Source organism: Actinia tenebrosa, unplaced genomic scaffold, assembly GCF_029948245.1.
Source record: "Actinia tenebrosa isolate PJP-AT-01 unplaced genomic scaffold, QUT_ActTen_1.0 PGA_scaffold3__52_contigs__length_22856419, whole genome shotgun sequence".
NCBI classification, from domain to species: domain Eukaryota; kingdom Metazoa; phylum Cnidaria; class Anthozoa; order Actiniaria; family Actiniidae; genus Actinia; species Actinia tenebrosa.
In genome coordinates this window covers 14,026,034-14,086,981 of record NW_028292580.1, presented here as the reverse complement: position 1 = coordinate 14,086,981, position 60,948 = coordinate 14,026,034, and the positions used below count along the sequence as shown (strand labels likewise).

Sequence of the window (60,948 nt, the reverse complement as noted above, 5' to 3'; positions counted from 1 at the left end):
CCATATCTGATCCTGATCGATAGTCAAACATTTTAATGCTAAAAAAACCCCTGCCTTCTATCCACGCTCCCCACCACGTACAGTGACGTCTGCTAATTTGAACACGTTTTGCAACACTGTCGCGAACGAATCCCACGGATCTCGAACCGCAAGGCCGTACTGCGATCAAATCGCAGCAAAAAATGGTGCAAATTTTGATCTCTTTGATAAATAAAGAATATTTTTATTTCTGTACAATTCAATTCGTCAAGAAACCATAAGTCTATGTTTTTAGCACTCTGTTTTGTTGAAGGTTGGAATAATATTTTGTTCTCATAAACAGGAGCTTATTAAAGTACCAGGCGCATTCTGGAAAATTCTTTGACCCCTAAATAAACGTAAACTGAGAATTCTTTGGTTTCTTTGTTTCTATTTCTATAAGCCTCAAATATGTTTCGACTTCATTCAAAGGTTGGAATAATATTTTGTTCTCATAAACAGAAGCTTATTAAAGTACCAGGCGCATTCTGGAAAATTCTTTGACCCCTAAATAAACGTAAACTGAGAATTCTTTGGTTTCTTTGTTTCTATTTTTATAAGCCTCAAATATGTTTCGACTTCATTTAACGTAATTATGTATTTTTATTGATATATAAGATGAACTAGAAAGCGAAAATATTTCTCTATTTTTTCATCGCAAGATCCTCATTCTTATTTTCTTGAATTATTTTCTAATTATGGACGACAAAAACAGTTAGATTTTTTGGCTGGCAAACGTTTACCACGCACAAAGGAAAGCAGAGTTAAATTCAATTTGCTGCAGTGTATCTAATTGTATTCTATCCATGACTTAATAACGATATCAATTATTGATACATAATGCTATATTCCAATAATTATTGGTTCACAGTCACTTATAAATACTTCTCCCTTCAAAAAAGCCACCCATTTTATAGAACACTCTTAACATGGCACACTTTTTTGCTGTAAAGCAGTTGTTGATATGAAGTGATCATTTAATCAACTTTATAGAAGTTCTTATGTTTGATGAGGCTTGACTATTACGAAATTAATTGTGTAGAAACGGTATCAGATAATATAACGAGACAGTATTTGCTGTGCCTCTAATTTCTTATTGCAGTAAAATTTGGGTAAAAAATAGGGTTGGAAGGCGAACTTCGGAGCAAAGAGTTATTTCTTTGACTTTGATTTAAGTCAATATATAAAAAACATTTTATCTTTTAGCGCAATATGCATCAATGTCTTCCGCGTTATGAAGTAAAGTTGATTCGTTTTTGAATGATGCATAGTATGATGTTTTGCGAATGCTAACATTACTAAGCGGGTGTAGATGCGGGTACCCGATTCATTGCCAGTTACTAATTTTTAGGTAAGTTGTCAGTTAACTGTTCAACCCCTTCCACATTCTCGCAGTAAGAAACAACGAATGAGCGAAAGAAGCAAGGGCTTGACAGCCATCACATTTCCACATACAAATCCCACTTACATAACTTTTCATTTTATATTCATATAATGCCATTTCTTCTGTGTCACACGTTTTCGTATGAAAAAATGTCTTCGTATATTAATAGCGAGGTGCTCTTTTCATTTATCTCGGTAGTTCATTTTGAGACAATTTTTCGATCGATTTAAGGAAAGTAGCTAGGGTCACGTGACCTGTTACTGCAATTCGTTTATTGTTGATAATGCAGAAAAGAAAGAAAAAAATGCTTAAGAAAATTGCATGTCCTAAATATTACACGGAATTGCACGTTTTGTACTAGTAGTCCGTTTCTGCGTGTTTAAGGTTCATGTACTTCTAGAGAGGTCGTTAAATCGTTTTCAATAATCAATAATTGTTTGCTCCAATTTAAGTTGCGAGGGTTTAATCTTTCGCTGTGTTTGTATTGTGGTTTGATGTATTTTGGAAGACGACCACAAAATAATGACAAAATTACGTTGTAACTGCCAAACCGTATGTGAATAAACCGCATGTACAGGGATACTTGAGATCTTCGAATGTTTTCGTCTCCTTCTCACGATTCTCTTAATGATCTATGTGTAAAGCTCCGCCAGTGACTCATTAAATAAGCTATATTCTTTTAATCTGGTGTATAAACACGTGTCATCTTCTTATTTCCTATCATAGCCATGTTTTCAGACATTTCCAGCTCCCCAAAAGATTTAAGTGAAAAGTCAGACACAGTTTGGATTCTTTCTTTACTTTTTAATGTTTCATTTTATGGTTGATTTTTGTACTAAATTAATTGACAAATAGTTGTAAAGTTGACCATTAAAAAAATCTTTAGAATTAGTGAAAAGAAATCTCAAAAATCTCCAAGTGGTAAATAAAAATAAGAATACTTGTCTTTGGTGAGAAGGTTTGCAAAAGTAGTAAAGACAAGTGAAACCTTTGACATCAAAGATATCAAAAGGCACAACTTTACTAACTAGGCTTGAAATCATATTTCTCGAAATCGAATAACGCGATTTCTTTCCATTTTTCAGAAGGACTATTGGAATAGTAACACAACACTATGACCCCAAAAAAATCTTTTCCCAAGTCCAGTAAGAAAAGGTTTCGGTCACATGAACTAATTGCTTTGCATCGTTTACATTTTTGTTGCCCAAAAGTTCCGACGGCAATTATTTCGAAACGCTTCCATACAAATCTTCGAAACTTCGTTAAGTTGAAGACAAACATATGAACTTTAAGTTCTGTTAAACAATTTTTAAAACAAACGTCTGATTTCGCCAAAAATGGAATGTATAAAAAAATGACATGACGTCACTGTATTGCTATGGTAACTCCGATCATAATAAATTGTATATCATTTAAAACTTGAATCTATCTCTAGACATGTCATAATACTTTATTTGAAATTAATTTATTGGCAGCGACGCATTTCCCCTTCAAACTTTGAAGGTACGCCACAAACAAAACCCAGTCGAGCCACCTTAAGGTTCATGTACTTCTAGAGAGGTCGTTAAATCGTTTTCAATAATCAATAATTGTTTGCTCCAATTTAAGTTGCGGGGGTTTAATCTTTCGCTGTGGTTGTATTGTGGTTTTGATGTATTTTGGAAGACAACCACAAAATAATGACAAAAAGTACGTTGTAACTGCCAAACCGTATGTGAATAAACCACACTTACAGGATACTTGAGATCTTCGAATGTTTTCGTCTCCTTCTCACGATTCGCTTAATGATCTATGTATAAAGCTCCGCCAGTGACTCATTAAATAAGCTATATTTTTTCAATCTGGTGTATAAACGCGTGTCATCTTCTTATTTCCCATCATAGCCATGTTTTCAGACATTTCCAGCTCCCCAAAAATTTTAAGTATTTAAAAGTCAGACACAGTTTGGATTCTTTTTAATGTTTTATTTTATGGTTAATTTTTGTATTAAATTAATTGACAAATAATCAGTTATTTCTTGTTAATCAGCTTTTGAGTGCTGTCACTTTGAGTACCGGGTATGATGCGCGCTATTTCGGCTGATCGGTTTTTTCATTCCCTGCAATACTCCCTTTGCTAGATCGCGTAAGACCGCTGGAAAAAGATATTGGGGCGCGCTTCGATAACTTGGAATCGAGGCTATCCCTGTATACGAACTCATCTCTCTGTGACAGATATAAGAGGTTTTTAGTATTAGTTGCTGTTAAGAAAGCTTTTTGATCGTTTCAACGACTTATGGAGGTAAATAATACTAACAAGAAAAGGCAAAGAAGCCGAGGAAAGCAATGTGCAGCAGCAGCTTGCAATAGCTTTGAATACTTGAACGATGGAAGCCGTTCAAACATTCGGTTTTTCCAGTTCCCAGCGAAGGTATCTTTGCGAACTCGCTGGTGCAACTTGATCAAGAGGCAGCATGGGAGAGATGGATTTTATGTTAAGCCATCTACAGTGGTCTGCGATAAACATTTTCAGCAAGAAGACATTTACAAACCTCCAGGAGGAACGCGACATAGGTTACGGCCAGGTACGTGAGCTAAGTGATTATCGATCAAGCTGGATTTACTTTGTTTGATTGTTTCATTCAAAATGCTTACTGCATGCATGGAGCCTATGTAATGGCTTATAACATGTTCTTTCAGTCAAATGATAAGTAAAAAGTCAGATACATTAAATTCTACTTTCCTTGTGCCCATTATAGACTAGCTCGAACCTAGTAGCTTACTCAAAACTCGTTTCACTGTTTAAAATTACCTATTTATCACTATCGTTTCACTGTTGTTGCAGGTGCAGAGCCATCGATTTTCGAGTGGTCACCTCAACCCAAGAAAAAGACAAGAAGAGTTTTGACAAGAAGAGTGTTAAAAAGTAAAGAAAATGTGTCACCAAAGCCTCAAGAACAAAGCGTTTACATTGACATTGAAGAGAAAAAGGACCTTGAAGAGAGCCCCAGTGAACCTGCAGTAAATGTATGCGAGACTGACGAAACTGATATGCCTCAGGTAGTTACATACAAACTATTATGAATGTTTTTTTTCTTTTGCCCAAAAAATATACCCTTGGTATTATGGGTTTACCTTGCGAGTATAAAACTAATAAGTCTCATTTTATGTTGCACTGATAGCAGCACAGAATGCCATCCAAGTGCTCAAATATAAATGTTTGTAAAACTTATAAATGTGTTGTGCTGTTTTAAATAACTACCCATAATGTTATTGTTGTTCATTGCTATATTTATTATTATATATTTATGAGAGTAAACTTGACAAAAAACTTTCTTGTTGTATTGCAGGTACAAGAAAAATCCACACAGACTGACTGGTCATTTGATTTTCCATCATCTTCAAAGAATAATGACCATGATTATGCCTTCACCTTTACTCAAACACCTAAGTACCCTTGCGAATACCAACAGACTATGCAGGAAAGGCTAGAAGTCAAGTCAGAGATGTTGAACAGTCTTAGGGTTAAAGTGGGAAATTTACAGAAAGAACTTGATGACTACAAAGAAAGGGAATTCAGCCTTCAGAAATTTAAAGATGATGACTCTGCCATTCAGTTTTACACTGGATTCCCCAACTATGATACACTTGTGCACTTTTTTAATTACATTGAACCAAAACTTGAAAAAATGCAGTATTGGGGCAGTGGTGATGTAAAAGATTCCCAGACATATCAAGAACAAGGCAAAAAGAAACCAGGTCCCAAAAGGAACATAACATTTATAAATGAGTTTTTTATGGTATTAGTTAGACTTAAAGTTGGTCTTTTTGTCAGGGATTTAGCTGATAGGTTTAACATCTCTATGGGTCATTTTTCCAAGATTTTTTGTACCTGGATAAATTTTTTATATTTTGAATTAGACCAGTTATTTCCATTTCCTTCTCAAAGTGCAGTGAGAAGAAATATGCCAGAGCAGTTTGCTCTGTATCCAACAACAAGGGTAATAATTGATTGTACAGAGATATTTGTGGAGGTTCCCTCTTCTATGACAGCGCAATCATTAACATGGTCGAATTACAAACACCACAACACTTTTAAAGCTTTAATTGGTATTTCTCCAAATGGTCAAGTAACCTTTGTTTCTAAACTGTGGGGTGGAAGGGTTTCAGATAAGTTTATAACTCAGCAATCAGGCTTAATCCAATTTCTTAATACTGGGGATAATGTCATGGCTGACAGGGGGTTTGATATTGGAGACATCTTACCTCAGGGAGTACATTTAAACATTCCTCCTTACAAAGGTAGTAGAAATCAGCTTACTGCTGAAGAAGTTCAAGAGACAGTGCATATTGCATCTGTACGCATTCATGTGGAGCGAGCAATAGGGAGAATAAAGGGATATCATATTCTTGATGGGACCCTGCCTTTAAGTCTATCTCATGTAGCTAATCAGATATTTACTGTTTGCTCCTATCTAACTAATTTTTTGCCACCTTTACTCCCACCAAAATGTATCTGATTAATAATGAGATTATTATTAAGATAATTACAAAAGTATTTTTCTACTATAAAAGTCTTCGAATGACTATTTAGCTATCAAGTAACCAAGAACTTTTTGTACATTTCATACAAATCATGTATGTAAGATTTAGTAATAAAAATACAGTGACTTGTTTTGTCCAAAAACGTTTTTCTTAAAAACAAACCATATGTTGATAAAAATTTGTGCAAAATTGTTAATAGCCTGCAGTCAGTATACCCACAAAATACATGTACATGTAACTACTGACTGCACTTTAACTATATTTTACAAGGCTAAACACTTCTTTTGGCCTTTTGTGTCTTCTTGAAACTTTTCCAACCACCATGCTTATAAAGTGGGATGCCATGCTGAACTCTTCTTGTAAACACTTCGGGGAGAAATGCCCTTCGATAGAAGTATTCGATCCTTGGTAGAACAAAACTAAACCACCACTGTCTATCAAAGTATACTCTTTCAATGTTCAAGTTTGCTGGACCAAACCAAACTACAAAATCAATCCATTGTAGCTCACAGACAAACATTTGTCCCTGGACTTGATAGTAGTATTGATGACCATGTTTTAGTTTAGGAACTTGACCGTCTCGTATTGATAAACAGAAGTTTTTGTCCTGGCATGCTTCTTCAACAGACATTCCTTTCTTCGAAAAAGGACATTTCACTTCTAATCCACCCTGCTTCTGCCCATTAGCATTCTGGTCGAAAACCATTCTGTCAAGGCTTGCCCCATATCCTGGCCTGACTTTTGAAATAATTGTTCCTACTTCCCAGACTTTCAAATTTGCATTCCCCTCTCTAGCTTTCACTGCAATGTAGTCTTCAACTGCAACAGATTCATGCAACTGTCCATATTCAAGTGCTGGAACAGGCTTTCTGACATCAGGGATATACATCATCCTCTTTAGCAGCTTATCAGGTTCTGACGTCCTGACTGCTGCAGATTTGAAATTTGAAGCAGTCAGTTTAATCCTCTTTAATTCCCGCCAAGATGCATTTGCACTCTGTCCTCTTGTCATCCTCTCAATTGTTTCTATTTCATTGTCATCAGCTTTCTCAGTATAAATGTCAATCATTGACTTAAAATTCATAGTTGAAATGTCATAAAAATCATTGAATGGCAACTCAATATCTTGTTCTATTTCAATATCTGGTGCACTTTCAGGAACTGACTCACAAACATTGTCAATAATCAAATTCTCATCATCAACTTGCAGAGGCTTGATATCATGAAACAAGAAAAATGAAGAGCTTTGCATAGATTGAGCAAGATTGGAACACAGTGTTTCAAGTCTTCCTGTGTTTATTTGTCTGTCATCTGGAGCCCTTGGATCATACAGGCTGTTTTTTGCTTTTTTTCTTGCTTCTTTTCCAAAGCTATACTTTGTAATTACGATGTCATCCACTGGCTTAGGCTGTATCCGAACATTTCGAGGTACATTCCAACTACATAGCCTTGATGTGCATGACACTGGCTCACAGCTTTCCTTCAAACCTCTATGGGAGAAGTCTTCCATGGCAAATAAGACCCCACCAACATGATTACAATGGCCACGACCATGTACACCCCTCCCTGCTGGGCACATACAAGCAGCTTTTAAAACATCTCCAAGATGAGTGAAAGAGATAATGGCCTTGTATTTCTCTTGCTTCATGGAAGCCAACACTTCTGCTTCGACATACGTAACTCTCGTAGAACAACCGACTCGAATGTCTTTGATATGTCCCTCTTTAAAAAACTGATACGCTTTGAGTTTTTTGTAAGCTGATGTCTGAATAGATGTGTGGTTATACTTGGATGTCTTGGTTACAAGGTAATCGTAAAGCTGCACAAGGTTAAACGTGGGTAGGTTTCGTAAGTCCTTGCTCCACTGGCAGTGTGAACATTCACGCGATAGCTTTTCGTAGGTTGTTTCTTCGTTGCTTTTAGTGTTTGATACGATATTTACTAATGCTTGCTCTCTGGCTTGCGGTTTTACATAATGATCCTTGGTCTCAGCATCTCCTTGTAATCTTAAATCTTTCCTTTGGAAAGTTGTGTGACATCGAATCACAAGGTCAGACTTGTTTCCACTCGACGTCTGATTTTCACGACGTAAAATCTCGCGTAATTCCTTGACAGTAAACTTTTTTAGCTCATCAAGCGATGGAATGGTTTCCATTGAATTAGTTCACTTAAAAATTTCAAATAAAATCACCGTATTACTGACTTTTGCTACTACTTGGAATAAAAAACACACTCGTTGATAAGGGATTGTTGTTGTTGTCACGCCAGCAATACAGGGATAGCCTCGTTTTCGCGTTAGAAGCGAACACGCGGCTTAGAGTCCAGCGGTCGCTAACCGAGAACTCGAAACTGGAGTATTTCTCACAAAATGGTTTCTTCCGAGTATTCCGGTTTTCTTCCTCCATTAAAATCAACTAGAGAGTCATTAATACTAAAAACAGTGTATGGGAGATCTAGTGAGTATAGGGGGGGGGCATGCTCCCCTTTTTTCATGATCAAAGTCCAGCCACCACTGATAAAACGCAGTGGTATTGCATGTGGAGTCTTACTCCCTGTTCGAGCTCTTCTTGCTACTTGCAAGACATAAATGTTAAAACTACGATGTACGGACACCTTTGCATCTCGTTTACTTTACCTATCCGCATAAAATAAGATCTTATTTTTTTGTCACTTCAAGTTTGTGTGCAAATGTACATATTTGTAAATTACAGCTAGTTTTTCCCACGTGAAAAGGAGTGGCCATGGGTTAATTATGCTTGGTGATCGGCGACAGAAGCGACTTACCAGATTTGCTAGTCATAGCACGCAAGGGCTAAATTCTATACGGTCTCAACAAAATTATGCATCGATCGCACGGCAACATTGAAGCTGACGCCGTAATCAAAATTGATCTGGGTTAACCGGTCTGGCATCGTCCCCCAAGTGTCTGCTAAAGTGGGATTGGTCTGGCTCGTGCACCATGGCTTGACCTCTTGCGTTACATGATGATAACTGAACAGTTATCAACACCCTGGCTGCTTACATTTCACCATTTGAAAGACTAGACTAGAGCGAGAGTACAATCATCACGACATTCCTTAATTCAACAGCCATTATACTGACCTGGTGATGATATCCACACAAGTACTAACACTATTTCTTGGTAAGTAAGCAAGTCATCTAAGGAAATATGGAAACAAGTTAGAACATTATTATATGAGTCGCCAGATTAGGTACATCACTTGTAGACTTGTGTTCAATAGCGGACGATTCACGACCCATATAACGTGTCGAAGGTTTTATCAACATTCTTTCAATCTATGAAATTTTATGATTGATTTAAGAACAGGCTTTCTTTGCTTATTTGTTTAGTGCTAAAATGCTTGCACAATATTTCTTCGGTCTTTTTAATTGCAAATTACGACAGTACTAGTTGTAGTAAAAATGCTGTAAATTCTTAACCTTTGCATGTTGATACTCTAGTTGAATGGCACCATCAAGTTAAAATTTTGATTAAGTATATTTTATAATACTCATAAAAGGGATATTTTTTACGAAAAATAGGCAAAACATCTAGCAGAGAGCAGCAAAAGTTCAATAATACATAAGAGTATGAAAAATGGTCGAATCAATTCGGTACTGCGTCGTGTTAAATACGTCAAATCTTTGTTGCACGTCATTAAACATAACATGATCGTGGATGTCAAGACATTTGACTCTCTCTCTCTCTCTCTCTCTCTCTCGCTCTCTCTCTATACATATATGTATATATCATAATCAAGATCTTTTTTTAATAACGTTATTCAATCCTTAAGATTAAGTAACATTTCCGTTTTATAGTGATTATTGATCGATCAACAAAATAATGAGGCACTACATTTTTTTTGGTATAATAAATACCTAGTGCATGGTAGAGTGCAAACCATATATTCGTGAAGAGTACAATTACAACTAAACAGAACTAAACACATTTATTTATTTTGTTTTCAATTGTTTCATTTGTGCTATTTTGTACCGTCTGATGAGTACTATTTCACAGATATGTGGTTTGCACTCTAACCATTCAACAATAAAACTCAAAGCAACCCGTTGATTGAGACCCAAAACAATGTTCTTAGGGCTTATCCAAGTCAGGGTGCTGCTTAATAATAGATGAATTAAAAAAGTAGTTCACACTGAACAGACTGAAGCTAATATACCTTACTTCAAAGGTTTACCAGTTCTCTGATCCGTTTTGATATTTATAGTACATGAAAGGTATTAAAGAAAAGCTTACATAAGTACATGGTCACCGAGAATAACTATATTAGCAGGCGGCCACTTGCGCACAATTGGCGAGAAACCCCGCTATATAGGCTTAATCATTTGTCCCATTTGTACCCATTTGGATCTGAGTTTAACTAACATCAATTTCTGGATTGAAGTCTGGATTGACGTTTTTTTTTTTGATATCAACAGTAATAATAGTACCCTGTGCATCCCAGCATGCGCCAGGGTTTGGGTGCAATGACACCTTCTTAATGGTTGAGCTTCATAAATGCGAGAAGACAATGCTGCAAGCTCTTATTGACGATCCCTCTGCGAATTGTAGGTAAGTGTGACTTCGACCGAATTTTACCACTGTTTTTCCATTTCAGACTATATGTCATTCCCTAGAGTATCATTTCTTTGTTTAATGGTTACACATCAGAAGATATAGATACAACTCAAACAAAGAATCTTATTTCTAGAGAATGACACATGGTCTTGGTGGATTGGGTTCATTAGGAAAATCTGGCATAGCTATTAAGTAATTATTAGTCTGTACATTTATGCTTCCTGTTAAATTAGTGCTGTTTTCTGAGGTAGGGTAACCTACTGAGGTCTAACTAATGTTTCGGTGTTGTTCACCAAGGAACGAAATTTTTAAAACAGCCACCGCTTGAACTATCCTGCCGATCTGCCCTACTTACCTTCCGTATGGAAGGCAGGGATAATGGAATTTATAAAATCGAATTACGTTTTCTTTCCTGTCCACGTAGAGAGGAGGTCAAAAAGCTTCAGCAATGTTCCCGGAAGTTGATTGTCGACAGATGTTACAGTTCGCTGTATGCCTTGTACCCCAAACTCCGTGAAGCCGTCGAGAAAATGATGGACGTGACTTTGAAGCAGGTCAATAAAGCATCGTTCTATTGCTCCGACCACAAGATGAAGATCAACTGGGAAATGATTCCAAACGCAGTGAAGAAAGTTCTGCCATGCGACAAGAGGTTTTTCGAGGAATCTCTGCAATGTGCTGAGAAGTTTCGTGCTGCTTTCAATAAAAACAAAAAGGATCCGGATTTATGCAGGTATATTTTTTTATTGACTATTGTAGATTGAAATTGTTTCTTGCATATAAAAGGTAAATTATTGTTACTGCTAAAAAATATAGACCCTATTCGTCGGAGTGCAAGGTGTTTCTATTACAGACACGTGCCATTCCAAAGAGTACATTTCATTGTTTAACGGTTGTGCATGAGAAAACACGTGTATATGGATACAACTAAAACAAATAATTTTATTATTTGGTGAATGGTCTGTAATTAAAAAAACATTGCTCCACCACGAATAGGGACAATGCAGGAAGCTGTATATAAATGTTTAAAGAAAGCGTCGCAGTGTCTTTTTTCAACAGATTGTACACAGAAACAAAACGATGCAGCCATCGAATTTCGTATATCTACTGTACAAGCTCGAGCATACTCTCAGTCAATAAACTGAATCCTTTCTGTGAAGGGGGAAGGGATATTGAGGAACCGTCCAACGATATGACTATCAAAAGTAAGTATCTGCTTGTATTGTTGTATGGAAATCGGGGCCTATAATAGACCACTTGCAGCACTTTGGAATGCAGCTCAATCTAGGGCACAAAACAATAGGTTCTAATTCTCAGGAGATTTGAATTCTTTTGTTTTGTCCCCAGATTGAGCTGCTTTGACATCACATGCAAGGGGTCTATTGTCATGTGGCCCCTAAATAGAGTTTGGCCAATCCAATAGAGCAGGTGCATGTTACGTCATTGCCGCCATCTTAATTGACGATAACAAAGAATTCCTCATTAGCTTCTCTTGTTAAATCAACTAAGATGGTGTCTATTTCATTGTTATTCTTATCTCAAGGGATTTTGAGTCACATGGTACACACACTCTATATTTTAAGGATGTTCTTGTTTGTCTTCAAAATAAATCTTGTCTACTTAATCCCATGATTGTACTCGATATTTTGATTCATCGCATTCTAGATAACATGGATCATCATATGATCGCTTGATAATAAATTCAGAAAACTAAGATTGATAATAAATATTTCTATTTGTATTAGAAAAACCGCTAAAATGTATGGTACATGTGTGCTCCAATTCGTCGTCATCCCTCTTTCCCACTCCCCCATGCGCTCCACCACAAGAAATCACATGTGCTACTCCAAAAGGACTGCCATTTGAATACGACGCCTGCATGACTTCAAGGTACTGGTATCAGCATTTTGTACTCGAAAATATAAAATAGCGTAATTTCTGCTCGTCAAACAATCATGCTCAAAAACGACTACGTCAAGTCGCTGTCGGTTTGGTACGCGCGGAACGTCCAGATGTCCGCGCTTAATAATTTCAACAGATATATTAAAGATGTTCTTAACGAAAATCAGGTGGCAATGTTTTTACGCATCGCATTACGCAGCTTGTCCCAGACTCGTCTTTAGTATTTCCAACATGCTGCCTTCCGGGTAGACATCAATAGTTGTTTGGGGGAAATATTTAAAAAAATTTATGTATCGCAAAAAAAATCATTCTCCAAATTACCTCTTTTTTTTTTTCATCACCGAGCGGAATTCTATTGTTGTCTTATAATCTATTTGTAAGAAAAACAGGAATGCCCTTTATCTAATCTGCAAACAAGCTTTATTAACCTTTGGTTGGTTTTCAGGATAACTTTAGAGCCTGTTGAGGGAGTAACAGTGACACAAGTAAATCGAAACTGTTCTAGCTCCTTTCTTTGTAAGTATGACGTGTTTTGCAGCACAGCTAACAGCACTGGAGCCATACAAAGTTGCAACGTTAACTGCTGCAAAGGAGAATTGTGTAACAAGGACAATTCATACCAAACAAAAATACAACCTACGGAATCAGAAGGCAAGTTACTTTGATTAAGTAACGATGCCGTTTAGAACAATAGCGAGAACAATAGGCCCGCGGCATGGGCAGCCGTTTACGATTTGGATTACGGAAGTGTTAATTAAATTACATTTTTCAATCTTATTGGCTTAAATTCGAAAAGCGCCAAATTCAAACTTATTTTCGTTCTTGTTCTTATACAAGTCCGGTATAGTTGCCGTAAATTGGCGAGCAGACTTGTTGAACAACGATTGATAACATAGGCGAGCTTGGAACAAATTGTATGTGGGGAACGATTTCCGAGTGTTCCCCAGATATAATTGGTCTAAAAAAAATTCGGACAATAGTTCCGATGTATCTTTGGTAAATGGAATGACAATTCGCTACTATTTCGGCGTTTTTCCGTAAAAAATACAATGACTATTTTTTTCGGCCAACCAGAGAGCTTGGATATAATTATTTAAGCCAATTATAGAAATCTTCACTGCGCATGCCTTGCCGTTGGGTGCTATCGTTCTAAACGGCATCGTTACTTAAAGATGATTTTCTGCCAAAGTCCGATAACATGATTATTAATTCACAATGCCCATTTTTAGTTTCTAGCCGTTCTTAGCCTTTAAGTGTCCACCATCCACCATCCACCCATCCACCCATCCACCCATCCACCCATCCACCCATCCACCCATCCACCCATCCACCCATCCACCCATCCACCCATCCACCCATCCACCCATCCACCCATCCACCCATCCACCCATCCACCCATCCACCCATCCACCCATCCACCCATCCACCCATCCACCCATCCACCCATCCACCAATCCAAGATAAGATAATTGACATTCTCCATTATTTTCAAGTTTCAAGTTTCAAGTGTATATCATCCGCATGCACCAAATCATCTAGCCCTCTTTTTCCCCCTCAATGCGGCCCGGAGCAAGAGATCACATGCAATAGCCCTCGAACTTCTGTTCCTTTGTACGACAGATGTATCACTTCAAGGTATGACTTATTGTAAGGGGTGGTCATTGATGGTTTTCTATATATGCGTTTACATATACGTGTATATACAATTGCATGAATGGATTCTCTCCATGGACAGCCACAAAGACATTTGTTTTCAAGCTTGCAAGCTGTTTCAAGGTTATTCCTTTAAAAAGCGATCATGGAGCGCTATGTTTTCCTATTTCAGACAACGTGTAATTCCCTAGAGCAGTTGTTGATACAACTCAAACAAAGAATCTTATTTTCTAGAGAAAAACATGTGGTCTGAAATGGGAAGGCATTACAGTATCAAAGCTAAAGAGTTCTACATGTGCTGTATGAAACGCAGTAAGGTAGAGGAAATGGAAAACCAGCGCATGTAAGATAAAATCCCAAGACATGGTTGTGTTCGCACCTCAAGTGTTTTATACGCATACGAAATTTTTTTCTGGCTATGACATCTTTTCTAATATTTATATTTTATTACTACAGGGTGTCAATGGGCTCAATTGCTGGTATTACAGTTGAACAAGAAATCCGTAACTGCTCCTACTCTTTACTATGCGAGTCTGAGTTGTTTTGTAAGGCTGTTAATAAGTCAGGCCTTGTAACGAGATGTGATATCCAGTGTTGTGAGGGAAATCTATGCAACAGGAAACGACCAATAAAAACTACACCAATACCTCAGACAGCTACACCAAAAGGTAAAATGTAACTATTATATTCTTAAAACTTTAAAAAAAAAAAAAAAAACCAATTATGATTATTATAATGCGCCTAACAAAATTACTCGATTCTGATTGAACAAGAGGAGTACAATTACTATCCCAAATTGCACTCTGTAGAGTCCCAATTAATTTGCTCGATTTTATTGAGTGTATTATAAAAGAAAAATCGCACAATCTTCTCATACAATTTGGAATTTATAGATACTTGTGATACAAAGATACATGCATGTTTTGAAAGTTCTGAAATTGAACTTGCCTTAAGGCTCGTCCATCAATTTTGAAAACTTTCAAAACATCGAATATCACTCTTACCTATTCCGAATTGTACTCGAGATCGTGCGATTTCCTATACTAATTTGTTAATATTTTTTGTTTTTAGTTTTCAGTCCACTGACCAAAACTGCAATCCCAACAAAACCCCCTAAAAGTTTGTATATATTACAATGGACCTTTCTCACACAGTTTCTATGTTGTCTAATAGTATTTAATAATAATATTTATCTATATGGCAAAAATCAAAAATGCCGTTTTGAAATGCGCCTTTCAAAACGGCAAAATCTGACAAAATCTGTCTAAAATAAATAGGATAAAAAAGAGGGTTTTTATTCGCATTAGGATAAACATGACTGCGCGTGTGAGTAAGGCTCATGTCCCTTTATAATGGCAGATATATTATTTATTTGTAGCTTTATTTTGTTGCTAAGAATAGAGCGTTTTCTCAAGGTTGCGTGCGCATCCAACTTGACGGGCCACTAAAATGAAAAACGCAAATTCAGTAAAATTGAGAAGACAGTTTTATATTTAAAGAGGAGAATAATCGATTTCATAAATTCTCGATCTTATCGGGAAAAAATCATAGCAATGCATGATAATACTCGTGTTATGGTATCGTGGACCATCAAGTTCCTTAAATTTGGATGCGCACGCAGCCTTGAGAAAACGGCCTATTCAAAATTGAATATTAATATTGTCCAAATGTCGACATGTGGGCAACATCAGGAGGCCATTACCCGGAGCGTGCGACTAGTACCCCTATTTTCTCGGACTACTAACGTTGTTTTTAGATTTGTATTCGGGTGCCAAATAACAAAACATTCCTCAATAGCTTCTGTTGTTCAATACACCAACATGTTGGCTATAGCTTTGTTCATTGCTTCACGAGGGGTTGGATTGAAGGCCGTTCTAAATATAGATGGTCTTTGAAAATGGAAACTCCCAAGAAAGATATGAGTTGTATGGCAACTTTTAGATTACCGTCAATTGAAGCGCTTCTGATTTTGTTAATTTTCATTTACAAGGAAAACCACTCAAATGTATGGTCTATAGTTGTTCCAATTCGTCATCATCGTTATTTGCCGCTCCCTCGTGTGCTCCACCACGAGAACTCACGTGTGCTACTCCAGAAGGACTTCCATTTGAATATGACGCCTGCATAACCACAAGGTACTGCAATTAGTTATTTCTACTTAAAAAATAGACATCATTATTAGCATTCACTATGGTTACCAAATATATTCGGAATTTAGTTCAGTGAATATTAATGATGGGTTAACAGTTTCATTTTTAAAAATAAGATAATCAGAAATAAGAGCTTTATATTGAATGACTTTTAGGAGTCTTAGCATTGTGATGTGCAATTCTTACGAAAGGCTATATTAATGACTTTATAATACACTCAAAAAAGTTTCTCGATTCCGATAGGACAAGAGTATAATTAAATCCCAAATTGTACTCTGTGGAGTCCCAATTAAGTTGCTCTTTTTTGTTGAGTGTATTATTTTAAAAAACGCACGATCTTCTCGTACTTCTTCTTCTTCGTCAAGATACAACATTTGAGACTTAAAAACTGAGCTTAGCCTGATTGGACTTATTTTGTAAATTGCTTAGTTTTTATCCTTAAAGAAAATTTTAAAAAAATATCTACCGCAAAACATAGAATATTTATAGGAAACTTTGCCTTCACTTTCTTACCAGCCCGAGATGGTCACAGCACGGCACAAAAGTTCACAAATTCTACACTAATTATTTTTGTATCCATAATTGAATTTTACAGGGTCGTAACTAAGCCGATTGCTGGTCTCATAGTAGAACAAGAAATGCGAAATTGCTCTTCATCCTTTCAGTGTCAGCAACCAAAGCTGTTCTGTGACATGGTCAATACAACGGGCCTTCTGAAGAAATGTGACGTTCACTGCTGTAAGGAGGATCTATGCAATAAGAAGGAAACCAAAGCCACCCTTGCACCACAATCAGTCACGCAGAGAGGTATGGCGCAACAAAAATAATACATAACATCAACTATGTTGTTCGTATGGTTATGCATATGCGTTACGTTTTTTCTCTACTTCGTTGCTTCTGAGTATCTGATTTCGTTTTAGTTTCCAGTCCACCAACAAAACTTCCAAAAGAATATCGACCAAAATTTCAAAAAGGTTTGTGCCTTAAAAAGTACTCAAATATTTGATCATAACCTTTTTGGGGAGTGGAGAGGTGCGCTTGAGCAGCAGTGTACGTTTATGCCTTTCTTATCTCTCTTAACTTAACTTAACTTGATGTGTCAGAGTTTCTATGTCGTGTATAGGAGTTTGGACAAAAGTGACCCCATCTTGGATATCAGGCCATCTACTCCATGGAGTTCGGGTGAAATATCGTAGAGTCAATAACGCTCTTGTCATAGAAGGTCATGTGACTTCTTATGGTTGTCATCGGAGGCCTGGGTCGGGTTTGACTACTTTCATCAGAGGAAACTGGACCCGGATCTTATATACACAAGAATTCATGGGAAGTGCTTCTTGCTGGAGAATCTTTGGAAGTTCAGGGTAACATATTTGATAATTTAATTCGTTTAGTAGAGATAGCAATTTAAATAAAAGAAATCATGGATTTTTAACTTTGATGTGTTCAGGAGGAAAGGTGGTTATAAGCAAGTGGAAAGATCAGGCTTGGAGGAATTTGACACGACAAAAGGCGATATCATATTCAATGAATTAAAAATGGGCGGAAAAGATCGTAAGTTTACGTCACGCATTATGATGATGATGATGTCTACCCTAGTTATGATCCTTGTTGTTAATCACGCCTTAATGGTGTTATTCATACCGAAGCTTGAACATGCAGAATGCAACATGTTCGTTGCAACTAGTTTTGAAAAATGAGACATGTAATGCTCAAGTTGGTAAATTTTTTGTTCATTGAAGAAGCACAGTGCAATGCCTAGAAGTGTGATGGATAAGATCGTAAGGGTGATATAAGAAAAGCACGCGGACAACTCGGTGTTGTTTCCACGTGTCTTTGATCTTTGCAGATTCAGGTGTAACATATGCAAACATGGATTACTGCATGGCGGTTAAGATTAAAATGCGCACTATCGTTTTCTATCTGATGGTAATTGGATTTAAATGAAATGACTAAACTACCGACACTAAATGTAATTACTTTACCTTAACCTTTCACTTTGGATAAGGATACGTTCATCCACAGTGGACAAATCTGTAAAAAACATTTTTGATCTACAGGTGATGCGTTCAATGGAATAACATACATGTGTGGTCAACCAGCAAAAAATTTCTGGCATGCGCAGAATGGACAGGCACTTAGAAGAGCCACTGTGATGTTAAGGCGTAAAACTGACGGAAGCAAAGCTGGTATTCATACTGCTACGTCGTGTGGCCAACCATCATTCATCGTCAAAGATATATTTGTTTACCACTAGCAATCGCTTGGAAGAATTGATGAATGGAGAATGCGCGGATAGCAGCTCAAATCAATTCAATCCGTATTAAAACCCGAAATTACTAGCCCACATGTGACGTCATCTCCGCCATTTTGCATACTTGTCAGCCATGTTAACTGTTTGAATTTTAACCAGCAGCTTTTTGCTTGTTTCTTTTATAACTGTATCTGATTGGCTAGCTGACTTTTGCATGTCTCTTGCTGGCTGGTGGCGGTTGTCTGGTGGCTTTGTCCAACGAATGGTGACTGACTGGTTTTTATTTTCCTTGTTTATTTTTTCATTGTCGGTTTGCTCGTTCCTTATCAAATTTCCTGTGCCATTGCTGAACCTGCGGTGGCGATTACCGACTACAAGGTTTTTTACGCTATATAATTATATATATATTGATTTCCCCGAGCCAACCATTTTTGCGGCTCTTAAATCATACCATTCTGCCATCTGATCAACACCGCTTTTTGTTAATCGTATTTAACCGGTGTATCATCATCATCATCATCATCATCCTCATCCTCATCATCATCTTCATCATCATCATCTTCATCATCATCCTCATTACCATCTTCATCATCGTCATTTATCGGTGATTGAGTGAAAACAGAGATTCAGTTCAGTCAATCCAACAGATTCGCTGATTGGTTCATACACTAACACAGAGTAAGTTGAAATTAAACAAATATTACTTAAAGTCGCGATCGTCTTGTCTTAGCATTCTGCATTCTAACAAAAAATAAAAGAAACTTTACATAAATATAAAACACAAATACTATACTGATTTTCGCTTACTTCGCCCATCGTCGATCGGAAAGAAAAAGAGGAACGAACGAATGAGTAAATGACAGACCAGCTACGACCAGCTGTAATATTAATCTTCTACCTTACTGAGAAGTGATGTGTACTCTTCAGTAAATGTTTTCTAAATTTCAAAATTCGCGAGAACAGTTGTGTAAATAATAGATCGCAAAACTCCCAGGTTCTAAGATCTTCACGAAGCCTTTCAAGTGCCAATAAGAAACACGGAACTTTATTGGCTGGAGCATCCAAGTTGAAGCACTCACTATTACTTGACTTTGGTACTCTGACATCTTAGAGATGGGGTTCCTGAAAGTAATACTGTAATGAAAGTTATCTACATACATGAAATATCTGCATGAAAGCTAAAGAATAAAAACATGTACTAGCATTTGGTAAATATTTGGCTGGCCATACTAACATTCATGTAATAATCCGAGTACCTGCATTGACATACTGTCTGGGAAAAGTAATCAAAGGATCGTACATTTCTCGTCCTTAAATTGCTTTTCTTTGGCCTTGATTCAGCTGGACGCTTATTGACGTCATTTTTTTCTGGCAAGGAAAATCCTGGCTTGAGCGTTGTTGGTTTTAGTTTCTAAAAAGTGGACGCTCTAGCTTTTGTCACGGTGCTTCTGTAGCTTGGCTTTCCTCTACGCCAATCTTGAAGATATCATGGTAGGTACATACTTTATTTAGATATTCGTTTAATTTTGGAAATGAAACTTCTTTTCTTCGAAACTACACAAAAGGTTCATAACTTAAATCTTTTTTTCTAAATAGTTGTTTATTTGTTTCACTTTAAATCGAACCCAATTGTTTCCACCACAAAAATAGGGCCTGTAAAACCTTGTACAATGACGGGGTGAGTTGAACTTTTTTCTCTTCTTAGCAGAGAGGAAGGCACGGTAATAGATCGCTAGTTTGAATCGGTTTTATCGAGAACTAATGATTCAATTGTTCGTCTAAAATTTAGAACAATTCTAGAAAGCAATTATCGATCGCTAGTTTGAATCGGTTTTATCGAGAAATTTATATTGTTCGTCGAAAATTTAGAACAGTTCTAGAAAGCTACGCACTCAATTCATCCTCGGCAAAGCCTATAAGATTAATACAGAACGTTTTAAGAATTGTTTTTTTAATAGGCTAGTTTTTAAGTATAATGTAGTGGGGGAGTAATTTTATGATTTTTCGAATATTATAATTAATTTTGATAATCTTGTATATATATATTTTTTTCCTACCATCTATATTTTAAATATTTTTAATATTTGCTATGTATTTTAACGAATGAAATAAAGACATATTAAATTAACTTAACGATGAAATGTTCAGAACGTTTCTTAGATATCTTGGCTCTAAACTCGAAGATCGAAAATACTCATACTCATTATAAAAGTTGAACTTTCCTACCTAATTTACCGAGACGTACATACCTAATTTAATTCACCGAGACGTACATACCTAATTTAATTCACCGAGACGTATATACCTATTTAATTTACTGAGATACCTATTTTTTTCGAAACTGAAAATTAACTCTTCATGGTTAGAGCCTGCAGCTCAATAACCATAAAAATTAAAAGTTTGCTGCTCGAAAGACTTAGCCTGCGTGCAGCCTAACTGACTGTTAAGAGAGAAAAGTCTGGCTGCACGCAGGCTAGAAAAACTGGCCAAAATTCCCGCACGACAGAGATTTTGTGATATTTGTATAAATTACTCGTATGAGTCTTCATTACATCGTTTTGACCTCATGTTGAAGATAAAATATATAGTAATTCTTACTTTTTAGAACTGTGATATTAGTTTTTTCTGATTAACAATGGTTTATTTATTCAGGGTCTTTTTGAACACTTGCCCTGTATTTTGCCTCACTTGCACAAACATCATTCCGTTTTTCCTAAATAGTTGTTTTCCATAGTTGGATTTCTGAACACTGAATTTACCGTATCATTCGCCTAATGATCATAAGCACTGAAACGACTCATTTGTAAATGTTAAACCTTTTTATTAAAGTAACTATATTATATGACATTTTCAGGGCACAATTCGATGCCTTTTCAACTTTTAATTTTTTTCACATTATGCAAGTTTTTTTAAGGGAAATAACTAAAGGGAATAAGGCTGCGCAAATGAGTCTGGCTTCAACAATCAACGATTTTTATTTGATGGGAAATGTAGCTTTATAAACTACTGCACAACCAGCGATCTTGCTTAGGTTCATGTTGAACCACAATAAAGTGTGGGATCCATAAAACAAGGATCCATAAAATAAGGCTATGTGATTTCATAATTACCAAGCGCATTTTCAAATGAAACGACCCTTAGCTTATTTTAAGTTCCAAAATAATAACGTCTTCAGGTATTATCTAGATACAGACACTTGAATTATATTCACACGTTTGGCAGAACTAAATACAAAACACGTATTCAATTCAAAATAACTGAATTGGTTCATTTTTATGTAATGTAGAAAATCACGCAAAGGAAGAGAGAAGAAGAAAGCAAATATCTGCTAATGATATGTTTGTCTTGTCTTTCCCCACTTAGTATGCAATTCAGCTAGCCCTCGTGGTAACTTTGGCAACGACGGCTGCAAGCCAATGTTTACAAATACATTCCGTCAAGGGGAACAAACTTATTGACCACGTCTTCAAGAGGAACGCCGGAATCGATCTAATGAGATGTTTTCAGAATTGTAAGGCAGATAGACAGTGCCAAAGTATAAATTTTAAAGTAAATGAGTCAGTTTGTGAGTTCAATAACAGGACGAGGGAAGCCAGACCTTTGTATTTTGTTGCAGTGGATGAATGGCTGTATTTCAATAATCCATACAGAAGTAAGTAGTAAAAATAATAATAATATTAATAACTTTCACCTTTTATGAAACCTTGAATCAACCGCTGGGCTGATCAAAGGCAGGGCATTGTTAACACACAGATCGCAATTTATATCGTATTAGGTCTTGCGAAGGGAGGAAAACTGGAAACTCTAAAGAAAAAAGGGAAACTACAAAGTAGTAGTTCTCAGCTGCCTGTATTTCATTCATATATTTTTGACTGATCTTTAAACCTCCCTGCATTAGTTAATTTGATTCTTTTTAATAAAATTCAGCATTAGTAGGATCCAACAAACTTCTCCCGGGAATATCTTGCAAGGACATCCTGGACAGCGCTGGAGGAATAGCTTTGGCAAATAAGGACTACTGGATCGATCCTGCCAACTCTTTGACACCAATTTCCGTTTACTGTGATATGAAAACCGACGGAGGTAAGACCTTTTCCTGTTTTCACACTTCTTATCTCATCTCTATTATTTTATTTTACTTCATTTCATTTTGAAGGATCAACGTATAGTAAATAAATTATTTTCTGTACTAATATTTTGATTACTCAGCTCTTTTATAACTCTGGATCTTGCGTTGCAGTGCGGAAGTGTTGTGCTGTGACCTCAATCAGAACGGCGTGACATTGTGCTATGAGATCTGCACTTTCCCTACTATATAGTTTTCTAATAGAGCGGTATCATTAGAAATCAGTTTAAGCATCTCGTTTACGGCAAAGGTTGAACGTCAGTTAACAAGTGAAAATGGGTTGTTAAGTGAAAGAATACTTGTCTTTGGTGAGAAAGTTTGGAAAAGGAAAAGTGAAATACAGGAAAACGATGAAAGCGCCGTCATGTCTGATGTTTGCGAGAAGGAAAAATGTGATGGTTAATCTGTCCATTTTTTACCAAACGTTTAAAAAAACATTAGTTAACAAGTAAATAAGAATTAGTGACAAAGAAATGGAAAACTCTGCTCCAAGCCGTATATAAATAAGTTACAAAATGTATTTGTCTTAGCTCTGGTGAAGGTCTGCAAAATGCTAATAAAGTGAACGCAAGGAAACGATGGAAACGGGGTATATACAGTTTGTGCAACCATGTGACTCAAAATCCCTTGAGATATGAATAACAATGAAACAACTGCGCGACATTTTGGTAATCTAACAGGAGAAGCTAATGAGAAATGTTTTGTTATCTTCAACCAATATTGCGCATGCTCTATTCGTCTAATTATTTCTATTGTTTTGTATAGGAGGATGGACTCTTATCGCTAGCACTGTGCTATCTACAGACAACGAGACAATTGGAGAAATGATCAGAGAACATGACTACCGCCAAATATCCAATTATTCCATAAACAACTTACGCATTGACGTCCCTGCATTGGGAGAACTACGTAAGCTCATTGGATTCACTCAGATGCGATATTTTTGTCATAAAAAGGCTGTAGGAAGAACCTTCCATATAATTACTAATAAGAACACTAAAGGAAGAAACGTCGTAGATTATTTCACGATAGATAATCTACAGCAAATGGACTCTTGTGAGTCATATTTCCGAGCACCGGGGGATGACTCCTTTTTGGCTTCCAATTGTCTAAAATGGGGTGACGATGGTCAAAAAACCGAAATTGGAAAATGGGGCTACTACATGCACAATGGCACACATCGAGCGTACAATGAGCCAGCTTTTTGGAATGGAACAAGTAAAAAATACTTTATCAACTTCATTCCGGAGCATCTATGTTGTGACGAGGATAAATATAATGTGAAACCCATGAGTAAAGGGGATATTTGGAAGCTTTTTGTGCGATAGAAGACCCACTTACTCTTGATGACCAAGCCACGATACTGGATCCCAAGACCCTTAATGAAATAAAGGTCGATAGCATTCAAAAAGCTGCCAGGAACTATAATTGGTGGATAATCAATATATAAATGAGCCTTCCTGAACTGTACAAAGTGCACTAAAGGGTCACGTGATAAATACAATATGATTGATAACGTGATTATCAATTGTTGTGAAAATAATGATTACAAGCTAACGTTATTTTCATCATATTACTGTATAATGTTCATCATATATGACGTATATATTATATATATTATCCTATGAACAAGAAAAATATATGCTAGTATATACTCGAAAATATAGCGCCGATGGCTCTTTCGGTTTTAAGGTAATTTATGAAAGCCACAAATGAATGTTGAATGTGTGCAGGCGTATAGGAACAAGATATTGACGTTCAGGGCCTCCTCAGCTCTTCGTTTGAGTTAAGGCTCAAGAGGAATAAGTGCAATGACAAATAAGTCCGATTTTGTTGGAAATTTTTTTCGAATCCACTACTCGAAACGTAACCAGCAAGGGCGAAAGTTTTGACTAGGAGCCTATTACATCAAGCAAAAAACTAACGTAAAACATGAAGAAATTTTTTTTAAAAGTAAAAGCTATAGCTGCCAAGGAATGCTTTAAATTTGTTATTCACCAATGCAAATCTAAAAATAGCCAGTCCGAGAAAATGATAACTCGAAATCAGGGATAATAGTTGTACGTTCCGGGTATTGGCTTCTGTCGTGGGAGGGTGACGAAAACAGCAACGACACAAAGGAAACTGCTAAAAAATTTATTTGAAGAGCTTAGAAAGGCAATAAGAGCCACCAAATACCGTATATATTGTAGGATAAACACCGGAATATAAAATGTTTGTAAACCAGAGGAATCTGAAAAATTGAGTCTTTTTATAAAAACACCGACCAATTTCTTATTTTCTGTTTTTCTTTAAAACTTGAATTTTTTGCAATAAGTTTTCAATTAGTATAACTCTCTTTTACGATTACATATGATTTGCACTGACTTCCTGCAAAAAGTTCTTTGGAAGTGAACTTAAAAAATATTTAGCTTACTCCCGCCAAAGACTTAGGTTTAATTTACACGGCGTAATTTAGGTTTTTTTGTAATTTAGGTAATTTAGGTTAATTTAGTCCTAATCAGTATGTGCCTGTCACTTTCATAGGTTTGTACTAGACCATATGGATAGCACTTTCATTTTGTTCTATGTTGTCTTTATTCTCTTTAAATGGTAATGAAACTGCATAAAGACCCATGAGCTTGCATTCCTGGCATACGGAATCCTTATTATCACCGCCATCGGACATAATTTTGCCGCAAAGACAGGTTTTCTGAGATTTTCTGGTTTTGTAGTTTTCTATGATTTTTTCTACATCCTTGTGGCCATTTTGAGAAGCTCTCATAAGCGGCGTGCATCCTTGCTTGTCAGTTATATCTAGCCTGGCATTGAAACGTAGAAGTAGTTTAACACAGTCGGTGTGACCGTGAAATGCTGTCTTGTGCAGTGGTGTATATCCAAACTGGTCAGCGGCGTTCACATTGGCACCATGCGTAGCCAGCAACCGAATTACAGCCGCGTGACCTTTCTGACTTGCGAAATGTAACGCGGTTAGGCCTTTATCCATGACAGCATTTGGATTAGCTTTTCTTTCGAGGAGCATTTCTAAAGTGTCAGAAAATCCTCCATAACTAACCAGCATTAATGCTGTTGTCTTTTCACGCGTTGTTTTTGTTTCATCTGCACCAGAAGCAAGAAGAAGTTGGGCAATTTTGGTATGGCCATTTTGGCAAGCTCTTAAGAACGCCGAGAATCCCCACTTATCAGTATCGTCCATGCTACTCCCACTTTCGATTAACAGCTTTGTACATTCGTAGTGTCCGTACTGTGCGGCGCGAATTAACGGAGTGCATTTCCATTGGTCCACGCTTTTGATGTCGCCACCGTTTCTAAGCAGCAGTTCGATTATCTTTGAGTGACCATTTTCAGAAGCTCTGTGAAGAGGTGTGTATCCCCATCGATCTTTGAGATTGACATCATTGAAATATTTTATCAAGCATTCAGCTGACTTTATCTTACCATCTTCTGCTGATTTATGCAACGCTGTGGATTTCCAGAAATCCGTTATCTCTGCATCTGCTCCCTTTTTTAGCAACAGCTCCACTGTTTTCTCGTGGCCATTCTGTGCTGCTAAAAGAAGTGCCGCTGGCCCTTTGGTTTTATTTGGCTCCTTTTTAAATCCATTCGTTGTGTTCCCAGACTGATTTCCCACGCTTGAATCTTTCACATATGATGACAGAGCTGAGGCTTTGTAGTTGAGGGTGTACGTTTGGCTGTTGACATTGCTTCCATACTCAATAAGCATCTCCACAACATCTTGGTGACCATTTTCAGCTGCTCGATGAAGTGGGCTGAAACCCTGGTTGTCAAGGCAATTAACATCAGATCCAGCTTTTATTAGTATCTTTACGGTGTCGTAATATCCACCTTCTGATGCTCTGTGCAATGCGGTATACCCCAGTGAATCCTGTGCATTCACATCTACATTTGCAGAGAGAAGAATTTGAATTGTTTCAGTTTTGCCGTTACATGCTGCACGATGAAGGGAAGTGAATCCCCATTTGTCTCTTGCTTCAACTTCACTCCCCATGTCGAGGAGCATTGCAACCGTCGAGCTGTGCCCGTTTTCTGCTGCACGATGTAATGGTGTATATTGCCAGTTGTCCTTCGAGTTGATGATTGCATTGGATTTGATAAATAGCTCAGCGAGTGATTCATGGCCATTTTTGGCAGCCCTGTGTAATGCTGACAGTCCCCAACTATCACAGGCATTCACGTCTGCCCCTTTCTCCAGGAGAAGTTTTGCAATTTCAGAATGACCTCTTTCTGCTGCAAAATGAAGTGATGTCGTCCCCGATGAATGACTTGCATTAATATCAGCACCTCTATCCACAAGAAACTTTACAACCTTATAGTGACCGTAATTTGCTGCAACGATCAGTGGTGTCGTCCCTTTGTCGTTGGAGGCGTCGACATTTGCTCCACGATCAAGCAAAACTTTGCAAACCTTTTTGTGTCCATTTTGAGCTGCCTTATGTAATGGTGTGTAACCCTGTAAGTCACATGTGTGCAAGTAGCTCCCTTTTTCTATCAGGTACCTTGCAACTTCATGATGTCCTCGTTGAGATGCGAAATGCAATGCAGTTTTGCCAGTTTGGTGTCGCGCTTGCAACACACTTCCGTTACTACATAAAAACTGTACTGTCTCTAAATGACCATGAAAGACAGCCAGCATTAGAGGAGTCACTCTGTCATTGGCCAAGGAGTTCAAGTTCGCTTTGTACTTTAATAGAACATGGCACACATTTATATGATTATTTTGTGCTGCAAGATGAAAAGGTGTGAAGTGTAACTTATCCACAGCATCTTTATTGGCTCCACACGCAAGCAACTTTTCAGCCACTTCACTTCGTTCACTGTGGGTAGCATAATGTAATGCGGTATACCCTTGTTGATCCTTCATTTCCAACGCTGCACCTTTCTGGATCAATAGTGAAGCTGTTTTTGTGTGACCAAATAACGATGCCAAGTGCAAATTTGAACAGCCCTCTTCCAGAACCACGTTTACATCACCTCCGTTTTCCAATAGCATTTTGAGTATACTTTTGAATCCATTTGCTGCTGCAAAATGCAATGCTGTTCTCCCTTTTGTGGCTTCAGCAGATATGTTGGCCCCATTTTCAATTAGCAAAGCAACTATGTCTTTGGCGTTAATCAGTACTGAAAGCATAAGAGGTGTCACTTTATCTTCTCTTGCCAAATTAGGATCAGCTTTTTCTTCAATGAATACTTTTGCTACTTCATTGTTTCCAGTAGCGCATGCCAACAATAATGGTGTCCGCTGACCTAAAGCTTGAACATTGATATCAATACCACTTTCACGTACAAGAAGACGTGCTGTATCTGCATTGCCAGAAAATGCTGCGACGTGTAAAGGCGTGAAGGAAGCCAAAGTCTTTTTGAATATTTGATCTCTGCAATTTCTTATCTTGTCTTGTTTTATTTGCTCACATGCCATCAAAATGGCCTCAAGATTTCCTTGTTCTGTTAATGGATGTTCATCGCCTTCGATAAAGTTCAGTTCGATATTATAGTTCTCGCCTTTCAGGTATTCAAAACTTGCTTTTAGTGGCGACTGAACAAGGTCTTTATCTTGTTTGTTGGAAGATACAGAATTGAGACTAGCTGAAGTCCCAAGGTTTGAAGTGTCATGATCTTGTGGTTTCTGAAAATTTAAGCAGAATCTTCCATGAAATATTTCGGAATACTTTCACAATATACCCAGTACTGAAATGAACAAGTCTTCACTTCCATCCTCCCTCCCTCCCTCCCTCCCTCCCTCCCTCCCTCCCTCCCTCCCTCCCTCCCTCCCTCCCTCCCTCCCTCCCTCCCTCCCTCCCTCCCACCTACCTACACGCAGGGTGACTCGGAGTTTTCTAATAACCAATGTTCGAATGGTGATAGACTAAAAGCTTTTACATTTACTTGGTATTTACTAAATTTCATATGATTTAAACATTTACTAAAACATGATAGATAATTCATGGCAAGTGAGACTAGAATTTGAACTCTTTTATAGTTTGTTTTGTCAGCCTTACACGTTTTTAATCGGTGTAGTATTTAGATATTGTGACTTGACTTAAATGATTCTACCCAGCAGGAAACGTCATTTTATTAAGTATACCGCTGACCAAATTCCCAAGACACGATTTAATGAAATATGTAAAGGCCGCTTTAGACGGTACGATTCTCGCCTACAACTATCGTATACAACACGCTCGCGCTATCCTACAACTCGAGTCGTAGCGTGTGAATTAAGCCTACAACTCGCCTACGACAGACGCGAGCGTGTTGTACACTATAGTTGTAGGCGAAAATCGTACCGTCTAAACCGGCCTTAAGAGGTCAGCAGTACCGTGTTTTGAAATATCAAAAGGGTTAGAATATCACGATATAAAATAAATGATTTCTGATTAGATAGATCAAAGTTAATAACTCATTTAAGAATTGAGACGACAAAGCGAAAAAATCCGGTTCTTAAATAGCAATTAGATCGTTGAAAAACTAAGTTTCTTTTAGACATTGTTTTTAATCGATCATGCCCGAGGCGAATGTGGAGTTGAATGAAACGTTTCAGGATTCCATTGATGTTTTGAATTCATCAAGGTTGGATGATTTTATAGATTTGAACAAATGTTAGTGCTCAACACACACAACATTGTTTTTTCTTAAAAGGGAAAGAGCTTCATTTTGTATTTAAAGAGACGATAGAAAAAATAGGCCACGATGTTAAGTAAATGAAATTAATAATTTAAGAGATATGAACATTTGGTTTTTGGCGTATCTGCCTTATTTCTATCGTATTAACATATGATCAATCGCGTGATGCGATGGAACAGTTAGATGCAGGGACATTACGGCATTATTTACAACACGATATTCGGATGAGACAACTAGCTCTTCCTCTCTATTACTTTGTCTTTCCATCTCACTCTCAGCTCCCTCCTATTCACTCAGACATGAGATAGAAAAGCCATTGAAATCATTAGTTTTCATAGAGGCATGCCTGCATTTTTAAGCTTTAATTATCTGATTTTTAGTTTTAAGTAAAATGGAGTTCGTGAATTTCGATAGAGTTTACAAAACCAGTTTAGAAGTTTTATGTTTATAGGATCAAACTGGACCCAGTCCTGTTTATTTTAAGAACCGATTATAGAAAAACCTAGCCACAAATGGTTGAATTCCTTCTGTTCTTTGTACATGTTTGCGATGAACTATTTCATTAGTCGACATTAAGTATTTCTAATGTGTTATCAATTAATCTTACCTTCATAGAGTGAAGCTCCTTCTTGCTCATTTTAATTTCTTGTAATTTTTTGTCAAATACCACTGCTATCTTTCAGCAAAAAAATCGCTCTTATTTCGTCTAATCTAGTACTTTTCTTTCTAGTTTTCGTGATTTGCATCTTACGTTTATGTATACTCGTTCCATTCTAGCGACTCTGCTTCGTAGACTGGTGACACACACGACGTGTTTCGATTCTGACCTGATTCGCTTGAACGAACTCCACTTACACTATTGCATTCACTCATCCGATCCAAAAAGAGTTTTCATCCTATAAAAACTAAATAGTTATATTTTTAAATATATACAAAAAATGTAATTCCAATGCCTTAAAAAAGAGCAGGTTGATTTCTTTTTTTAAACAAATGCTTTGATTCTCCAAAAATTTCCATTGGAGACTATTAGCCAAATTTTTGGCAATTTTTAGTACTCTACATCACTGAAGTATAAGTCGGTTCTGGCGGACACAAGCTGCTTCTTGACTTTCCCAAATGAACCTACTTTCTTCAAGTCATTTTTCATTCAAAATGTCCTCACAGCATGACATTATTTTTCAAAACAGCTTGATTCATACTCGTACGAGTCAGATCGACCACGCATAGTAAGCCACATAATGGGCCCACATAATACAATAAATAAATATAATGGCTTGATATGAAAAGCCTTTTGCAAAGGAACATGGAAATCACAAACAAATTCTAAATATATTTGCAACAACTAGAAAAATGAACTATATGGGTATTTATTACGGATCGAACGTGACCTAACGAAAAGTTTTATTTCTTATTTGGATTGCCATTTGTTTTGTACATAAGGAACCACTCATTAATTACCAAAAGCCTTCTGTTCTTTGTAGGTCTTAGCCAAGTTGTCTAAAGCTTTTGTTAATTTTAGTCAATTGGCTACAATTAGTTAATTGTAAATGTTTTTTGCTAATTTATAACAAGTCACGGAAAATAAGGACATTTGCGAAAGAATAACGAAAAAAATCGCAGTAGAGGAAGAAAGTAAAAAAATATATAACCAGGCTTTTTGGCCTGCGATGTAACAAAAATTATTTTTTGAAAACTTCAAGTTCATTTGAAAATAAAAACAACCAATCGATCTCTTGGAACATATTCATGATTGTACGTTTATATATACCCTTTAAATTAATACTTTCTCAAACGAACCAAATTCATGATGTTTGTACATCACGTCAAATATTCAATCCTCGAATTGAATATTCTCAGCCAAAGATGACCAATGGATTTTATAGCTTGGATATGTGATAGAATTAACGATATCTCTTCAATAGGCTGAATATAGCTATGACTGATACATTTCGTGTACGAAATGACTGAATATAGACTGCACGCACGTAGATTCGGCACTTGAGTACATGATTGGTGAAACGCAATATCTTATCATAATGAATAAAGTATTATTACAGTCATCATTCTACTTCAACATTTATATATAATGATAATATTGAGACGTGGGTTTGATTCCCGCCAAGGGCATTGGATATTTTTCTCCTATCCTCTCTATTTCATTACACACACCGAACGCATAATGTATTAATACCATATTGAGACATACCAAATTTAGCATCTGATGTGATTTGGGGGACAAGATTAAAGAAAGGCAGTATTGATACTACGTGTTTTGATTTCTTCGAAAATTTTTAGCAAACGGAAAAATAGAATCTTCAGAACCATTCCTTATTTTAGATCTGGTTTTTCTTTTTTCAAATTCGATAAAATAGCTTTGTCATTTTTTCAAGATTGCCTTTTCTTAGAGGTGTATAGTAAAAAGAAAACAATGAGGTATCCTATTGAAAAGCTTTCAATAATGATGCACAGACATTTCTAAAAAATAGGCAAAATAATCACTAGGGGGCTAATTATGATAAAGTTCCACAATAGGGTTTATACTAAAAATATTAAGCAGGGCAAGAGTGAAGTTTTGAAAATAGACGCCTAATCAGGAAATATTGGCATTTTTGCCAGTTGTTTGGATGGATGATTGGATGGATGGATGGATGGATGGATGGATGGATGGATGGATGGATGGATGGATGGATGGATGGATGGATGGATGGATGGATGGATGGATGGATGGATGGAATGAAAAAGCAAAGCTAAAAAATAAAATAAAATAAGAGAGCAAGATCAAGAAAAATACGAAGAAAATAGGAAGAAATAGGAAGAAGGAGAAAGAAAGAAAAAAACCTTCATAATTTTTAAATAAAAAGGAACGTGATATTGCTTCCGTTGAAGCTAAGTACAAATAAAAACTGAAATTAAAAACAAAACGTAAAATTATAGAGAGGTAAATTTGAATCTAAATATAGAATCGAACTTATTTTTAACTCAAAAACAAATTACAGACATCAAAATAGTACCATATAGGAAACATTATGAGAAATATGAGAATCCAAATCCTAGCACATTGAAACAAATAATATCTTATATATTAGTGTGTCCTTTTCCTGAGCCTATATCAAATTTAAAGTCGATAAGCTTGAATGACATTATGAAAAAATGCATCCGAAATAAGGTATAAATAAACAATGACTTTATATTATTTTTCTTAATTGAAAAAATACGTTGAGTAATAGATAGCAGGAATGTACTCGTGTGATCTGAAGCAGTAGACATCTAGTGCACGTTCAAAGAGATCGATATTCCGCTTTCTCGAGAAAGTGAACCATGTCCAACATATAGTAAGTAGGTATAATTCATTGGAAATGGTTTGAATTAAGGGCGCTCGCGCGGGTATTTTTTGCGCGCAGCCTTTCTACGCTTGAGTTTAATGCGCGTGCGCTCATCGTGATTACGTCATTCAAATGTTTTGATGGGGAAAATATCAAGAAAACCCATTTCTCAATTCGTTACCTTTCTTAAATTGTTTTAGCCGAGACTTCAAAAGATTTTGTAATAATAGTAAGTTGTTTTCGTTTTGATATAAATCCCTAACTTGAATTATCTTTTCTACGTACGCCAAAACGACAAATAAATATTCAGTGGAAACTACTTTCGTTTAATTCAACCTCTTCATTCCACTGCATAATAATCCGCTAGGAAAATTACAATCACGCGAACAAACACTAAGAATTCTTTACCACAAAATATCTCGGAAACCAATTCAGTGCCGGATCTCATATTTTCTTTGTCTTCAAATCAAGAAAGTACCAAAATCTACAAAATATGTAAATCTATTGGGAGGGAATGATTTAAACAAATTTACAAAAAAAAGAAAAAAAATTCACCTGTTAACGAATGGTACTCATTTTTACTGCATCGCACGGAATGAAAGTTTCATAAATCCTTTTATTATATAATTACCAATGAAATATCTATTTTTCTCTATTTCGAAAAAGTGATATCTTCACACGTGAAAATAACATGTTATTTTCACGTGTGAAAATAACACCATTGCGATGGCTATTCAAAAATACACGGAAAAAATTGCCTGAAAAAGCCAAAACATACTTCATTGATAATTATATGATAGACAGAATATTACATGGCCGCTTGGAGATACGAATTTTATTTTCGAGTGTTGAAAAGATCTCTCACGACTGAGCGTAGCGAATATCTCCGCGCGCCCATGTAATATACTCTATATTACTTACTCTTACTTGCATGCTTTTAATCGGAAATGTTAAAGGAATTCTTATTGGATGGCTATGATTTTGTTTTCTGCATTTCTTTGATGTTTTTATTTTTTATTTTTTCGAAGCATTTCTTGGATCCCTAGGTTACTTTATAGCGCGCACTTTCTTCCTCGATGAATACCATATTTTCACAGGGTTTAGCAATAAGACGAGATCGGTGACCCCCATTTTTTATTTCCATTTTTCGAACAATAATAGCTTAATTGGGGTATGTTTATGCCAAGTTTAAAAAATTCTGACTGCAACTACATTTCTCCTTGAACGTCCTTAAGGCGATATCAAATGAAAATATTTTTACAAAAAAAAAAGACTTAACATATTATGTGAAGACTTGACTGCGATTCACGGCAAGTATATATACAAATCTTAATAATGTTTAAAGAATTAAAGGATTTAAAGGGGAATAAGAGAGGAAGAAAAAATAAAGAGATTAAAAAACTGAGTCAAAGAATAAAATAACATAAAAATGAACGAAAGAAAGGAAGAAAGAAAGAAAGAAAGAATAAAAGGATAGCAAGCAACTGAGAGAAGACCTTTGCATTTCTAAAGTCAACCAATGGTTTATAACAATGCGCAATAACAAAATACGACTATTTATTTTTTTATTGCCATGGTACATAGGAATAGTAGGTTTATAAGTAAGTGGTGGCGTTATTTTAATAGTTATGCTCAGTAGGGGACATTTGATGTTATATCCAAGTGTTTGAACTCAATATGACACCAATATGACCTTGCTTAATATAAGTAAGAATATTGTATCCAAGGAGGCTCACACTGAAGGCTTTTATGTTGTGCGGGACTTTTCATAGGGTTAATCTAGAGACACCATAGTTCTAGGGATAAGTATTTCATTCCCCATGGCACACTGTAAAAAAAAAAAAAAAAAAAAAAAACGAGAATCATGCAGCATGTTCGTCGCCCTCGTTCTTCGTAGAAAGAGAATTAGGCTTATTGCTCTCTCTTGAGGAGATTTTCCAAAGCTAGTATTGACTACTTATACACTGTCAGATCTAAATGGATATATCGAAATATTAAGTGACTTTCGTTAAGCTTGTTGACTCTTCTTCATGAGGATTTTCCCCCTAATGGACCCTTCTCAAAAGAATCGTGAATTTAAGGCTCACATGCAATTCTTACCAAAGAAATCATCACAATTTTTCTCGAATTTGGCATTTATTTTGTATTTCCATGTTTGCCTCGCGTACAAGACGGTTTTAAGAAGTTTGCACTTCATCTTGATATCAATACTACCAGATTCCTTCACGTAGTTAGTCATTTCTTTCCCCTAATTAAAATCATAGACTTGCGAGTCCCTAAGGAGTTTATACATTTGAATATGAAAAACAATTTCTTAGATGGTACAAGTGGTATCTAGAGGTAATACTTAATGGAAACGGAATGATTGGTTTTCAATTACTGCTCATATCCCCTGGAGTTATCCTTTAAAACAATCTAGCTTTTCAAAGTCCTTCTTTTTGTCATTTACTCCTTTAAGGATTTATGAGAAATAGGAAGTACGTACCTTGTTAATTGCACCTTTAACAATACTCTAGTTAAAAAGTTAAAAGGTTTGTTTATCAATACATAGCTAGTCTTTGTGTCTCTGTCTTCGAAATATTTCAGAAATAAAGTGATCTTATTTCTAAGTTTGTAGTCTTTTTTCTTTTTTTTATTTAATTATGCTTATTCGAAAGTAAGACTAGTATTTTAATTTGCTCACATCCGCATAAAATTTCAGTTAAACAATTACCTGGATCTCATTTCCCTTCACTTATCATTTTCCATCGCAAAAAATATTTTTTAAAAGGTTTTTAATTATATTTTTTTCAAGTCTGTACTTATTCAAAATTAATGACTAAGATTTTTTGCTAAAATAGTTGGCGCCAAGAATGCGTATGCAATTTACTTTTTCTATCAATAACACTTTGTAATATGAGAAGAATTTGTAAGATTTTTAGACTGCCTTCATTTAGATATTTTAAGTTAGGGAGCATTTTTTGGAAGGGTAGGGGGCCGGAGGAATTATTGGGGGGGGGGGGGGGGGGGGGATGCATCGAATATTTAGAAATGAAAAAGGGGGTCACTAGTTTTTTCTGGTCATTCCTTGCATTTTTGCAAGTTTTTTCATTAGGGTATTTGGGACCGTTTTGAAAATTATTCAAGCCGGCTGGCCTAGAAAATTGGCCATATTTGATAACCCCTATTCCTCCGGCCTTCTCCATCTTCTAAAAATAATTGCTCCCTTAGTTCTATTACGCCTTTTTTGTTTTTGTTTTTGTCCATCAATTTAACCAAGATTTTGTTGAATTTTGACAGAACTTACATTTAGGGTGGAAACTTGCTGTGAAGCCTTGGATTTTACACTAAGCATTGCGTGGTTTAATTGACCAAAAACCTCCTTAATTGCTCCATCCACCCCAATCTAACAGAAGCGCAAACCAATCATAGATGATTATTATAATGTAAGATATTTGAAAACATTTTGTTTTCTTATCTGATCGGCGCCCACTAATTGTTTTGTCATCAAGATTCTCTTCCAAGTAGATGACTCTTTTTTTCACATTTTGCCACATTAATATATTCGCTCAAAATATTAAGTGAAGTAATCCCCTTTGTTGGTTTTGTACTATAGCTTACGTTCTTACTTTTCGCAGTTTTCAAATAATAATCACTCTATTCGAGTGAAGTCACCAATCCATGAGGACACTATTGACAGTATTCTAGTAATCCTGCTTTATCAAAAAGTCCATTTTGAACTGAAGTCTACTTCCTACAAAATATTTAATGGATATTGAAATGTTGGCTAATCGTTTTTGTTTCTACACTATAAACCGGCTTTTAACTCATCCTTGTTTCATTCAATTAGATCAACTATGTTAATGGTCATAAGAATAAACTGCTTAATAGATTTATCTAATACTTTTTACCTAGGAAATGTTTATACTACTTTGAGCATAATGTTTTATGTCTTAATTTTGTATTAATGCGCGTCAAGGAAACCCTTCGTCTATGGAAACGAAATGTACACATATAACTGTCACGTGATTATCGATAAAACTTGAATTTCAAGTCTTTACCAACCATGGCTAGAATGAATATACACATATAGAGCAAACTCAATTTCTAAAGTATTTCTGAACTGTTAAGGACTTACGAACCTATTGGTTTTGTTATAGTTATATTTGCATATTTGTATGTTTAGAAAATATTCGATATACAAGGCGCGCGCTCCGATTGGTGAAAAAACATATTTAACTATGCGAACAAAAAAAGCACGCTCAGCTGCTCAGCTCAAACGCTTTGTTTATTTTATAAAAGCAATATAAAACGTCCGCTTGTGTCTTCATATAAACTGTGATACAAACACTCTGGGAGAGTTTAGATTGAGCACCAATCGAAAAGTCAAAACATAGCTAAGCAACATCTCGAAGTGTTTCTGTACTACTTCTCTCTTGTTCTCTAGCTCCCACCATGCTTATATTGCAGTATATAGACAAGCGCGCCATTTCATATTCCTAATCAGCCATTTCTTTTTGGTTATATATATATATATAGCGTTATAGGGGGCAACGGGTAATGCTGGCTAACAGGACTTTGGCAATGTGCATGGGACCAGCAACCCCATCACTTATTACTTATTGCTACGAAAACTAACACAAAGAAGTCCTTAGTGTCAGCCCTACGTGCTACACAGGCATAGCGGATAATGATGATGATATATATAGCGAGAAAATCTAGTAATTTGTTATGCGTAAACATAGTTCCTTTCGCCCTTCGATTTACCCGTTCGCAACTCCATCCAATAATATTTTTTTACTCTTACGCACGACTAACTTTTGATTTGTGTTGAGGCGCCCTGCTTTGTGGTTATTTTGTAGTCGGTTTTTTGTTAGTTTACACGCATATGAAAAATAACAGGAAATTATCAAAAAAAAATGTTTTTGTCACCTCCCCCAAGATAAAAAAAATGCATGTTTTTCATTAGCAATTATATCAAGTATTATAATAACGAACAGCACGCAAGCATAGATAGTACTCTAATGTTTACTGAAAGATCTGTTCTACCCAAATATACTGCCGGAAAAAGTGATAGATCGACGCTGGTGATTACCAAGTGATGTGAGCCAAGCACATGGGGATAGTTGAGGCGTTTTCGGCTCTTATATACCCTTGAAAAGGAGCCGAGTCTTCGGCGAAGAATACTAAATAATAATATTGAATTAGAATCGTCATATTGGAGTTTCTTGCTTTTTTACCGCCTTAAGTGACCCCATTCGATTGTTATTCGCCACGATCGTCAGGAAAGACGATGCTTTTCGTTTATTATCATTCTGAGAGGAAGCAAACTCGTGTCGTTTGAAGCAAAAGCGAAAAGCTTTGATGGCTGCTTGTCGAAAAGTGCGACTAAAAATAAGGTACAGAAAGGGATTGATAGCTCCGTTGGCTCTGATTAACATCTCGACTGCAAAAATCACGTTGGGTGATATTTGAATGTCTTCTTGGAAATACGCTGAAAAGGTAACGACTTGTAGGGGTAGCCAACAAACGATGAAGCAGAACAAAACAGCAACAAGCATCCTAACCACTCTGCGACGGCAAATGATTAAATATCTCTGAATCGGGTGGAAGTTATTAGGTATCTTTTTACACCACAAATGGTGGGCTAAACTGTAGTAGAGAATAGCCATGCTTAAAAAGGGTACGCAGTAAATGATGATGAATAATACTATGGTGTAGACACGCGAGGCAAGGTTGTTGTCGGTGTCGGAAGAAGACCATTTTTCTTCGCAGTAATAGAAGTTTTTTTCTTCCTTGAGCTCGTACGAGAACACCAATGGCAGCGACACGATCAGGCTGGCAGCCCATATAGAAATGATTATTCCCTTCAGCATTCGTGTGCCCATCATGGCTTGTAATGGGTGTTTGATAGCAAGGAAACGATCGAGAGCAATAGCAGTCATCGTGAGCACTGAACTTGCCATCAATCCAAACGACGAAGGATTGACAAACTTACAAATGAACGTCCCGGCCTTACCGCCAAACACTAAGCCATGGCCCAGCACAGCAAGCATGAATGGTGGCATCGAAATCAACGTGAAGAGAATGTCGCTGAACGACATGTTCACGATCAGATAGAAGGTGGTGGTTTTCATACGGGCTACTCGAAAAACCACAAAGATTACAAGGATATTTCCAATAATCGACAGAGTCCCAATAATTGAGCATGATGTCAACTTCAATGCCACTGCTAGAGGATCCATTACGACTGCAGTCAGGCTGTTGTTGCTTGATGATGTACCATTGCTTTCCGAAAAGCGATGTTCATCAATACCCACAGAATCGTTAGAGACCTTTGAAAAATCCATACTTGTTCAGTTCTGACGATCGATGTTGATCTAGTCTCAAACTGTTGGATTACAGCACTTTGTATTATCTAAGAAAAAGTCAGACTGCTCACTGTGTCTAAGGACTCAAGTAAGAGCCAGGTTACAATATCTACACCAATCAAATCAGAGTTCTAGAATGTCAAAGATAGACACTCGGATTAAAATGATATTAACTAAAAATTTCGGCGATGTAAATTCTCCTCTAGGATAAATATATAACTAATGTTGTTGTCAAATATGAGACGATGGAATATATATTCAGTGCACTCTAGGCAAAAGACATGGATAAATTTTCTCTAGCCATTGATTGTTTGTAATACATCAATTAAACTTACCGAAACGATGGCAGAGAACTGATAGTTAAGAAAAAAGTACTTTTCAAGGCTCAAGCTCATTACGCACATCTCTTTTTCCTATTGAGACGTTGCAATTTGGAGTGTTTTTCCGATTTTTTTTTTTTTTTTTTTTTTTTTTTGTACAAATTGTGTTTTGCAATAACTGCTATCCAATTACTCCTTATCAACCGCCAACAATATTTATTACTTAAAATATAGCTAAACATCTATTGGAAAAAAGTTTCTTTTTCCAAAAAAAAATTTCAAACCTAAAAAACATGTTTTAATTTTTCTTTTCAAAATGTTCTTCCACAAAAATATATCCATTGAAATTTTCTTTTCAAAATGTTCTTCTACGAAAATATATCTATTAGCGTTTTAATAAATTTTGGTAAGTGCGATTCAAACGAAACTCACAGAAGATTGGAGAGAGCCTGTAAAGCCCTGAAAGTTATTAGATACAAATAGTTTGTTTGTTTTTTTTAAATTCTCGAGAAACACTAGGCAAGAGTTTGAAAAGAAAAGAAAAGGTTACGTTAAAGAGACGCTTCAATTATCTATTAAAGGCAATCAGATTTGGACAATTTTTTAATCAAGCTAATTAATTCCAATAAATTGCGAGGCACTTATTGTAAGGAAGCATGCAATGAGATTGTTTGATAGTCAACTTTGGGAAATTTGTTTTATTAAAATATTTCCGATGAAAAATAGTATTTTTATTGATATTGAATGTATCTGTTTGATAGTAAATTAATCATTTATAGTAAAAGATCATGAATATATGTGTGCAGCAAACTTTGAGATTTTTTATATCCTACTAATATACAGTCAATGTCAATAACGTTGTCCAACGAAAAAAGACATTTACGCATTTACACATTTACACATTTACACATTTACACATTTACACATTTACACATTTACGCATTTACGCATTTACGCATTTACGCATTTACGCATTTACGCATTTACGCATTTACGCATTTACGCATTTACGCATTTACGCATTTACGCATTTACGCATTTACGCATTTACGCATTTAGACTAAAAGAAATATCACTTGTTTTCTCGAACGTTCTGGCATAAAACAAACGCTGGAATACCATTCTCCATCTTAAATCCTCACTAAATGGTCGGGACATTAATCTTGATTTTCGATTCACGAATTGAATTTTACATTAAAAGTTCAGGCTGACGCACCCGAGGCAAAGAATACATAATGAAACACGTGATATTTCCTTTAGTCTAAATGTGTAAATGTGTAAATGTCTTTTTTCGGTGGACAACGTTAATGACATTGACTGTATCAAACTGACCGATAAATGAAATAGTTAAAAGCTTTCACTCTATTGTCTGCGACCAATATCGTAGTCTCCCTCGCAGTAGTTTTTAGTCTTCTTAGCCGTTCTTAGTGTATAATAAATCCGGCGCACTCATTGGTCACAATTTACGCCTACAGGTGAATGTAACGTGTACATGCGCACTTGTTTGTTGATTTGTGCTACTGAGCTTTGCAGAGATTAATAAAAATTGGGAAAAAAATATTTTTCTAGGTTATTAATTAAATTCACTTGTCTTAAAAATACTAAAACAAAAACAAATAATTCTAAATTCTAATTCTAATTCTAATTCTAAAACGCCTAAAAAATGACCATTTTTCCATATTTCATAAATAATGCTTAATTATTCAAAAGGCGTGAAAATGGTCAAAATTCGGTGAAAACCTAAATGACCTATTTTCCATCCATCATAAATAATGCATAATTTTTTAAAAGGAGTGAAAAAGGACCAAAATCGATCAAAACCATGGGCTATAGTCCATGCTTTTTGTATGAAAATGGCCAAAAATGACCTACTTTGTATCCCTCATAAATAATGCACATTTTTTCAAAAAGTGTGAATATGGTCCAAATTCGGTGAAAACCTAAGCCTATAGTCCATGCTTTTTGTCTGAAAATGCCCAAAAACTGACCTATTTTGCATACTTCACAAATAATACATATTTTTTTTAAAAGGTGTGAAAAAAGACCAAAATCGATCAAAACCATAGTCTATAGCCCATGCTTTTTGTATGAAAATGCCAAAAACAACCTACTTTGAATCCTTCATATATATTGCATATTTTTTCAAAAGTTGTGAAAATGGTGCAAATTAATAAAAACCATGGAATATAGTCCCTGCTTTTTCTATGAAAATGCCCAAAACTGACCTGTTTTGCATTCTTTATAAACAATGCATAATCTTTCAAAATTATGGTGTGAAAAAAGACCAAAATCCATCAAAACCATGCTCTATAGTCCATGCTTTTTGTCTGTAAACGGCCAAAAATAACCTATTTTGCTTCCGTCATAAATAATACATAATTTTTGAAAAGGTTTGAAAATGGTCCAAAATCGGTGAAAACCATGGGCTATAGTCCATGCTTTTTGTATGAAAATGACCAAAACTGACCTATTTTGCATTCTTCATAAATAATGCATAATCTTTCAAAAGGTGTGAAAAAAGAACAAAATCGATCAAAACCATGGGCTATAGTCCATGCTTTTTGTCTGAAAATGCCCAAAAATGACCTATTTTGCATTCTTCATAAATAATGCATAATTTTTGAAAATTATGGTATGAAAAAGGACCAAAATCGATCAAAACCATGCTCTATAGTCAATGCTTTTTGTCTGTAAACGGCCAAAAATAACCTATTTTGCATCCGTCATAAATAATACATAATTTTTGAAAAGGTTTGAAAATGGTCCAAAATCGGTGAAAACCATGGGCTATAGACCATGCTTTTTGTATGAAAATGTCCAAAAATGACCTATCTTGCATCCTTCATACATAATGCTTAATTTTTGAAAAGGTGTGAAAAAGGACCAAAATCGATCAAACCCATGGGCTATAGTCCATGCTTTTTGTCTGAAAACGTCCAAAAATGACCTATTTTGCATCCCTCATAAATAATGCATATTTTTTCAAAAGGTGTGAAAATGGTCCAAATTCGGTGAAAAGCATGGGCTATAGTCCATGCTTTTTGTCTGAAAACGTCCAAAAATGACCTATTTTGAATCCTTCATAAAAAATGCATAATTTTTGAAAAGTCGTGAAAAAGGACCAAAATCGATGAAAACCATGGGCTATCGTCTATGCTTTTTGTATGAAAATGACCAAAAATGACCTATTTTGTATCCTTCATAAAAAATGCATAATTTTTGAAAAGGTGTGAAGAAGGACCAAAATCGATCAAAACCATGGGCTATAGTCCATGCTTTTTGTATGAAAATGGCCAAAAATGACCTACTTTGTATCCCTCATAAATAATGCACATTTTTTCAAAAAGTGTGAATATGGTCCAAATTCGGTGAAAACCTAAGCCTATAGTCCATGCTTTTTGTCTGAAAATGCCCAAAAACTGACCTATTTTGCATACTTCACAAATAATACATATTTTTTTTAAAAGGTGTGAAAAAAGACCAAAATCGATCAAAACCATAGTCTATAGCCCATGCTTTTTGTATGAAAATGCCAAAAACAACCTACTTTGAATCCTTCATATATATTGCATATTTTTTCAAAAGTTGTGAAAATGGTGCAAATTAATAAAAACCATGGAATATAGTCCCTGCTTTTTCTATGAAAATGCCCAAAACTGACCTGTTTTGCATTCTTTATAAACAATGCATAATCTTTCAAAATTATGGTGTGAAAAAAGACCAAAATCCATCAAAACCATGCTCTATAGTCCATGCTTTTTGTCTGTAAACGGCCAAAAATAACCTATTTTGCTTCCGTCATAAATAATACATAATTTTTGAAAAGGTTTGAAAATGGTCCAAAATCGGTGAAAACCATGGGCTATAGTCCATGCTTTTTGTATGAAAATGACCAAAACTGACCTATTTTGCATTCTTCATAAATAATGCATAATATTTCAAAAGGTGTGAAAAAAGAACAAAATCGATCAAAACCATGGGCTATAGTCCATGCTTTTTGTCTGAAAATGCCCAAAAATGACCTATTTTGCATTCTTCATAAATAATGCATAATTTTTGAAAATTATGGTATGAAAAAGGACCAAAATCGATCAAAACCATGCTCTATAGTCAATGCTTTTTGTCTGTAAACGGCCAAAAATAACCTATTTTGCATCCGTCATAAATAATACATAATTTTTGAAAAGGTTTGAAAATGGTCCAAAATCGGTGAAAACCATGGGCTATAGACCATGCTTTTTGTATGAAAATGTCCAAAAATGACCTATCTTGCATCCTTCATACATAATGCTTAATTTTTGAAAAGGTGTGAAAAAGGACCAAAATCGATCAAACCCATGGGCTATAGTCCATGCTTTTTGTATGAAAACGTCCAAAAATGACCTATTTTGCATCCCTCATAAATAATGCATATTTTTTCAAAAGGTGTGAAAATGGTCCAAATTCGGTGAAAAGCATGGGCTATAGTCCATGCTTTTTGTCTGAAAACGTCCAAAAATGACCTATTTTGAATCCTTCATAAAAAATGCATAATTTTTGAAAAGTCGTGAAAAAGGACCAAAATCGATGAAAACCATGGGCTATCGTCTATGCTTTTTGTATGAAAATGACCAAAAATGACCTATTTTGTATCCTTCATAAAAAATGCATAATTTTTGAAAAGGTGTGAATAAGGACCAAAATCGATCAAAACCATGGGCTATAGTCCATGCTTTTTGTATGAAAATGGCCAAAAATGACCTATTCTACATCACTCATAAATAATGCATAATTTTTGAAAAGGTGTGAAAAAGGACCACAATCGATCAAAACCATGGGCTATAGTCAATATTTTTTGTATGAAAATGGCCAAAAATGACCTATTTTGCATCCCTCATAAATAATGCATATTTTTTCAAAAGGTGTGAAAATGGTCCAAAATCGATGAAAAGCATGGGCTATAGTCCATGCTTTTTGTCTGAAAATGGCCAAAAATGACCTATTTTGCATCCCTCATAAATAATGCATATTTTTTCAAAAGGTGCGAAAATGGTCCAAATTCGGTGAAAACCATGGGCTATAGTCCATACCTTTTGTCTGAAAACGTCCAAAAATGACCTATTTTGAATCCTTCATAAAAAATGCATAATTTTTGAAAAGGCGTGAAAAAGGACCAAAATCGATCAAAACCATGGGCTATCGTCTATGCTTTTTGTATGAAAATGACCAAAAATGACCTATTTTGTATCCTTTATAAAAAATGCATAATTTTTGAAAAGGTGTGAAGAAGGACCAAAATCGATCAAAACCATGGGCTATAGTCCATGCTTTTTGTCTGAAAATGGCCAAAAATAACCTATTTTGCATCCTTCATAAATAATGCATAATTTTTGAAAAGGTGTGAAAAAGGACCACAATCGATCAAAACCATGGGCTATAGTCCATGCTTTTTGTATGAAAATGGCCAAAAATGACCTATTTTGCATCCTTCATAAATAATGCATAATTTTTGAAAAGGTGTGAAAAAGGACCAAAATCGATGAAAACCATGGGCTATCGTCTATGCTTTTTGTATGAAAATGACCAAAAATGACCTATTTTGTATCCTTCATAAAAAATGCATAGTTTTTGAAAAGGTGTGAAGAAGGACCAAAATCGATCAAAACCATGGGCTATAGTCCATGCTTTTTGTATGAAAATGGCCAAAAATGACCTATTCTACATCCCTCATAAATAATGCATAATTTTTGAAAAGGTGTGAAAAAGAACCAAAATCGATCAAAACCATGGGCTATAGTCAATATTTTTTGTATGAAAATGGCCAAAAATGTCCTATTTTGCATCCCTCATAAATAATGCATATTTTTTCAAAAGGTGTGAAAATGGTCCAAATTCGGTGAAAACCATGGGCTATAGTCCATGCTTTTTGTCTGAAAACGTCCAAAAATGACCTATTTTGAATCCTTCATAAAAAATGCATAATTTTTGAAAAGGCGTGAAAAAAGAACAAAATCGATCAAAACCATGGGCTATAGTCCATGCTTTTTGTCTGAAAATGCCCAAAAATGACCTATTTTGCATTCTTCATAAATAATGCATAATTTTTGAAAATTATGGTATGAAAAAGGACCAAAATCGATCAAAACCATGCTCTATAGTCAATGCTTTTTGTCTGTAAACGGCCAAAAATAACCTATTTTGCATCCGTCATAAATAATACATAATTTTTGAAAAGGTTTGAAAATGGTCCAAAATCGGTGAAAACCATGGGCTATAGACCATGCTTTTTGTATGAAAATGTCCAAAAATGACCTATCTTGCATCCTTCATACATAATGCTTAATTTTTGAAAAGGTGTGAAAAAGGACCAAAATCGATCAAACCCATGGGCTATAGTCCATGCTTTTTGTCTGAAAATGGCCAAAAATGACCTATTTTGCATCCCTCATCAATAATGCATATTTTTTCAAAAGGTGTGAAAATGGTCCAAATTCGGTGAAAACCATGGGCTATAGTCCATGCTTTTTGTCTGAAAACGTCCAAAAATGACCTATTTTGAATCCTTCATAAAAAATGCATAATTTTTGAAAAGTCGTGAAAAAGGACCAAAATCGATCAAAACCATGGGCTATCGTCTATGCTTTTTGTATGAAAATGGCCAAAAATGACCTATTTTCCATCCTTCATAAAAAAATGCATAATTTTTGAAAAGGTGTGAAGAAGGACCAAAATCGATCAAAACCATGGGCTATAGTCCATGCTTTTTGTATGAAAATGGCCAAAAATGACCTATTCTACATCACTCATAAATAATGCATAATTTTTGAAAAGGTGTGAAAAAGGACCAAAATCGATCAAAACCATGGGCTATAGTCAATATTTTTTGTATGAAAATGGCCAAAAATGACCTATTCTACATCCCTCATAAATAATGCATAATTTTTGAAAAGGTGTGAAAAAGGACCAAAATTGATCAAAACCATGGGCTATAGTCAATATTTTTTGTATGAAAATGGCCAAAAATGACCTATTTTGCATCCCTCATAAATAATGCATATTTTTTCAAAAGGTGTGAAAATGGTCCAAAATCGATGAAAACCATGGGCTATAGTCCATGCTTTTTGTCTGAAAATTACCAAAAACGATCTATTTTGCATCTCTCATAAATAATGCATATTTTTTCAAAAGGTGTGAAAATGGTCCAAATTAGGTGAAAACCATGGGCTATAGTCCATGCCTTTTGTATGAAAATGGCCAAAAATGACCTATTCTACATCCCTCATAAATAATGCATAATTTTTGAAAAGGTGTGAAAAAGGACCAAAATCGATCAAAACCATGGGCTATAGTCAATATTTTTTGTATGAAAATGGCCAAAAATGACCTATTTTAAATCACTCATAAATAATGCATATTTTTTCAAAAGGTGTGAAAATGGTCCAAATTCAGTGAAAAGCATGGGCTATAGTCCATGCTTTTTGTCTGAAAACAACCAAAAATGACCTATTTTGTATCCTTCATAATAAATGTATAATTTTTGAATAGGTGTGAAAAAGGACCAAAATCGATCAAAACCATGGGCTATAGTCCATGCTTTTTGTATGAAAATGGCCAAAAATGACCTATTCTACATCCCTCATAAATAATGCATAATTTTTGAAAAGGTGTGAAAAAGGACCAAAATCGATCAAAACCATGGGCTATAGTCAATATTTTTTGTATGAAAATGGCCAAAAATGACCTATTTTGCATCCCTCATAAATAATGCATATTTTTTCAAACGGTGTGAAAATGGTCCAAAATCGAAGAAAAGCATGGGCTATAGTCCATGCTTTTTGTATGAAAATGGCCAAAAATGACCTATTTTGCATCCCTCATAAATAATGCATATTTTTTCAAAAGGTGTGAAAATGGTCCAAAATCGATGAAAAGCATGGGCTATAGTCCATGCTTTTTGTCTGAAAATGACCAAAAACGATCTATTTTGCATCTCTCATAAATAATGCATATTTTTTCAAAAGGTGCTAAAATGGTCCAAATTAGGTGAAAACCATGGGCTATAGTCCATGCCTTTTGTATGAAAATGGCCAAAAATGACCTATTCTACATCCCTCATAAATAATGCATAATTTTTGAAAAGGTGTAAAAAAGGACCAAAATCGATCAAAACCATGGGCTATAGTCAATATTTTTTGTATGAAAATGGCCAAAAATGACCTATTTTAAATCACTCATAAATAATGCATATTTTTTTTAAAAGGTGTGAAAATGGTCCAAATTCAGTGAAAAGCATGGGCTATAGTCCATGCTTTTTGTCTGAAAACAACCAAAAATGACCTATTTTGCATCCTTCATAATAAATGTATAATTTTTGAATAGGTGTGAAAAAGGACCAAAATCGATCAAACCCATGGGCTATAGTCCATGCTTTTTGTATGAAAATGACAAAAAATGACCTATTTTGCATCCCTCATAAATAATGCATAATTTTTGAAAAGGTGTGAAGAAGGACGAAAATCGATCAAAACCATGGGCTATAGTCCATGCTTTTTGTATGAAAATGGCCAAAAATGACCTATTCTACATCCCTCATAAATAATGCATAATTTTTGAAAAGGTGTGAAAAAGGACCAAAATCGATCAAAACCATGGGCTATAGTCAATATTTTTTGTATGAAAATGGCCAAAAATGACCTATTTTGCATCCCTCATAAATAATGCATATTTTTTCAAACGGTGTGAAAATGGTCCAAAATCGATGAAAAGCATGGGCTATAGTCCATGCTTTTTGTCTGAAAATGGCCAAAAATGACCTATTTTGCATCCCTCATAAATAATGCATATTTTTTCAAAAGGTGCGAAAATGGTACAAATTCGGTGAAAACCATGGGCTATAGTCCATACCTTTTGTCTGAAAACGTCCAAAAATGACCTATTTTGAATCCTTCATAAAAAATGCATAATTTTTGAAAAGGCGTGAAAAAGGACCAAAATCGATCAAAACCATGGGCTATCGTCTATGCTTTTTGTATGAAAATGACCAAAAATGACCTATTTTGTATCCTTTATAAAAAATGCATAATTTTTGAAAAGGTGTGAAAAAGGACGAAAATCGATCAAAACCATGGGCTATAGTCAATATTTTTTGTATGAAAATGGCCAAAAATGACCTATTTTGCATCCCTCATAAATAATGCATATTTTTTCAAAAGGTGTGAAAATGGTCCAAAATCGATAAAAACCATGGGCTATAGTCAATATTTTTTGTATGAAAATGGCCAAAAATGACCTATTTTGCATCCCTCATAAATAATGCATATTTTTTCAAAAGGTGTGAAAATGGTCCAAAATCGATGAAAAGCATGGGCTATAGTCCATGCTTTTTGTCTGAAAATGGCCAAAAATGACCTATTTTGCATCCTTCATAAATAATGCATAATTTTTGAAAAGGTGTGAAAAAGGACCAAAATCGATCAAAACCATGGGCTATCGTCTATGCTTTTTGTATGAAAATGACCAAAAATGACCTATTTTGTATCCTTCATAAAAAATGCATAATTTTTGAAAAGGTGTGAAGAAGAACCAAAATCGATCAAAACCATGGGCTATAGTCCATGCTTTTGGTCTGAAAATGGCCAAAAATGACCTATTTTGCATCCCTCATAAATAATGCATATTTTTTCAAAAGGTGTGAAAATGGTCCAAATTCGGTAAAAACCATGGCCTATAGTCCATGCTTTTTGTCTGAAAACGTCCAAAAATGACCTATTTTGAATCCTTCATAAAAAATGCATAATTTTTGAAAAGGCGTGAAAAAGGACCAAAATCGATCAAAACCATGGGCTATAGTCTATGCTTTTTGTATGAAAATGACCAAAAATGACCTATTTTGTATCCTTCATAAAAAATGCATAATTTTTGAAAAGGTGTGAAGAAGGACCAAAATCGATCAAAACCATGGGCTATAGTCCATGCTTTTTGTATGAAAATGGCCAAAAATGACCTATTCTACGTCCCTCATAAATAATGCATATTTTTTCAAAAGGTGTGAAAATGGTCCAAAATCGATAAAAACCATGGGCTATAGTCAATATTTTTTGTATGAAAATGGCCAAAAATGACCTATTTTGCATCCCTCATAAATAATGCATATTTTTTCAAAAGGTGTGAAAATGGTCCAAAATCGATGAAAAGCATGGGCTATAGTCCATGCTTTTTGTCTGAAAATGGCCAAAAATGACCTATTTTGCATCCTTCATAAATAATGCATAATTTTTGAAAAGGTGTGAAAAAGGACCAAAATCGATCAAAACCATGGGCTATCGTCTATGCTTTTTGTATGAAAATGACCAAAAATGACCTATTTTGTATCCTTCATAAAAAATGCATAATTTTTGAAAAGGTGTGAAGAAGAACCAAAATCGATCAAAACCATGGGCTATAGTCCATGCTTTTGGTCTGAAAATGGCCAAAAATGACCTATTTTGCATCCCTCATAAATAATGCATATTTTTTCAAAAGGTGTGAAAATGGTCCAAATTCGGTAAAAACCATGGCCTATAGTCCATGCTTTTTGTCTGAAAACGTCCAAAAATGACCTATTTTGAATCCTTCATAAAAAATGCATAATTTTTGAAAAGGTGTGAAAAAGGACCAAAATCGATCAAAACCATGGGCTATCGTCTATGCTTTTTGTATGAAAATGACCAAAAATGACCTATTTTGTATCCTTCATAAAAAATGCATAATTTTTGAAAAGGTGTGAAGAAGGACCAAAATCGATCAAAACCATGGGCTATAGTCCATGCTTTTTGTATGAAAATGGCCAAAAATGACCTATTCTACATCCCTCATAAATAATGCATAATTTTTGAAAAGGTGTGAAAAAGGACCAAAATTGATCAAAACCATGGGCTATAGTCAATTCTTTTTGTATGAAAATGGCCAAAAATGACCTATTTTGCATCCCTCATAAATAATGCATATTTTTTCAAAAGGTGTGAAAATGGTCCAAAATCGATGAAAAGCATGGGCTATAGTCCATGCTTTTTGTCTGAAAATGGCCAAAAATGACCTATTTTGCATCCCTCATAAATAATGCATATTTTTTCAAAAGGTGTGAAAATGGTCCAAATTCGGTGAAAACCATGGGCTATAGTCCATGCTTTTTGTCTGAAAACGTCCAAAAATGACCTATTTTGAATCCTTCATAAAAAATGCATAATTTTTGAAAAGGCGTGAAAAAGGACCAAAATCGATCAAAACCATGGGCTATCGTCTATGCTTTTTGTATGAAAATGACCAAAAATGACCTATTTTGTATCCTTCATAAAAAATGCATAATTTTTGAAAAGGTGTGAAGAAGGACCAAAATCGATCAAAACCATGGGCTATAGTCCATGCTTTTTGTATGAAAATGGCCAAAAATGACCTATTTTCCATCCTTCATAAATAATGCATAATTTTTGAAAAGGTGTGAAAAAGGACCACAATCGATCAAAACCATGGGCTATAGTCCATGCTTTTTGTATGAAAATGGCCAAAAATGACCTATTTTGCATCCTTCATAAATAATGCATAATTTTTGAAAAGGTGTGAAAAAGGACCAAAATCGATGAAAACCATGGGCTATCGTCTATGCCTTTTTGTATGAAAATGACCAAAATGACCTATTTTGTATCCTTTATAAAAAATGCATAGTTTTTGAAAAGGTGTGAAGAAGGACGAAAATCGATCACAACCATGGGCTATAGTCCATGCTTTTTGTATGAAAATGGCCAAAAATGACCTATTCTACATCCCTCATAAATAATGCATAATTTTTGAAAAGGTGTGAAAAAGGACCAAAATCGATCAAAACCATGGGCTATAGTCAATATTTTTTGTATGAAAATGGCCAAAAATGACCTATTTTGCATCCCTCATAAATAATGCATATTTTTTCAAAAGGTGTGAAAATGGTCCAAAATCGATGAAAAGCATGGGCTATAGTCCATGCTTTTTGTCTGAAAATGGCCAAAAATAACCTATTTTGCATCCCTCATAAATAATGCATATTTTTTCAAAAGGTGTGAAAATGGTCCAAATTCGGTGAAAACCATGGGCTATAGTCCATACTTTTTGTATGAAAATGGCCAAAAATGACCTATTTTGCATCCCTCATAAATAATGCATATTTTTTCAAACGGTGTGAAAAAGGACCAATATCAATGAAAAGCATGGGCTATAGTCCATACTTTTTTTATGAAAATGGCCAAAAATGACCTATTTTGCATCCTTCACAAATAATGCATAATTTTTGAAAAGGTGTGAAAAAGGACCAAAATCGATGAAAACCATGGGCTATAGTCCATACTTTTTGTATGAAAATGGCCAAAAATGACCTATTTTCCATCCTTCATAAATAATGCATAATTTTTGAAAAGGTGTGAAAAAGGACCACAATCGATCAAAACCATGGGCTATAGTCCATGCTTTTTGTATGAAAATGGCCAAAAATGACCTATTTTGCATCCTTCATAAATAATGCATAATTTTTGAAAAGGTGTGAAAAAGGACCAAAATCGATGAAAACCATGGGCTATCGTCTATGCCTTTTTGTATGAAAATGACCAAAAATGACCTATTTTGTATCCTTTATAAAAAATGCATAGTTTTTGAAAAGGTGTGAAGAAGGACGAAAATCGATCACAACCATGGGCTATAGTCCATGCTTTTTGTATGAAAATGGCCAAAAATGACCTATTCTACATCCCTCATAAATAATGCATAATTTTTGAAAAGGTGTGAAAAAGGACCAAAATCGATCAAAACCATGGGCTATAGTCAATATTTTTTGTATGAAAATGGCCAAAAATGACCTATTTTGCATCCCTCATAAATAATGCATATTTTTTCAAAAGGTGTGAAAATGGTCCAAAATCGATGAAAAGCATGGGCTATAGTCCATGCTTTTTGTCTGAAAATGGCCAAAAATAACCTATTTTGCATCCCTCATAAATAATGCATATTTTTTCAAAAGGTGTGAAAATGGTCCAAATTCGGTGAAAACCATGGGCTATAGTCCATGCTTTTTTTCTGAAAACGTCCAAAAATGACCTATTTTGAATCCTTCATAAAAAATGCATAATTTTTGAAAAGGCGTGAAAAAGGACCAAAATCGATCAAAACCATGGGCTATCGTCTATGCTTTTTGTATGAAAATGACCAAAAATGACCTATTTTGTATCCTTCATAAAAAATGCATAATTTTTGAAAAGGTGTGAAGAAGGACCAAAATCGATCAAAACCATGGGCTATAGTCCATGCTTTTGGTCTGAAAATGGCCAAAAATGACCTATTTTGCATCCCTCATAAATAATGCATATTTTTTCAAAAGGTGTGAAAATGGTCCAAATTCGGTGAAAACCATGGGCTATAGTCCATGCTTTTTGTCTGAAAACGTCCAAAAATGACCTATTTTGAATCCTTCATAAAAAATGCATAATTTTTGAAAAGGCGTGAAAAAGGACCAAAATCGATCAAAACCATGGGCTATCGTCTATGCTTTTTGTATGAAAATGACCAAAAATGACCTATTTTGTATCCTTCATAAAAAATGCATAATTTTTGAAAAGGTGTGAAGAAGGACCAAAATCGATCAAAACCATGGGCTATAGTCCATGCTTTTTGTATGAAAATGGCCAAAAATGACCTATTTTCCATCCTTCATAAATAATGCATAATTTTTGAAAAGGTGTGAAAAAGGACCACAATCGATCAAAACCATGGGCTATAGTCCATGCTTTTTGTATGAAAATGGCCAAAAATGACCTATTTTGCATCCTTCATAAATAATGCATAATTTTTGAAAAGGTGTGAAAAAGGACCAAAATCGATGAAAACCATGGGCTATCGTCTATGCCTTTTTGTATGAAAATGACCAAAAATGACCTATTTTGTATCCTTTATAAAAAATGCATAGTTTTTGAAAAGGTGTGAAGAAGGACGAAAATCGATCACAACCATGGGCTATAGTCCATGCTTTTTGTATGAAAATGGCCAAAAATGACCTATTCTACATCCCTCATAAATAATGCATAATTTTTGAAAAGGTGTGAAAAAGGACCAAAATCGATCAAAACCATGGGCTATAGTCAATATTTTTTGTATGAAAATGGCCAAAAATGACCTATTTTGCATCCCTCATAAATAATGCATATTTTTTCAAAAGGTGTGAAAATGGTCCAAAATCGATGAAAAGCATGGGCTATAGTCCATGCTTTTTGTCTGAAAATGGCCAAAAATAACCTATTTTGCATCCCTCATAAATAATGCATATTTTTTCAAAAGGTGTGAAAATGGTCCAAATTCGGTGAAAACCATGGGCTATAGTCCATACTTTTTGTATGAAAATGGCCAAAAATGACCTATTTTGCATCCCTCATAAATAATGCATATTTTTTCAAACGGTGTGAAAAAGGACCAATATCAATGAAAAGCATGGGCTATAGTCCATACTTTTTTTATGAAAATGGCCAAAAATGACCTATTTTGCATCCTTCACAAATAATGCATAATTTTTGAAAAGGTGTGAAAAAGGACCAAAATCGATGAAAACCATGGGCTATAGTCCATACTTTTTGTATGAAAATGGCCAAAAATGACCTATTTTCCATCCTTCATAAATAATGCATAATTTTTGAAAAGGTGTGAAAAAGGACCACAATCGATCAAAACCATGGGCTATAGTCCATGCTTTTTGTATGAAAATGGCCAAAAATGACCTATTTTGCATCCTTCATAAATAATGCATAATTTTTGAAAAGGTGTGAAAAAGGACCAAAATCGATGAAAACCATGGGCTATCGTCTATGCCTTTTTGTATGAAAATGACCAAAAATGACCTATTTTGTATCCTTTATAAAAAATGCATAGTTTTTGAAAAGGTGTGAAGAAGGACGAAAATCGATCACAACCATGGGCTATAGTCCATGCTTTTTGTATGAAAATGGCCAAAAATGACCTATTCTACATCCCTCATAAATAATGCATAATTTTTGAAAAGGTGTGAAAAAGGACCAAAATCGATCAAAACCATGGGCTATAGTCAATATTTTTTGTATGAAAATGGCCAAAAATGACCTATTTTGCATCCCTCATAAATAATGCATATTTTTTCAAAAGGTGTGAAAATGGTCCAAAATCGATGAAAAGCATGGGCTATAGTCCATGCTTTTTGTCTGAAAATGGCCAAAAATAACCTATTTTGCATCCCTCATAAATAATGCATATTTTTTCAAAAGGTGTGAAAATGGTCCAAATTCGGTGAAAACCATGGGCTATAGTCCATGCTTTTTTTCTGAAAACGTCCAAAAATGACCTATTTTGAATCCTTCATAAAAAATGCATAATTTTTGAAAAGGCGTGAAAAAGGACCAAAATCGATCAAAACCATGGGCTATCGTCTATGCTTTTTGTATGAAAATGACCAAAAATGACCTATTTTGTATCCTTCATAAAAAATGCATAATTTTTGAAAAGGTGTGAAGAAGGACCAAAATCGATCAAAACCATGGGCTATAGTCCATGCTTTTGGTCTGAAAATGGCCAAAAATGACCTATTTTGCATCCCTCATAAATAATGCATATTTTTTCAAAAGGTGTGAAAATGGTCCAAATTCGGTGAAAACCATGGGCTATAGTCCATGCTTTTTGTCTGAAAACGTCCAAAAATGACCTATTTTGAATCCTTCATAAAAAATGCATAATTTTTGAAAAGGCGTGAAAAAGGACCAAAATCGATCAAAACCATGGGCTATCGTCTATGCTTTTTGTATGAAAATGACCAAAAATGACCTATTTTGTATCCTTCATAAAAAATGCATAATTTTTGAAAAGGTGTGAAGAAGGACCAAAATCGATCAAAACCATGGGCTATAGTCCATGCTTTTTGTATGAAAATGGCCAAAAATGACCTATTTTCCATCCTTCATAAATAATGCATAATTTTTGAAAAGGTGTGAAAAAGGACCACAATCGATCAAAACCATGGGCTATAGTCCATGCTTTTTGTATGAAAATGGCCAAAAATGACCTATTTTGCATCCTTCATAAATAATGCATAATTTTTGAAAAGGTGTGAAAAAGGACCAAAATCGATGAAAACCATGGGCTATCGTCTATGCCTTTTTGTATGAAAATGACCAAAAATGACCTATTTTGTATCCTTTATAAAAAATGCATAGTTTTTGAAAAGGTGTGAAGAAGGACGAAAATCGATCACAACCATGGGCTATAGTCCATGCTTTTTGTATGAAAATGGCCAAAAATGACCTATTCTACATCCCTCATAAATAATGCATAATTTTTGAAAAGGTGTGAAAAAGGACCAAAATCGATCAAAACCATGGGCTATAGTCAATATTTTTTGTATGAAAATGGCCAAAAATGACCTATTTTGCATCCCTCATAAATAATGCATATTTTTTCAAAAGGTGTGAAAATGGTCCAAAATCGATGAAAAGCATGGGCTATAGTCCATGCTTTTTGTCTGAAAATGGCCAAAAATAACCTATTTTGCATCCCTCATAAATAATGCATATTTTTTCAAAAGGTGTGAAAATGGTCCAAATTCGGTGAAAACCATGGGCTATAGTCCATACTTTTTGTATGAAAATGGCCAAAAATGACCTATTTTGCATCCCTCATAAATAATGCATATTTTTTCAAACGGTGTGAAAAAGGACCAATATCAATGAAAAGCATGGGCTATAGTCCATACTTTTTTTATGAAAATGGCCAAAAATGACCTATTTTGCATCCTTCACAAATAATGCATAATTTTTGAAAAGGTGTGAAAAAGGACCAAAATCGATGAAAACCATGGGCTATAGTCCATACTTTTTGTATGAAAATGGCCAAAAATGACCTATTTTCCATCCTTCATAAATAATGCATAATTTTTGAAAAGGTGTGAAAAAGGACCACAATCGATCAAAACCATGGGCTATAGTCCATGCTTTTTGTATGAAAATGGCCAAAAATGACCTATTTTGCATCCTTCATAAATAATGCATAATTTTTGAAAAGGTGTGAAAAAGGACCAAAATCGATGAAAACCATGGGCTATCGTCTATGCCTTTTTGTATGAAAATGACCAAAAATGACCTATTTTGTATCCTTTATAAAAAATGCATAGTTTTTGAAAAGGTGTGAAGAAGGACGAAAATCGATCACAACCATGGGCTATAGTCCATGCTTTTTGTATGAAAATGGCCAAAAATGACCTATTCTACATCCCTCATAAATAATGCATAATTTTTGAAAAGGTGTGAAAAAGGACCAAAATCGATCAAAACCATGGGCTATAGTCAATATTTTTTGTATGAAAATGGCCAAAAATGACCTATTTTGCATCCCTCATAAATAATGCATATTTTTTCAAAAGGTGTGAAAATGGTCCAAAATCGATGAAAAGCATGGGCTATAGTCCATGCTTTTTGTCTGAAAATGGCCAAAAATAACCTATTTTGCATCCCTCATAAATAATGCATATTTTTTCAAAAGGTGTGAAAATGGTCCAAATTCGGTGAAAACCATGGGCTATAGTCCATGCTTTTTTTCTGAAAACGTCCAAAAATGACCTATTTTGAATCCTTCATAAAAAATGCATAATTTTTGAAAAGGCGTGAAAAAGGACCAAAATCGATCAAAACCATGGGCTATCGTCTATGCTTTTTGTATGAAAATGACCAAAAATGACCTATTTTGTATCCTTCATAAAAAATGCATAATTTTTGAAAAGGTGTGAAGAAGGACCAAAATCGATCAAAACCATGGGCTATAGTCCATGCTTTTGGTCTGAAAATGGCCAAAAATGACCTATTTTGCATCCCTCATAAATAATGCATATTTTTTCAAAAGGTGTGAAAATGGTCCAAATTCGGTGAAAACCATGGGCTATAGTCCATGCTTTTTGTCTGAAAACGTCCAAAAATGACCTATTTTGAATCCTTCATAAAAAATGCATAATTTTTGAAAAGGCGTGAAAAAGGACCAAAATCGATCAAAACCATGGGCTATCGTCTATGCTTTTTGTATGAAAATGACCAAAAATGACCTATTTTGTATCCTTCATAAAAAATGCATAATTTTTGAAAAGGTGTGAAGAAGGACCAAAATCGATCAAAACCATGGGCTATAGTCCATGCTTTTTGTATGAAAATGGCCAAAAATGACCTATTCTACATCCCTCATAAATAATGCATAATTTTTGAAAAGGTGTGAAGAAGGACCAAAATCGATCAAAACCATGGGCTATAGTCCATGCTTTTGGTCTGAAAATGGCCAAAAATGACCTATTTTGCATCCCTCATAAATAATGCATATTTTTTCAAAAGGTGTGAAAATGGTCCAAATTCGGTGAAAACCATGGGCTATAGTCCATACTTTTTGTCTGAAAACGTCCAAAAATGACCTATTTTGAATCCTTCATAAAAAATGCATAATTTTTGAAAAGGCGTGAAAAAGGACCAAAATCGATCAAAACCATGGGCTATCGTCTATGCTTTTTGTATGAAAATGACCAAAAATGACCTATTTTGTATCCTTCATAAAAAATGCATAATTTTTGAAAAGGTGTGAAGAAGAACCAAAATCGATCAAAACCATGGGCTATAGTCCATGCTTTTGGTCTGAAAATGGCCAAAAATGACCTATTTTGCATCCCTCATAAATAATGCATATTTTTTCAAAAGGTGTGAAAATGGTCCAAATTCGGTGAAAACCATGGCCTATAGTCCATGCTTTTTGTCTGAAAACGTCCAAAAATGACCTATTTTGAATCCTTCATAAAAAATGCATAATTTTTGAAAAGGCGTGAAAAAGGACCAAAATCGATCAAAACCATGGGCTATCGTCTATGCTTTTTGTATGAAAATGACCAAAAATGACCTATTTTGTATCCTTCATAAAAAATGCATAATTTTTGAAAAGGTGTGAAGAAGGACCAAAATCGATCAAAACCATGGGCTATAGTCCATGCTTTTGGTCTGAAAATGGCCAAAAATGACCTATTTTGCATCCCTCATAAATAATGCATATTTTTTCAAAAGGTGTGAAAATGGTCCAAATTCGGTGAAAACCATGGGCTATAGTCCATGCTTTTTGTCTGAAAACGTCCAAAAATGACCTATTTTGAATCCTTCATAAAAAATGCATAATTTTTGAAAAGGCGTGAAAAAGGACCAAAATCGATCAAAACCATGGGCTATCGTCTATGCTTTTTGTATGAAAATGACCAAAAATGACCTATTTTGTATCCTTCATAAAAAATGCATAATTTTTGAAAAGGTGTGAAGAAGGACCAAAATCGATCAAAACCATGGGCTATAGTCCATGCTTTTTGTATGAAAATGGCCAAAAATGACCTATTCTACATCCCTCATAAATAATGCATAATTTTTGAAAAGGTGTGAAGAAGGACCAAAATCGATCAAAACCATGGGCTATAGTCCATGCTTTTGGTCTGAAAATGGCCAAAAATGACCTATTTTGCATCCCTCATAAATAATGCATATTTTTTCAAAAGGTGTGAAAATGGTCCAAATTCGGTGAAAACCATGGGCTATAGTCCATACTTTTTGTCTGAAAACGTCCAAAAATGACCTATTTTGAATCCTTCATAAAAAATGCATAATTTTTGAAAAGGCGTGAAAAAGGACCAAAATCGATCAAAACCATGGGCTATCGTCTATGCTTTTTGTATGAAAATGACCAAAAATGACCTATTTTGTATCCTTCATAAAAAATGCATAATTTTTGAAAAGGTGTGAAGAAGAACCAAAATCGATCAAAACCATGGGCTATAGTCCATGCTTTTGGTCTGAAAATGGCCAAAAATGACCTATTTTGCATCCCTCATAAATAATGCATATTTTTTCAAAAGGTGTGAAAATGGTCCAAATTCGGTAAAAACCATGGCCTATAGTCCATGCTTTTTGTCTGAAAACGTCCAAAAATGACCTATTTTGAATCCTTCATAAAAAATGCATAATTTTTGAAAAGGCGTGAAAAAGGACCAAAATCGATCAAAACCATGGGCTATCGTCTATGCTTTTTGTATGAAAATGACCAAAAATGACCTATTTTGTATCCTTCATAAAAAATGCATAATTTTTGAAAAGGTGTGAAGAAGGACCAAAATCGATCAAAACCATGGGCTATAGTCCATGCTTTTTGTATGAAAATGGCCAAAAATGACCTATTCTACATCCCTCATAAATAATGCATAATTTTTGAAAAGGTGTGAAAAAGGACCAAAATTGATCAAAACCATGGGCTATAGTCAATATTTTTTGTATGAAAATGGCCAAAAATGACCTATTTTGCATCCCTCATAAATAATGCATATTTTTTCAAAAGGTGTGAAAATGGTCCAAAATCGATGAAAAGCATGGGCTATAGTCCATGCTTTTTGTCTGAAAATGGCCAAAAATGACCTATTTTGCATCCCTCATAAATAATGCATATTTTTTCAAAAGGTGTGAAAATGGTCCAAATTCGGTGAAAACCATGGGCTATAGTCCATGCTTTTTGTCTGAAAACGTCCAAAAATGACCTATTTTGAATCCTTCATAAAAAATGCATAATTTTTGAAAAGGCGTGAAAAAGGACCAAAATCGATCAAAACCATGGGCTATCGTCTATGCTTTTTGTATGAAAATGACCAAAAATGACCTATTTTGTATCCTTCATAAAAAATGCATAATTTTTGAAAAGGTGTGAAGAAGGACCAAAATCGATCAAAACCATGGGCTATAGTCCATGCTTTTTGTATGAAAATGGCCAAAAATGACCTATTTTCCATCCTTCATAAATAATGCATAATTTTTGAAAAGGTGTGAAAAAGGACCACAATCGATCAAAACCATGGGCTATAGTCCATGCTTTTTGTATGAAAATGGCCAAAAATGACCTATTTTGCATCCTTCATAAATAATGCATAATTTTTGAAAAGGTGTGAAAAAGGACCAAAATCGATGAAAACCATGGGCTATCGTCTATGCCTTTTTGTATGAAAATGACCAAAAATGACCTATTTTGTATCCTTTATAAAAAATGCATAGTTTTTGAAAAGGTGTGAAGAAGGACGAAAATCGATCACAACCATGGGCTATAGTCCATGCTTTTTGTATGAAAATGGCCAAAAATGACCTATTATACATCCCTCATAAATAATGCATAATTTTTGAAAAGGTGTGAAAAAGGACCAAAATTGATCAAAACCATGGGCTATAGTCAATATTTTTTGTATGAAAATGGCCAAAAATGACCTATTTTGCATCCCTCATAAATAATGCATATTTTTTCAAAAGGTGTGAAAATGGTCCAAAATCGATGAAAAGCATGGGCTATAGTCCATGCTTTTGGTCTGAAAATGGCCAAAAATGACCTATTTTGCATCCCTCATAAATAATGCATATTTTTTCAAAAGGTGTGAAAATGGTCCAAATTCGGTGAAAACCATGGGCTATAGTCCATGCTTTTTGTCTGAAAACGTCCAAAAATGACCTATTTTGAATCCTTCATAAAAAATGCATAATTTTTGAAAAGGCGTGAAAAAGGACCAAAATCGATCAAAACCATGGGCTATCGTCTATGCTTTTTGTATGAAAATGACCAAAAATGACCTATTTTGTATCCTTCATAAAAAATGCATAATTTTTGAAAAGGTGTGAAGAAGGACCAAAATCGATCAAAACCATGGGCTATA

General features: G+C 35.1%; 6 protein-coding genes across 6 annotated transcripts; 3 read left to right on the top strand and 3 right to left on the bottom strand.

The window, feature by feature from the left end:
• Positions 1-3,510: 3,510 nt before the first annotated feature.
• On the top strand, positions 3,511-6,054 carry LOC148908715 (uncharacterized). The gene is made up of 3 exons (XM_089036034.1): positions 3,511-3,965; positions 4,226-4,440; positions 4,731-6,054. Exons 1-3 carry the CDS (start codon positions 3,677-3,679, stop codon positions 5,898-5,900), a joined length of 1,674 nt encoding a protein of 557 aa, XP_088892160.1. The 5' UTR covers positions 3,511-3,676; the 3' UTR covers positions 5,901-6,054.
• On the bottom strand, positions 5,469-8,278 carry LOC148908714 (uncharacterized). The gene has a single exon (XM_089036033.1). It carries the CDS (start codon positions 8,078-8,080, stop codon positions 6,197-6,199), a length of 1,884 nt encoding a protein of 627 aa, XP_088892159.1. The 5' UTR covers positions 8,081-8,278; the 3' UTR covers positions 5,469-6,196.
• A 651-nt stretch (positions 8,279-8,929) lies between these two features.
• LOC116287019 (uncharacterized) lies at positions 8,930-19,169 on the top strand. The gene is made up of 15 exons (XM_031693626.2): positions 8,930-9,067; positions 10,363-10,495; positions 10,926-11,234; positions 11,561-11,706; positions 12,247-12,391; positions 12,849-13,054; positions 13,897-14,038; positions 14,513-14,724; positions 15,128-15,175; positions 16,047-16,191; positions 16,802-17,013; positions 17,127-17,180; positions 17,330-17,567; positions 17,654-17,757; positions 18,264-19,169. Exons 1-15 carry the CDS (start codon positions 9,034-9,036, stop codon positions 18,458-18,460), a joined length of 2,325 nt encoding a protein of 774 aa, XP_031549486.1. The 5' UTR covers positions 8,930-9,033; the 3' UTR covers positions 18,461-19,169.
• A 113-nt stretch (positions 19,170-19,282) lies between these two features.
• LOC116287020 (uncharacterized) lies at positions 19,283-24,860 on the top strand. Its single transcript, XM_031693627.2, has 4 exons — positions 19,283-19,948; positions 21,821-22,109; positions 22,385-22,540; positions 23,349-24,860. Exons 1-4 carry the CDS (start codon positions 19,946-19,948, stop codon positions 23,909-23,911), a joined length of 1,011 nt encoding a protein of 336 aa, XP_031549487.1. The 5' UTR covers positions 19,283-19,945; the 3' UTR covers positions 23,912-24,860.
• Positions 24,861-24,943: 83 nt separating this feature from the next.
• Positions 24,944-30,077, bottom strand: LOC116287018 (uncharacterized). The gene is made up of 2 exons (XM_031693625.2): positions 29,830-30,077; positions 24,944-28,227 (listed from the first exon to the last, which is right to left on the bottom strand). The coding sequence occupies exons 1-2, from the start codon at positions 29,857-29,859 to the stop codon at positions 25,117-25,119; spliced, it is 3,141 nt and encodes a 1,046-aa protein (XP_031549485.1). The 5' UTR covers positions 29,860-30,077; the 3' UTR covers positions 24,944-25,116.
• Positions 30,078-36,931: 6,854 nt separating this feature from the next.
• On the bottom strand, positions 36,932-38,951 carry LOC116287017 (substance-P receptor-like). The gene has a single exon (XM_031693624.2). The coding sequence runs from the start codon at positions 38,872-38,874 to the stop codon at positions 37,738-37,740; it is 1,137 nt and encodes a 378-aa protein (XP_031549484.1). The 5' UTR covers positions 38,875-38,951; the 3' UTR covers positions 36,932-37,737.
• Positions 38,952-60,948: the final 21,997 nt, after the last annotated feature.

Excerpts from the sequence above, each read along its gene's own strand:
- LOC148908715 (XM_089036034.1), top strand. The coding sequence starts at position 3,677 with ATGGAGGTAAATAATACTAACAAGAAAAGGCAAAGAAGCCGAGGAAAG. Across the intron at positions 3,966-4,225 it reads GCGACATAGGTTACGGCCAG|GTGCAGAGCCATCGATTTTC; the intron begins GTACGTGAGCTA and ends CTGTTGTTGCAG. Across the intron at positions 4,441-4,730 it reads ACGAAACTGATATGCCTCAG|GTACAAGAAAAATCCACACA; the intron begins GTAGTTACATAC and ends GTTGTATTGCAG.
- LOC148908714 (XM_089036033.1), bottom strand. The coding sequence starts at position 8,080 with ATGGAAACCATTCCATCGCTTGATGAGCTAAAAAAGTTTACTGTCAAG.
- LOC116287019 (XM_031693626.2), top strand. The coding sequence starts at position 9,034 with ATGATATCCACACAAGTACTAACACTATTTCTTG. Across the intron at positions 10,496-10,925 it reads GATCCCTCTGCGAATTGTAG|AGAGGAGGTCAAAAAGCTTC; the intron begins GTAAGTGTGACT and ends CTGTCCACGTAG. Across the intron at positions 11,235-11,560 it reads AAGGATCCGGATTTATGCAG|ATTGTACACAGAAACAAAAC; the intron begins GTATATTTTTTT and ends TTTTTTCAACAG.
- LOC116287020 (XM_031693627.2), top strand. Across the intron at positions 22,110-22,384 it reads TTTCAATAATCCATACAGAA|CATTAGTAGGATCCAACAAA; the intron begins GTAAGTAGTAAA and ends AATAAAATTCAG. Across the intron at positions 22,541-23,348 it reads TGATATGAAAACCGACGGAG|GAGGATGGACTCTTATCGCT; the intron begins GTAAGACCTTTT and ends TGTTTTGTATAG.
- LOC116287018 (XM_031693625.2), bottom strand. The coding sequence starts at position 29,859 with ATGAGCAAGAAGGAGCTTCACTCTATGAAG. Across the intron at positions 28,228-29,829 it reads AGGAGCTTCACTCTATGAAG|AAACCACAAGATCATGACAC; the intron begins GTAAGATTAATT and ends TTAAATTTTCAG.
- LOC116287017 (XM_031693624.2), bottom strand. The coding sequence starts at position 38,874 with ATGGATTTTTCAAAGGTCTCTAACGATTCTGTGGGTATTGATGAACAT.